The 72,089-nt window shown below is 41.1% G+C and overlaps 1 protein-coding gene across 1 annotated transcript; it reads right to left on the bottom strand.

The window, feature by feature from the left end:
* Nucleotides 1-34,823: 34,823 nt before the first annotated feature.
* Nucleotides 34,824-70,538, bottom strand: KCNK5 (potassium two pore domain channel subfamily K member 5). Its single transcript, XM_039569282.1, has 5 exons — nucleotides 70,107-70,538; nucleotides 43,730-43,841; nucleotides 42,149-42,315; nucleotides 40,873-41,041; nucleotides 34,824-40,041 (listed from the first exon to the last, which is right to left on the bottom strand). The coding sequence occupies exons 1-5, from the start codon at nucleotides 70,290-70,292 to the stop codon at nucleotides 39,227-39,229; spliced, it is 1,449 nt and encodes a 482-aa protein (XP_039425216.1). The 5' UTR covers nucleotides 70,293-70,538; the 3' UTR covers nucleotides 34,824-39,226.
* Nucleotides 70,539-72,089: the final 1,551 nt, after the last annotated feature.

Raw genomic sequence — 72,089 nt, 5'->3', positions numbered from 1 at the left:
CCACAAGAATAACTATTTTAGTGCCAATTTTCGTTGCCTGGAGAACAAGGAGTAACCTTATACAGCCTCAAGTCAGTCTGATAGTTACCCATTAGCTGTAGCCACTTGTTACTTTTTAAGCACTACAGGTCATGCCCCAGTGAAACAAAAAGGGGGAGATGGTGGAAATTGAAGGAGTCCTTCAAAGAAGGAAAAGAAGCATGAAGCAGCAAGGTGGCTTATCCAAGAAATTTTGAACAGAGGGGAGGAGTGAAGTGAGATCTTTACAACAGTAATGACGGAGGCAGAAAATAGGGATTTCTCCTCTCATCTGTCTGTATCTGAAATACCAGCACCCAGACTCACTATGGACAGGCAGAAAATTCTGCCTGTAGAAAACTCCAGAAGGAAAACCAGGTAAACACTCCATTTCTCACTAGATAAGAGTAAAATTAATGGTTATTCTACAGAATAGGGGACAATAATCTACAATTCTCTAAGTAGACAATAATCTACTATGGACAGGCAGAAAATTCTGCCTGTAGAAAACTCCAGAAGGAAAACCAGGTAAACACTCAATTTCTCACTAGATAAGAGTAAAATTAATGGTTATTCTACAGAATAGGGACAATAGCTCTGTCCAATACAGTACTGCATTAAAAAAAAAAGAATTCTGAAAGAAAGGTGTTTCAAGAAATGCACAGCTTTCTGCACCTCTAAAAGCTATTGGGAGAATATAAAATAAAATCTCTTCCCAGTGCTTCACACTCCTTCACATAGCACATTTAAAGAGAAACAAATTAGTTGTATGGGACAGTGATGAGCCTCTGAACAATCCTTCTTTTCATCAGGATCCAAACTGGGTTTCAAAAGCTGCTTGACACATGCCTAGCTATTTCTGTTCCACAGCAATAAAGTCATGGAAAGTTTTCCATGTACCACAGCAAGGCCACAGAGCAAACAGTTTATCACTGGCGTGTCTGAGCTTGCAGGATAAAAAACAAACAAGGAGTAATATATGACAAAACCTTGAAAGTGGAATTTTGGACTCTAATTACCTGGTCAGAAGCTCTTTTGAATGGGCTGTGTGAGCTAATAAATTTCTTGTTAGAGAACAAGAACAAGTCTACTTTGTCTGGACTCTAATCTTGGGTTTGTAGCAGATTGTTATCAGTGCTTTTCCCCTGGAATTCAGTTTCTCTGCACAGATTTAAAAGAATAAGTCTTTTTCTCTTCCTTCAAGGCAATAGCATGTGGTATAGCTGCTCCTACTTTTTGCCCATATTTGGTGTGAACAGTGACTGGCTTAATTTTTGCTTATGCTTTGGTTTCATTTCGCTTTCCAGCAAGAAGAGCCTGCAGAATTCCTAAAGAAGGCCTCCCACTAAGTACTTTTTCTTTTCTTGTTCTTCTGTGCAGATTTTACTGGGGAGCCATTAGGTGCATGCCCCGTATCTTTGGGAGCTGGTGGAAGGCAGCTCAGGGTAGTTCACAGGCAGAAGGTGATGGGGTTTCCTGGTGGCTCTGGCATACGGCTGTGTTCAAGAGCAAATGGGCAAATTCAAGTGCAGTGGTTCTTGCTGTGCCATATCTCACAGCTGAGGTCCTGCAGAGCCTACAACTGCCCTCTGGCACCCCTTGCCTGGTCAGATGCCAGAGCACCGATGTGGGGACAGCAACAACATTAGTAAAGAGCTATGGTTCGTCTGCTCCAAAGACAGAGTGATTTTAAAATACGGAAAAAAAAAAGAGGATCAGGACTTGGGATTTATCGATTTTTATAAAAAATCCAGAGGAAATCACAGAAAGCAAGGATGACTTGCCTCCCCTTAGGGGGGAGTGAGTCAAGATGGCTATAGAATTGGAAGGGACATTTGAAGGTCATCTTGTCCAACCTCCCTGCAGTCACCAGGGACACCTGCAAGGCCTGGCCTTGAATGTTTCCAGGGATGGGGCATCCACCACCTCTTGGGGCAACGTGTTCCAGTGTTTTATCCTTACACTGTAAAACACTTCTCTAAAAATACGTTTTTTAACTTCTGTAGAATAACAATGGCCTCTTGTCTGTGTGTGTTTCATTAAAGTCTACCCACGTCTTCCTCTTGTTTTGTTATCCAAACCAATGTCACTGAAACAGTAAGGAAGGTCCCCTTGACCCTTCTATGATCATCTTATCACAAATGTAAGACTTCTCCAAAAGAGCAAATGTGCCAAACCATCCCAAGGATGCTGAGCTGAATGGAAAGTACACACTGATCAAATACGTGCTATCGCTGATGGAGAGGGAACTGAGAGCTGGCATTTCCATGACATTTTGTTCTTGTAAAGCCAAGAACTGTTCTATAACCTTTGAATGTGCCTTGAAATTGTTAATCTCACACCAGAAATAAATGGAGAGATTTGGAAAAGATGCAATTATTTATTCTCAGTCCACAGTACCACACATAAATAGCTCCTATTAGGAAATACCATTAATAAATAAGTCCTCATGATGACTGTGAGAAATAACTGATCATATCAAAAGAATTTACAACTTAAGAGCAGGGTGACATAGTAACTCCATGCAAGGTTATCTTGCTCTCTCCTGTTGTAATAGGCACATGTGCCTAGCTGAAAGTTTATTTTAAAAACCATACTCATATTCCAAAAGTCAGCTAAGAATAGTAGTCGGCAAATACAAGGTGTTTTCACACCATCCATTAGTCAGAGCTCCAGGAATAGCACTGTGTAAGAATCAGGGAATTAAAACATTTTTATCACTTCCACCCTGCACTGGGTCATTTCTCCTGAAATGTGAGTTCTAATGAAAGTTGCTAATACAGATTTGGCCCGGAGTACAGATTGGTTGGACTTGAATGGAAAGCAAGCAGGAACAAAAAATGCCATGTTCAAGGGAGAAACAGTGAAAAGACTCAAAATACAGCTGAAATGTTCAGCACAAGAGAGGAAAATAATTTCAGCTGCTGATTTTTCTGGCAGAACAGAAGTCCAATTTGTCTCTTTTAAAAATGCATGCATACCCTTCTGAAGCAGCTGCCTTCAGCCTCCTTTTTGCTCCTTTGCAACCCTACTGGGATGCATTGACATACATAGACACCACCTTTAACAGGCATCACAAAGTACCTCAATTCTGTCTAGTTCTTTTCTTTTGGAAAAGTGCAAGAGCACTGTCTATCCTGAATTTTGTCCAATATTTTGTCTGATATAGTTTGAGAATGTTCCAAGTGATTTAAAACAATAACAAGAGTTGTCATGAGGACAGCTCAGTGCATTTACTAAATGGTCTTGTTTCTTCTGTTAAGGAAGATCTACTATGGAGGAGGGGGATAAAGGCCAAAAAACCCCAAATCGAAGCAACAACACCAAAAAAGCAACACCAAAGCCTCTCCAAAAAGAAGAGAAACCCCACAAGACCATAAAAATGAAATAAAATAAGTCATTCACCACTGAGCATAAGATATTTCACCTGCAGCCTGTGGGATATACAGGTTGCTTAAAATATGGTTAGGTTTGTGATGTATGCAGATTTCACTTATCCTTTGATAGCTTATTTTATTCTTAACCTGCATTTTATCGTCACAGGTATTGCATAATTGTTACCACACAGAAAAAGAAGTCAGGATTGTTGGGGTGACTTTGTACAGCTGTTTTACTCCACACTCTCGTGCCTCCATGCCTCTGCAGAGACACATAATTTATCACAGTGGGCAAAGCAATTTTAAAATTGCTGTTGAGGAAATGCAAGTCCTACATGGTGATTTCCTTGAATCAAAGTGCCTCATAAAATGGGGAATTACATAAAATTACTTTCATTTTGCAGTGTGGGAGAAAGCAACAAGACAGCTACAAGAGAAATATTTTAGATCACAACTTAATTGTAGATGCTGCATAATTCTCACAGCATCCCAGCCTGCTTCCATCAGGTGAACATCACAGTTTTTTAGAAGAGCTTGTAGCAGTCCATGCACTTCTCACTAGAGCCTCATAAAATTCCAATAACAGTAAAAACAAACAAATAAACAAACAAATAAACAAACAATGTCTCCTCTGATATATACCTTGAAGTAGTTCTCCTGTATTAACCCAACATCACACCACAGAGCATCCGTTTTTCTTCAACATTTTCCAAACAAGCCTATCCATTCATCCAAGCTCATGCATACAATATTTACTCATTTCCACTAACATTAGATTTAAATGTGACCATTAACTTCTGTAGGCTTCTTTAAAAGGCAGACTAGAAAATCCCTTCTTTCTGTCATTTTGTGGTTGCTATGTTTAAAGGATCTTCCCTCTGGGAATTTGCTGTGGTCAAAAGGCTTCATCACAAACACACTGTACTACATTTGCTGTAAAAACAAGAAGTGAGAGCCTTCTTCATTTCCTTTTCAAGAACCATGGTTTATGATGTTTTAATTAATGTCTCTTAGCTTGACAATTCAAGAATTTAAGAAGTAATTTGAACATACTTTCACTGCTTTATTACCACCACTTAAGGCTGTGGTCGTTGGTGCAGGGGCCTGTGTGCTCGTTGCATATCCCTAGGTTGGTTTGTGTCTGAATGTATCATGTACCAGCTTCTTTTTCTTCCTTACAATGGTCCCATAAGATGTAGATATTTAGAATTTTAAAATAGCATGAAAAGACCAGAAAGTGCACTACCCTCACCATAAGATCCTGGAGGTCTAAGTAAAACAAAGGCATCTCAAGCTGTACCACGAAGTAAAAGCCAGTTGTTCAAAACTAATGCTGAGACAGCTTTGATATTTTTGAAGGATGATTTATAGAATAATTTACAGTGGGAAAAAAGGCATAAGAATTGCATAGGCAAAGCTCAAACAAATATGAGGAAGATAATTCTGTGTTTATGCTAAGAGTGAGAAACAAAACCCCGCCAACATTTAATGCAACTTTACAATCTGGTAGCAGAATTTTTGAAGGGCTAGATGAAGCCTATCACTTTCTTAGTCTCCCAAGAATCAGAAGTATTTGGCAGATGCTTGAAACAGGAAACAAATAAGTTTTATTTGAGGCCTCAAACATTATTTATAAAAATCTCAGCTCATAGTAATCTACCATGAAACCTTGTACTATCACATCTGTAAAATGTATATTTTAAGACACAGCTTTAGAGTTTTGGAGTTGCCTGAACCATCTACATTTCTACCATTCATATATATGTATATACATGTGTGTGTGTCTGTGTGTGTCTGTGTGTGTGTGTCTGTGTGTTTGTGTAGGTGTATGTATATTTATAAAGCAATTTGTTTTTCTTTAAAATTTGTTTCCCATAAGTCAAAACCTCCTCATTGCACTAAATTGTTTGGTTTAAACCCTGATCTCTAGGGCATTAATACTGATAAACAATATTTTTGTGGGTTTGGGAAAGCTGAAAATATTTTCACTTTAAAAATCCCATAGTGCAATCCCATAGTTCCAGCAATCAAAAACACGGCATGTTCTCCAAGCATGATTCACTGTGGCTGAGCCCCCAAAGCAGCAGTGCTAGTGGATGATCGCCAGTGGAAGTGTAGTCTAGAAAGAGGAAAAATAACCCCATAAAACGTAAATAGATGTTGTTTAAAACAAATTGTGTGTGGGTACCACTCACAGACAGGCAGCCAGCATTACATATTAGTCCAGATGTAGGTTAGGTTTCTGCCTGGCGAGCAGGAGCTTACCCCTTCGATGTTCTCAGCCAAAGAAACAAAAACTGAATCAGGGCCTGATATAAAAATCTGTCTCTCCTTGGCTAAGTTAAATCTGTTCTGGGGACCCCATCCTGAGAGCACCTTGCCCTGTTTGCTCCCACTGTGGAGGGGATGTGCTGCCAGCTGAGGGATGAGGCTTCCCACATGATATTTGCCACCTTTGCCAGTCACTGGAAAGGGAGAGATTTCTGACAGCAGTTTTGCAGACCGTATAGGGGCTGGCTAGTCAAATACTTAGCATCTGAATGAATCCTAGCTACCTACATCCTCTTGGCCCAGTCTCAGTGCAGCTCAGTGCAGCCTCAGCAACAGCATTTGATATACAGCAGAGCAAGAGCACAGCACCTGAAGCTTCTTACTGTAAACCATACACCAAGAAATACACTACAGACATTTAGCAGCCATATAAGGAACAACCCTGGCACTGATCTGCCATTCTCAGTTCAGTCTCCCTTACCTCACACTGCTGCCGCACAGCTTCTGCCTGTGCAGACTCCCACCGACTTTTGGGTTGCACAACCCTGTGTCTGAAAGCAGAAGTAGATGAACCCAGTAATGCAATGACCAATTCTACAAACTATAGCCTACAACAACAAAAAAGTAGAGCTAGCCCTCACATCTGTGCTTTGCTCTCACCTCTGGTACATTTTTGCCACACCCCCCCAAAGTCAGAGGGTTCATGGCAAGGGTTATTTTCTCTGCCCTCAACTGGACTAACTGCATTGCTCCCCAGTCCTCACCAGGGCATGCCTCCTACATCCCCAGATCCCCCCATGGTAGCAGAATGGCTCCAGACTGAGACCAGCTTAGGCTGAAGATGCCTTTATGCAACTCCTCCTGTTCCAACCTGTCCAAACAGGTCCTGAAAGAGCTCATTCCTCTGCTCAGTTTTCATATGAGAGCAGATGTAGCTTTGCAAAACAGCCTCAGCCAGGATGAATCCTACCTAGCCTGCACAGCCAGGAAAGCACAGGTCTGTAGGAAAGCACAGGTCATAGATACAAGTGGTGCTTCCAAGGAAATATTGCTCTTCATTCCTGAAGGTCCAGACAGGGAGAGAGGGACTGTCTCGGCAAGGGGGAGCAGAAGTCCCTGCCATGTTTACAGGGCATCTTACAAGCAAGGAAGTGCACAATCAGCAGGAGTCAAAGTACAAATCACAACTGAGCCCATGAAGCTTTCTAGCTTCAGGTATCATATGCAGCCTTAGGCCAGGCAGTAAAAGACCCTCTGAGCTCTAACATCTCATGATCAATCACTCCTGGAAATGACCAGCGATGCCAGTGCGTGTCTAAGGGGCAGCCCAGGAAAGGTTAGTGTTGCTCAGTAGAGGAGAAGAGCAGCACTTATATCTTCATTCATTCATTCACGGTATTTGTATTGGCACAGACATTGTGTAACTCCCAGGGAAAAGGGAATTGCCATCCTCAGGAACACTTCACAGTAAGAAGGGCCTCTGTTCTGTTCTCAGCGTGAATAGGACTGAGAAGGACATGAATGAAACCTGGCCATGAACTAAAGAATATAAAAGAATGTTTCTGCCTATTTCAGAGGAAAGACATATTTGCAGCTTTACTTATATTTTAAACAAACAGACAAAGGATTTTTGTCTCCTATATGAGACACAGACAGGGAAGAACTTTTTTACTTTAACTGCAAAATTTTATAGATTGTCTGAAGTTGGGGGAATTTTAACCAGCTGGAGCTTTACCTACTTTAGGGCTGGGAAAATACTTTATCTTTCATGTTTGATTTGGATGGCTTTATAAAAGGACAGGAAGGTCCAATTTTGCAATGCATCCAGGCAATTTTGTTTGTGTCACAGCACCATGAATTAATTTTACTTCCCCAACCTATCATTCCCATTGACCAATCTCCATCCTCATGTATTTATAAACCTAGTTGCCCATTTTGTCTGCTGAGTCAGGTTTTGTCAAGCTGTGGTAAAGCTCCTCTATGCTTTTGTGTGCCCAAAAGATGCTCTTTCTGCTTCCAGACTACCTTACCTGACCATGTGCATGGTTCTGTTCTGGCTCTAGCAAAGTCACAGGGTGCACGTGAGCTAACCTGCTTCTTATGAGGCGTCTGCTTCTGATATCCTTCAGATGTCTGTACTGTCTTAATGAACTATTGCCAGCAATATCACTGAGAGAGGTTTTGTTATTTCTTCCCTCCATCATATTTGCATGTTTTTCTTTCAAGTCTCCTCGTCTTCTCAAACTTGACAGCCTTACACACAGTTTCAGTGTGTAACATCATTAATAAAGTAGATTATCAAGTGAAAGAAAACCTCACCTATATTATTCAATCACAGCAGAGAGCAAAGCAGCACATCTATCCTTAACTGTTGTCAATACCTGTGGTAATGCTGGATAGCAAGTCAGGAGATGGGCACCATGTCTTCCTTTGAATTTAGCAGCAAATACTAAACACCAAAAGCTGCTCACCTGTCCATAGGTGAAGGGTTGTTGGTTTTTTTTAAATTTCCATTCATGTTTTCTTCTTTGGCTCCTCTTATTTTCTGAGTCCTACAATCCAAAAAAACACTGTATAACTTCTCTGCCTCTGCCAAAAATTGAGATATATATGATTGGGGCATGTATTTAGAATAATTCAGATGTTGCTATGAGTTTATTAAATTTTATCTACTGGACTGCTAGCTATCAGTCTTCTCTTTTGTGTGTTAGTTGTGGCAGAGATGTCATGAACCATGTGCACTTGAGACTATACAGCTTTAAGAGGTGAAAAGAAACCTGAGGGGGGGGAAGTTCCTCACAGCCTTTTATTGCAGATTCTTTTGTGAATTCGTGTTCCCTTCTAAAAGGTCAAAATCATGGCAATGAAGGAAAGAGAAGGCATCTCTTGACAAAGCCTTCATCTTCTTACCTTCAGGTCCCATCCCTTTCAAAATAGCTAATTCTGAGTTTACATAGGGGTATTTTAAGAAGAGGTAAAGTACTGGGAAGGGCCTCATTTGAAGGAAATGCAGGTATAGCTGTGCAAGGATCTGGTGAAAATTAAAGAACACATGCAATTCTTGGAGCTACCAGAACAGTTTGGGCCACAGGATGTGGCTCTGAATTCATACAGGGGAATACAAAGACAACAAAAATACTTAGGATGCCACTATACCAACCAATACACTTTTTAGGTCCTTTATTCTTTCCATTATCTCTTCTTCTGACAGCACCTCTGGTCCTTGCCCCTCTGATACTGGCCTGTGTGTGGTGGGGGTGTTTAAGCTCTCTCCACAGATGATGTTTATGCCTTTCAGACCAGCCACTTCATCTGCCCAGCCCACACAACTGACAAAACAGATCGTGACTTATCCTAAAACCTTAGCCCAAAACCCACACCCACTCATCCAGGGAAAAACTGACACTCATTGGTTTTTAAAGTAGCACTCCTCCTCTGTCCACACCATGAATGTAAAACTTATGATTCAATCTATATTTGAGTGTAAATTTATTCATTAAGCCTCTTCACAACAACTTTTACAAAAATGCAGGGTTGGTCAGACACGAGGTGGATTTGTTTGGACACAGAAGGCAAATGCAGTATCAGAGGCACCACGGTTCTATTTGTTACTGTAGAGTTTCCTCAGGAGATAAAAGTATGGAGCACTGGAACATGCTATTGGAAGTTTTGTAGGCCTGATAGTACAGAAGGGAATGCATTCACTTTTTCTCATCACCACATCTTTAAGGTTTTGTGAGAATGGACCACTTCCTCTCATGCATTAAATGCTATTAAATAATTGCTAATATTTTTCCCAGCTTACTTACAGAATCATAGAACACCCTGAGTTGGAATGGACCCACAAGGATCATGGGAGTTCAACTCCTGGCCCTGCACAGGACAGCCCCAAGAGTCACACCATGTGCCTGAGAGCATTGTCCAAATGCTTCTTGAACTCTGTGAGATTTGACCACTTCCCTGTGGAAGCTCTCCCAACGCTCCAGCACCCTTTTTTTGTCTGGTTTTGTTTCAAAAATTCAGTTGAGCTCTTTTTCTAGTGCAGTACAATAAAATGCACACCATATTTTAGTAACAGCTACATGTGCCATGGTATAAAAAGGAAATAGTCCCCAGGAATTGAAGAAGTTACTTTCCCCCTACTTCTCCCACTTTTACTCCCACCATACCCACAAATTTCCAAAACCCATTATTTTGGTGCTTTTTAAAATCATTGTTTACTTTCCTGTGGTTGGATGGTGCCATTTCCAAACTGTAAGCTGACCTGGCATATGACCAACATTCCTAATGCTGCTGCTGCACTGGGTAAAAAAGATTCCCCACAAACCACCTACATACACAACAATTCCAGTTGGAGAAGAGGCAAAGCACTGAGTTGGGAAAGGATAAAGGTCAAACCCATAGCACATAATTGGTCAGAAAACTATTTGCGGTTTTGTGGTGTAAAAGTGACATGACTTTTTTATCAAACAATGGTACACTGATGCTGTCATAGCTTTAGAGATTATTCCACTTCTTGACTTGGAGCTCACAAATGGCCGGAAAAACAATTTTTAAAGGAATAAGCAAGTTCAGTGATAACTTCCTTGGTAATGGATGAAAACTACTTGAGCAATCTGAGACACACAGTGTCCCAACCACAAGAGTGTCACCAAATGTTATTTCTTGTCACCCTGTGACTCACTTAAGAGGCAGCTGTTAAAACCATGAAGCTCTCATTCCTCTTTTTCCCCATGAAGATTGGATCCAGTTACTGAGAACTTGGATGACACAGGAGCCAATGATGAGTGGTTTATAGCATCAGACTACTTAGGAAGTATAAACTAATGCTAACTTCCTCTGTTCAAAGTCTTGATGATGAAAGTTTTAGTTTGAGTCTTAATAAAACTAATGTTGCTCCATAAGTAGAAGAGACTGAGCACACCAGCCATTTCAAGCTTGCTGTGTGTGGGACAGGCAATATTAGTGTCCAGTTTCCAAAATATGCCACACACACCTTGTTTTTCTGCACTGCAAAGAAGAACAGGGTGGGGGGTTTGTAGGTTTTTGGTTTTTTTCTCCAAAATGAAGCTGACAGTATTTCAACAGAGGAGAAAGCCCCTGAAGAAATGTGGGGATGTACACAATCTCAGGAAATAATATTCAGGCAATTGAATTCTCAGGGGTGGACAAGCTGCTAGATGCTAAGCCAACTCATCCTGAAGGACACTGCTCTCACCAAAAGCTGGTATATGAAGAAGTAACTTGCATCACTATGAGACAACTTGTTCTTGGAGGTAACAAAATCAGATAAAATTCTTTGCAAAAAAGAAAAGCTGCAAATGCTGTCTATGATGAGAACAGGGCGGGAAACTCACTGGACTGAGGGCTTTACTTGCTCCTTTTCTTGTCTTGTAAATTGCCCTGAAATGTGCATGAGAAGACCAGGTAAACACCAAATGAAAGAAATGCTCTTTATGTCTGGTCCAGACAAGAGCTGAGGCCAAAGTAAACACAAAGAGGTAGCTTTAGTCATAAAACCCCTCAGTCATCTTGATGGCCTGTTTTTTTTTCCTCCTTCCTTAGGAATGTTGTAATTATGTGCAACAAAGAAAGATTTAATACAGTTTGCTTAAATATTAACTACCTATGATTTGAGGAGAAACCACAGACTTTGCATAAATATTCTGCTGTTATATGCCAGTGAATGACACATATCCCCTCTTCTGGAAGGGCATGGTCCTTACCCCTTTTCAGTAGTATGCAGAAAGTCATGATTACTTGGTTGGTGGGAAGAATTGCTTTCCACAGCTATTAAGGAGGGAATCAGAAAATTATGGTTGCATGATAGGCTGAAATATAATATAATGGACAAAATCAGCAAAAAAGAAAACACAGTATCTGGAACAAAAACATTAAAGTCTCTGTGGGAAAAAAAAAAATGTGTGTGTGCATTGAAAACAATGAAACCTCCATAAAAAGATGTATCTCACCTAAACCTCCTTGGGAAACAAAAATTAATAGATTTAAAATCTTTACTGAAAGTCAGGAGGAGATATTTGAAACAATGATAAATATTTGTGCTGCACTCTTATCTTTGCCATTTTCAAACTGCAGTAGGAGTTTATCTATTCCTGTTCTTGCCAAACTTGAAAGTGCATAATTGAAATGGCCTGGTTTTTTATATTACCTGGTTTGGAATTGCTTGAGTGCTTATTTAAGGCACCAGTTCAGAGTCCTTTACTCTCCATTCAAATCCATCTCTGGTGTGGCAGAGGCTGTAATGAGCACAGAGAATTAGCTCAGCCCAGGCCTGGATCAGCTGCTGCCCACCCACACCTCACCATTTGCTCTCTGACTCTGGGTACAGAGGCAGGACCTGAGCGTGAGCAGCATTTTTGTTACAGATGTTTAACACTGATGAGCCTCTTAGAAATTAAAACAGCCCTCCCAGAGTTACCGTCGCTTACACAAGAGTGAGTGGGTGAGCGCGTCCACAGGGAGACAAGGGAATCGGTATTACTAAGCAATTTTGTTCCTCTTTCCTTGGGCTGCATCTTTTGTGCAGCATAAAGCTGCCTGAACCTGCAGTAAAACAGCTTAAAGACTACCACATTATGGTGGCTAATCATAACTACAGAAATGCCATTAATGAGCGTTTTTTAACTGCTGCATTCATTGTAGAACCACATTATTGCATGCTTGGATATTCACTTATGTCCTTGTTGTTTCAATACCATGACTCAGTGGAGAATAATTCTTAGCTTATTTTCCAACTTCTCTGTGGTCTCTCCCATTGATGCATGTAGTACAAGACAGGAAAAAGACAGCAGAAAACAGTTCAGATCCTGCCACTCTATGTAGACCTGAAAGCCAAATCTTCAGACATCGTTTCATCCAGCATCACTCACTGATGGGAACATTTACTTGTGCTAAGTATTTGGCCCTGGTCTTGTACACTGGAGCTGTGCTAGCAGCTTTGTGAGTTATCAGGACTGAAGTGACCTAAATATTCCTCTCCCAGCCTTTGTGCTGATGCCATAGTGTTTCCAGATGTAAGAGCAATATGAATGCAGGACACGGTGCACTCTTCCTTGCACAGGATTTAATTCAGACTCCCTCATCCAAACAACACCCCAAGCAAGTACTACTCTCTAGTCAAGTCCCTAATAATTAGGCCCTCTCCTAGACCATGGTGCTCATCAGCTGGCATTGCTCCTTCCTCTGTTCTCAGCAACTTTATGGTGAGTGTTTGCAGTGTTCACAAGGCTGGGCTGGGAGGATGAGGGGCAGAGCACACACAGCTTGGCACAGACATGAGCTTTACCATCTATAGAAGACACTTGGATGCTCCAGAGGTTGAGAATAGCAGATGTAAAACATTCCTGGATCTCTGATTTTTAATTAAAGATTTAATCATGTCATTTGACACTTTCTATTCCAAGATTTCCCCAGTAGTGAGCTTCTTGAATCAGGTCAATACACCATGTAATCCCACATCTTCAGATCAGCTGTCAGCTGAATCACTGAGTCTCCTCCACAAACACATGTATTTTGAGATGATGATGTATGTGTGCATGAGATGTACATTCCTGGAAGTCATTGGTGACTGGGGGAAACAGACCTCAGCTCCTCAGAATTTTGAGAGGCGTTGCCTGTTCTTTTTGGTGTGATTTCAACTAAATTAAAAAACAAGGCAATTAAAGACAGAATGGCCACTCCTACCTCCTGTCAGGTTCCATCAGCCTTCTCATAGGGCTAGACAGATACCTCATCTTCAGTAAATTTAACTCTCTTATCACACCCTCCCAATCCTTTCAGGTTTTAAAGTCACTCAGACACTGTGCAATTTTGGGGACTGAAAAAGAATTTACTGCAATGATGTTATCTGTGGGTTTTAAATCCTACTTGGCTTTAGGTTATTTACTTGGAGGACATTTCATATATGTTGCTTCTACCAGCTGTGGTGACTGGACTAAATATTAGTTGTATACTAAGTGACAAGAGCTACAGGGACAAGAGCAGCTGTGGTGGCTGCTGCTGTTGAGGAGCCATCCCAGGGTCTGTAGTTTTCAGCCTGGGGGACAGCAACCACAAGCAACCTAAGGGAACTTCCTAATTATGGAAAAGCCTCACAGCAATATTTTCTATGCACCTGTCACACCAAGACAGCATGAAATAGCCTTTTAAAATTATTTAATTTTTTGAAAAAAAGGTTCAAAAGATGGTAAATGTTCAAAGCTGAAACTTCAGGAGAATATTCTGGAATCACAGAAGTTTAAATCTATAAGGACCTCAAGGTATCACCTGCAGGGAACACCTAGATGTTCCCTGGCACCGGGCTCTTTTAAAGACCTCCAAAATCAGACTCTCCAAAAAGGGCTATGTAGCTTATTCCTGAACTTAGAAAGTTCTTTTCAAGCCTTCGAACGAGTGCTGATCTCTTCACTTTTATGTCCTGCCTGTACTGGACAAGGAGAGCAACTGATGACATTTTTTATGTTTGAATTCTATTATCAGACAAGCTGATGACATTCATCTGGAATAAATATATTCCTTCAAATTTCTTCCACTTTCCACACAGCTCTTATCATGCTTCTCAATGACTGCAATTTGTTACAGCAATTGTGAATTGCCTTTGTCTAAAGATTTGGAAGGCCTATGTCACCAGGGATGCACTTTTATATTATCTTAATTTTGGGTAAATTTGAGACACTGAAATTTTTGGATGTTCTGTAGAGACCAGGAAAGCTCCTTCCCCTTTAACTGGAGACTTCAGCTTCTTTATAATATTATAGTCACTTGCATTACTTCAAGTTTAAAATACTTTTCTTCTCAACAAGATCGGCAACTATTTATGCTAATAGGCCCAGATAATATTGCAGCCCAACAACTTGTGAATTAATTGAACTTCCCTCCAATTCCATTTACTCAACACAACAAAAGTCAGTGGAGATATATCACAGGATAATGCTTCCAATATTTAAGGTATCTAAGTTATACATCAGTGGACTGGGTGTTTATGTGACATTTATTTGTGGTTGTGTGGTTGAATTTCTCTCCACAGCAGGATTGATTCCTTGACTTTGCATACCACTATCTAACAACCACTAAAGCAGGATTAATAATACAGGCGTATTTCAAATATTTGCTAATGGTTATGATTTTTTTTTGGTCCTTGCTCTTACATAGCATTTGGGCATCTGTCAGTCGAAAATGTTGTGCAAGTGTTTGGCAGCACTGCTAATGTCGTTGTCTGCAGAAGGAGTATTGGCGTTGTAGACTTTGTTTGTTTAACATAGTGATCAAAAGGCACATTGCATTGCCCCCAAACCTTGAGTCACCTTCCCCAAGGAACAATCACCCTTTCTTTCCATTTGGGTGGAGATTGCAAGGCATTTCTTAGTAAGGCAGTGGTGATCTCAGTCCAAAATTTCTTGATAATACTTACTAAGCAGAAGTGGGTTATTTTATATTGAGGTGACAGAGAAAAAGAAGGCTGATTGCATACATGCTGGTAAGCTTTTGTCATTGCAGTGCTGAGACCATGGGCTTAGTGTCAGGTTTCTCCTGAGCACAGTTAAAGAGGGAGAGGAAAGGAGCATCATTATAGGTGGTGCTGTGAACTTTGCACAAACATCTGGCAGATCCTGGCTGTACCATAGGAGTAGGAACAGCTCTCAGTTTTTGCTTCAGCCACGCTCCCTTGTGCGCTTTCTCAGTTTCTAACGGAGACATTCTTCTGTGGAATCGCTGGTTTGGGCTTTTTATGATTAGCAAGATGCAGCTGTGTCAGGACACATCAGGATACACCCTGCCGGTGACTGCTTGCCTGCTGCGGGCAGCAGCACGTGGTAGCAGAGGGAAATGGTGGGAGGTGGAGGGTGGTGAAGCTGCCTGTCATGTGCTAGAGGACGGATTGGAGTGTGAGGAAGACTGGTTAATCCTCTCCTGGAGGAGGCAAAACAGAAGACTTTGCAGCCAAGTGCCACTTCCTTTTGCGCCAAGATGAAAAGCAGGAGGGAGGAAGGAAGGGGAGGAAGGGCAGGGTTCAGAGCCAGGGATATGACAAAACCAACCCAACCAACCAAGATCTCCCCATTTCTCTCCCATTACTACCGTAACCCTCCCAGCAGTCTGGTCAGGGGCAGGAGGGAAGAGAAGAGCAATTAAAGGGAAGTGCAGGGGACACAGGGTGGCACATCAGAAATTTGCTGGAACTGGTCATTTGGGCTGGACCATGACGGGGCTCTAGAGAGTTACTCATGATACAAAGTTTCAAAATATGTACAACTCGTGCTCAAAAAATAACTTGTGTCTGAGGGCGGGGAATGTTCTCCCCAGCCCCTGCTTGTGAGACAAATAGGAATATGGGGGGGGGGGGGGAATTACTGCAGTGAACTGTTTAAATGAAGATAATTGCACTGAAGTTTGCTCAGGTAATGCTTCATCTTGCTGCCTGTTTTCAAGAGACTGTCCAGGGCAGGTACCTGATAGCACAGCTGGGTCCTGGTGGGACACAGAAGTGGCACAGGAGTGGGCCTGGAAGCTTGAGCCTGGGCTCAGTAAAGACTTTGGGGATTTTATGTAAGCTCTCTTATGAATTAGGGTAGCTGACACTGAGTGCCTATGTTTTTTATAAAGGCTGTCTGCAATCAGAAAGATTATTAATTTATTTTAGCCTCACAGAGACACAGCTGGTAGATGATAGTTGCCTTTAGCATATTATTTTTTCTTATATGAGTTTTTGCTCTTCTTTTCCAAATGGATAAAAGTGTGAATCTCCTTATACCACATACACTTCTGTACTGTCTGTCTCAAAAAATTATTATTTAGAGCTATGGCAGTAAATTATTCTGATTTGCAGTACCAAATTACTCTTAAAAATTATTGAATTTTACGGCTGGTCCAAATTTTGCCCGTGTTGAACTGGCTACCAGTGCTACTTCTTTACCATCACTGACCTGGGATGATCCTTTCAAAGACACTTCTGAATAGATACATCTTGACTGCTGCAATTAATTCAGCTGTGACCATCCCTGCATGTGGATGTGATGTGACTGACAGTGACCAGTTACCTGGATTTCTCATAGTTGCAGAAGATGAAGTGACAGAACAATGTTTGAGCCTGATGGGAGGAAAGCTTCTTCCCGGCCTGTCTGACTTTAAAAAGATCCTTGCTTGCATCAGCATGTATCAAGTCACTCTGACCTGCTACAGCCAGGTTTCCATAAATACAATCTACAAAAGGAAATACTTGCTCTAGCTAATGCTGCAGGAAATTACAGGTCAATTCATTTATCATATGCATCAGTATAATATAGCAGTGGGTGCACACATTATTCCCTTGATTATTCAGAGCATTGCTCTAAATCACTCGGTGCTCAGGACATGTTCCTGCAGACGGCAAGAACCAGCAAGTCCAGTCTAAACTGGGGAGCCATAATTTACTGTCTCTGTCAGCTACACTTGCAACTACTGCAAGCTCAGCCGTGGTACTGGGGGCTGTGGTGCTCTCTCAGTTTGAAATTAACCTTCAGGTAATGTCTGAGTTAGATGGACATCACGAGCCAGGGAAGACTAATCTCATCTGGAGACGCAAACTGATGCGTGGTTTTCCCTTCTTTGTCTCCAGCTCTCCCCTCTCCATTCCCATCTGTCTTCACCTGAAACTGCTGATAAGATATGTGGTACCTGCCTGCCTTTTCCGTAGTTGTCACTCTGGGGAGGTGGGGACAAAAGGCAATCAGAAATTAGCAATACACATGAGGAGTTTGTGATTACACTGATAACATTGCTCTTTGCTTTGAAGCTCTTTTGATCTTGTGGATTTCAAAGCACTTCACAACAGAGTGAAATTGAAGTGCTTTACTCCTTTTTTTCATCTGGGACAACTGTGGCACAGAGATGTACTAGAATATGTTCTAAATTACCCAGTGAGCCAGGACTCGCTGCACCTGACACTCCAAAGAGCTCTTGCTTTATCTGTTAATTAAAATAACATATGGTGGGTAGCTCAAGCTTGCTGATACATTTAAGGAAGCAAACATGGTGCTTGCAAGAGTCAGACATTCCATAGGAAGGACTCAGTAAGAGCTGGGGTCTCCTTTCAAGCTCCATTAGAGTCTCTCCCAATATTTCCTCTGCCTGTTGCATTCTCTTCCTGCAGATGTTTTGAAATATATATTAAAAAATGCCTGATGAGTATCTTCATGATGGATGCTCAGCAGTTGTTTTGCAAGACTCAAAGCCAAATCCTCACTTCTAAAAGGCTTTTTGAGACCTGAAATTCTATGTAGGAATAAGGAGCTCTCACAACCAAAACCATCTATCCCCAGGGGACTAGAAGGATAATCTAGTGTGGGTTAATATCAACACTCAGATTATCCTTGTGCTAGGTATAAATGTAAAGGAAGCCTCTAAGTTTCACCTGGAGGTATTGGGAGCTGTTGGAAGAACAACAGATTCCCTTAAGCAGATCATTCCCAGATGCTGATGTTCCCTTCTTCCCAAAGCACTCCCAGGTACTTTCATTTGTCTTGAGTTTTAGGGGTAAAGAAAAATGTTGGATAATACCATAGCCATACACATCTTTAAATATTTTTTTATGTTTGCAGAGGTTTACAGGGTGAATATTTTGGTGGGAAGAAGTTTCTGATGTTTTCAATATTTTTCACTGTATAGCCTTACAGATTTCCTTACAATGCATTCACTGAGAGAGGTCAAAAAAAAAAAAAGTAGTTTTTATCTGTTTGCCAGTGAAATTCAGTTTCTGTTTCTCACACTGAGGCCTCAGAGATTTGTTGTCCTTGTTACATGAAGCACTTCATGAAAGGAAAATGATGTTCCATTACTAAAAGTCATCAGCACAAAGATCCTGGCAGTGCAGTCACTCTTGATGTTTACTTAAATCAGCCACTGTTTTACCAAATTAGATCCACCTTTCCAACAAGGTTTAGATTTGGGAACATATCAAATTGAAAGAGAAAACTCAGCTGCTGTTCTATTTAAATGCGTATTTATTTACTGAACTAAGCATACATTAGAGAAAGGTGATAAAATATTATTTCTATGCAGAAGTGAAATTTCGTTTATTAATTCTCCACACTTTCAAAACTTTAGTGTGCTGCAAAACTAGGTTGACAAAATATGACAGTATTGCAGAATTATCAAAAGGAGATAGAGCTGGAATGAGGACATCTGCTTACTTAAGCAGCTGTGAGGGAGGGAGAGACAGTGTGGGATGAGGATGATAAACAAGTTAGTTGGTTTTTCTTCCTAAAATACACCAATATTTCATTTTCACCACAAGGCACTAACACTCAGATACCTGCTAAGGTGAGCAGAGTAGCTTAGAGACCCATTGTTCAGGTAGCAAATACTGATGCATCAGCTAATGTTCAGGTTTCCCTTGCAATCACAGTGGTTGGAAACTGATTTTTTGGTGAGTGAAGGCAGATCTGAACAGATTTTACACCAAAGGTGAATGCCATATTTCAGGCTCACAGAACTCATGCAGCATGAAGATGTCTAAGGCATCAGTCTGACATAAGAAGCCTGGCTGATTTGTATCCAGGTGTTTTGGGAATTACAGCCTTCCCTGCTGGGAAAGCTGAGATCTGGATCTGGGATGAGAGGTGGATTACCAGAGCAACAGACCTCAGCAGAGTGTCTGTGCACCAATGGCACGAGGTACTGCAGGTAAAGCAGCTCCTCTCACCCCTCTCGTGACAGTATCCCTGTTTTTAGGGTGTCTTCAGAGCCTCTTAGAAAAGACATTTCAGATGTTCTGAGTCTCTCTGAGTCTGCCTTCAGTGCTCAGCCCGTGTCCCCAGCCCCAGCTGTGGTCCCAAGGACTGTTACTCTGTTTTAGGTCTTTTCTCCAGACACGGAGCGTTGCCTGCACCCCCCAGATGAGGCACAACGCTGCAGTTCTTTGGTAACACGGCTCCAGTCAGTGCCCATGCACTGTAAAGTACACCAGAAGAAAATACACTTCTTTGCTGTTACTTTGCCTGCATCAAGGGTTTTGTAGCTGTAGTTATTGTGGTTTTCCCTCCTGCCTTCCTAAGAGACATGAAACAAATTGGTTTTCAGGTGAAATCGACTCTTGCTTTCAATCTCCATTCTGCTGCTTGCAGGGATGTTTCCTAGAATATGTAGGGTTTGGTTTTGTTTCCCTAGAGGAAATTTCAGCCAGATTTGAGTTAAGTCTGACCTAAAATGTGATGTCAGCTCTCATACACTGAAGTGTGTTAAGAATGTGAAAACACAGTGTGAATCATAAAGAACCAAGGGATTTTGATTCCAGGATAATGATTCTAGCTGGAAAAAATGACAATCAGTAAACTGAAGACAAAAAATGATGCTTTGACTTTGATGCATTGCCCTTGAAAGGGGAGAATAAATAAGTAAATGCATCTGTTGATTAGAGTATGAAAAGCAGATACAGTATAATTTATTGCTATTGATAAAACAGCAATAGTATCGGTAACAATAGTACCTAGAGTTTATTACTGTAATAGAGTGTTCCTTGTTGAATTTCCTGGAGTGAAAAAGGAATCTTTATTTGATGAGCTTTAATCTGTAAAAATTCCCAACTACTGCTGTGCACACTGGAGTGGAGCAGAGTAAGGCAAATATGCTGGTTAAGGAGAAGATGAAGGACATCAACTTGTTTAGTCTAACAAAATAAGCACAAAATGGTGGAGTGGGGATACAATTACTGTAAGTAAATACACTGGACCATAACACTTCAAAAGGAAGGGAATACTTAAGCTAAAGGATAAGGTTAGCTTACAAAAAATAGGTAAGAACTAGTCAAAAATAGATCTCTGCTGGAAAACAGATTTCCAGACCCCAAAGGAATGAGAATTCAAAGCAGCCTTCTTCTAGGGCCAAAACCCCTCATTAGTTTCAAAAGGAAGCTGGATGTATTTGTGAAAAGGGTACCTGTGATGCTCCTGGAATATGTCTGATTGCACAGAAGATGAAGATACTCTCTGCTCTGGCATTTTTATTTTCAGCCCTCTCTTTTGGATGCAGGATGAAAAAAATTCAGAAAGTATGCAGGCCAGACACACATTTTGGGATGTCTTCACTGTACAATTACAGGGCAGTAAGAGTGCACCTCTTGTGCATCTGTCAGTGGGAGTTGAAACATGGCCTTTCTCAAGTACAGAGCTGTTATCAGTCAAACTAAGCAAAACCAAATTTTCAACAAGTGATAAAAGTTACTTGTTTCACCCCACACTGTATTTTACTTATTTGTTTCTCTCCATGCTGTATTTTTTTCCCAGAGGAAAGAAACCAGGAATGTACTCCCTTGGTAGGAAGGATAAAAGGGAGAAACTATTGCTTTGGAAATGACCTTGCTGATTTGCTCCAAGCCAGGATAGTTTTACGTCTATCAATTGCAAAGACTAAGTTATTAACACATGTTTATAGGAGCATAAGCAAATTCCCCTTCTATACCTAGGCAGCAACAAGAGGGAACAAAATACCTAATTTAATGGGAGTTGGTGAATCCGAAGAGTCAGAGGGGAATCAGGCCTGCCAAACTTTCGCTACCTCAGACTATTGAGGTAAACTGCCTCTTGGTTTTGCTGCTGCCAGCATAATTCCTCAGGCATCAGCTCCAGTGAGATCATTAGCCTGAACAAGGTATCCCTCTCAGCAGAATTAAGTCACAGTCTCCAAACATTCAGACATCATGACTCAGGCCTCATAGAGGCACAAGTTTTATCTTTAAAAGGCCTTTTATTTGTTAAGTATGTGTGTGTCTAATCTGATAAAACTTTAAATGCTGTTTTACCAGTCTTTAGCATAGAAGATCAGGACAGATTAGGATATACCTAATCCTCAGTGTGAAATTCTGACAATGCTGCAGGCAGTGGGAGTTCTGATGGTGACTTCAATAGACCAGATGCCTTTTGCTTTCATCTCAGGAACCCTTGTTACTGGGTGAATAAAAGCCTCATTTGTGAGTTATAGAGGAAAACCTGTTCTCTTCCTTTGTAATCGAAGAAATTAGTAACCAAAGGGTGAAAGAGATTGTTACCTAATACAAAAACTGGAACAAAAATGCACTTTTTCAGCTGTTGTTAAAATTACCTAAGATGTCACTTCTTAGATCCTATGGAAGCAGGGTACATTTGGAGCTTATTACAGGCAAGAAAACAAGTAATCCAGGAGATGTTTGTTTGATAAATATGATGATATTTTGGCTCTTTTTTTATGTCTTTCCAATGATGTAATTTGGTGGCCAATGGGCTGCCTCTCCCATGAAAGCTCTGGTGATAAATGCAAGCTCACCAAAAGCCTCAGATCTTTTCTGTAGTGAAGCTTGATGGTAATGTGAACATTCACATCCCAAACCAGTGCTTCTCTGCTGTTTCTTCTATGCTGCAGACAAGACAGTAGCAAAGGAACAGCAGCACAATCTTGAGAGAAATACCTTAAGTTGGAAAGGGTGGAGACCAGAAGCTGGAGATAAGGGTCAACATGAAGTAACTAGCTGAGCAGCTGCATTCATTCACCAGTGGTAGTATGGGACATTTCTGAAGGTCTTCAAAAGTAAGAGGAAGATCTGGCCTTTAGGGTAACTGGATGGAGTATCTCAGATACTTACACTTGTCTTTTTAGTTCAGAGGAACAAGCACTTCTGCAGGACACCAGGGCACTGTGGTTTGATTTTGGTGGTAAATCAGTTCCAAAAGTTCCTTGTAATCCATATGAAAACCAGTGACAGAAAAGAAACAGCTTTTGAAAGTTATACCCAGATCTTAATTGCTTTTTGAGGTATATGAGCTTTCTGTGAGCCACCAGAGCATCCAAGGACAGTGCCACATTGGAATGATGTCTGGGGTGCAAAGTTAAACATGCTGTTCTGCCAAAACATGTTCCAAAGACCAGTGTCTGTTACTGCAAAGACTTACACAGTTTCAGAGAAGGAATGAAAAATATTTGCATTAGGTGCTGAGAAGGTCTGGTGAAGTCCTGTCACATCTGTCTCAGACATAAATTTGGTGGGCAAGATCACGGGAAGGGTTTGTTACTGTAAAGTCAGATGTTGATGGATCAGATAGTTTCAAGGTAAATGCTTGTACGGCAGTTAGTCATGAGCAGGACAAAGAGATCTTTCCAGATGGAGCAGAGAAAAAACCAAGTTGATTTAGTGCTGGAGCAGGATCCAACAGCAACATTGAGGCTCCCTCTCTGTGGCTCAAGGGTGGTGTACCACCACAATGGCAGCTTCTTCAGACAAAGACCAAAGAAGAAAGCTCCTCTTGAAGACCTTGCTAACTTTGAGGTGTTGAGAGATGGTTTCGAGGTTCTATGGTGGCAAAAAACAGAAGCAGATTTAAAGAGGTGGAGCGGAATTCCATCTTAAATATGGAGGCTGGAGACTGATCAAAACAGCTTGCAGAAAAGCATACTAGAAGAGAAACTGGGAATGGCTAAGGAGAATAGAACTCCAAGGGCACTGCTATAGGGGTTTGGACAAGGCAAAATGTCTGACCGTGGCAGACGGTGTGCACATATCTCCTCAGTAATGTGCACATCGACAGTGTCTCAAAGAATAATCCAGGTTTTCCAATTGTTGTTCTAAAACAAGATCAAAATTTAGAAAAATAAGTTCTTTTGATAAATTTGATTTAAACATGAACAGTTAACGAGTACAAATGGCATTACAAGTTTTTAATTACAGTTGCCATTTGAACATTTCTTCTCTGATAAAAAAGAATTGTTGTTTTCTATTTATTTGTGCCATTGCTGGAGGTGTACATTGCTATTTGTTATCATGGACACAGAGACTGAGGGAAGAAAACAATTATTTTCTGAAAACTATTACTTGTACATAGTTTCATATTCATTTTCTATACTTTGAATTTTAGAAAATTATAGTGACCAATATAGCAGCTAATTGAGCATTAGCCATCCAACTACTGCAAACTACTTTGTATTAACTTGTTCTTCTGTGAGGCTTTTCACATCCTGTTTTATCAGAAATTGGAATCTATAGGATTTTACAACTGGGGCAGATATGAAAGATCTGTCCAAACCTTGCAAGACAGAAGTGTGTTGTGAATGCCTCATCCCTGGCAGTGTTCAAGGCCAGGTTGGAAGGGGCATTGAGCAACCTGGTCTAGTGGGAGCTGTCCCTGCCCATGGCAGGGGTGAGTTGGACCTAAATAAATCTTTAAGGACCCTTCCAACCCCAACCATTGTATGCTTCTGTGATCCTATGAGCAGGTCAGCCTGAATACTGAAACTGTGGTCTACATTTTCAGCCGTGTTGGTGTGCTGACTCCATTTATCTAGTAATCTGTTGCCAAACTAAAGTGTCACATATCTTCAAGTGAATACAATTCTTTTTCTACTTTGTCTCAGATTTCTACATACTGTTGTGCAGCCACTGCATCCTACCCCAGCGCTGGCTTTCCTGCAGGAGTCAAGCTTACAGTATGTTCAAGCACTGTGTGACCCTTCAGAGTTAAAAGTGCCACCTAACATTACCAGCCTGCTTGCACACCCGTGGTAGCCATTCAAGCAATTTCTTAGACCACTCTTGCTTGTGTTCCCTGAGCTTACAAACCAACTGGACTGTGCTTTCCTTAAAAATGAAGGAAAGAAACACTGTGAACAGCAATTGGCAGAGCTGCTTCTTGTTTTCTAGAGTGGTTTGTTCATAAGTGACCTGAAATCATATAGCACTTTAGTAAGTGACGGGTTTTCCCCTTGCAAACATCAGGACAGAATGAGCAGAAGGGGTTGCTGTGCCCTGTCTCACCAGGACGCTACTGCTGCAGATGCTGTAGGGAGCTGCTCATTGAGTGTTTTCACAGGTTCGCTCCCCACCCCATGAGGAACTGCGTGGAGTCTGTGTACCTGCTCCTCCTGCCCGGGGATTTTGACTGGCTGAAGAGAGGGAGCTGTTGCCTGATGTGTTCCTGTGTTTCTACAGGGTGCCAGTAGAGGGCAAGGATGGCTTTAGGCTTGATGCGAGCAAGCACACAGGTTGCCCTGCAGAGCAGAAAAATTGCATGAACTAAGAGAAAAGGCAAAAATGTATGGGAATCTGGGAAAAAGAGGTGTCCCTGGACCTCTTTCTTAGCTGCTTCTCGCATCTGGTGAGCACAAGTTTCCATGCAACACAGCCGAGTGCTGGGCCTTGCAGGACTCAGGCACAGAAGTCTGTCTGTCCTCAGTGGGACAGACATGTGTCCCTGTCTGCCTGAGGTGCTGTCGGTCCCTACCATGCCTAGGAAAGGGACAGGCCTGGCTGCTGCATCTGTTGTGAACAGAGGCTGCTCTGTTACACCGGTCCAACCCCCACTTCTTCATCAGCTTTCCCTTTGTGTTTCCTGAACTGCTGCTTAACATGGGCTTCAAGGAAGGGTCTTCCACTGATATCATGTGGGACCTCACTTCCCTTTTCTTTACCAGAAAACTTTTAAATACAAGGGTAAAGAAGTTTTTTGGCTCTGTTCTGGGGGAATGGAATTAGCTGTAGCATGAATAATCTTTAAAGGTCTTGTAATCCAAATAACCCAATAAATTAAGAACAAGAAATGCAGCTCTTATTTAGATCCTTTCTCTGAGCTGAATAAAACATCATTTATGTCAGTAAGTACTTCAGATAGTCTCTATATACCTTAGTAAAGCATTTTTTTTCTCTTTTCACCGCAATTTCAAGTCATCTGTCCAGCTGATTTGTAAGTTCATTATAATATGCTTCCCTTCTCTACAAGCAAAACGTAGGTATCTGAGAAGATTGTTAATTCCTCTGCTCCAGAAACAGAAATAGCATAACCTTTTGTAAATTTGTCTGTCTATCTCAAGAGCTGATGTAAAACCTTTCAAAGGAAAAAAAAAACAACAAAAAGAAAACCAAACCAGTGATAAAAATGGAAGTGAATTGTAAATAAGCTTCTTCCTTTCTTTCCTGAGAGAACCCTTTTCATAAAACTTCCCAATAGTCAGAAGTTTTGCCAGTTCTCTCACCCACAAAGGGAGTGATGTTCCTCTGAGATACCAGTTACTGCCTTTGAGCTGTGACTGTGCAAAGCATCTGTGCTACTCTGGAAGGCAAAGCCTTTCACAGAATTCCTTACCTCTTTTCCAATCCCTTCTATTAAGCAGTGAGGTAGATGAACAGGGGCTTGTTACACAGCAGTGAAAGGCCACCAAATTTAGAATCCAGAGGACTATGATCAAGAGATTACTTTTGCAACTTTGCATGCATGACAACTGATGTACAGTACAACCACTTCATCCAACTCACACAAATCCATACATGTGGCTGAAAAGCAATGGAACATGACTAAGGAGTGGGAGGAAAAGGTAGGCAAGGAGGACACACTGTTCAAGGAGAAGCTGCTTGAAAAGAAAAAAATCATTCACTCTTTCAAGTGGAAAAGGAGATGGAATACACTGGCATAGACATAGCAATCTTTGCCTCAACAATATTACATCCAAACCCTTGACACTGGAAGGGAGAGCCAGACACTGAACTGGAAGGTCCTACACAGCACCATTTTCCAGTGGCCTTGACAACAAGTGAAGGAAATAGAAAGGATATGAAGTCTCCTTGTTTTATTATTTACATGTTTTTGTTCTCTTTTATGTTAGTACATTCTAACCATGTTGGGGCAGCCAGTTAAGTAAGTAGAAGAGAATATGTTATTTCTACAGTGTGCATGAAATATTACATCTGATTTATAGCAGAGTCTCATTAGTCTGAGTAACCCTAACTATACATAAGAGCAATACTTTAGAGAGTGATAAAAACAGATCAGACCTGCTAGAATGGACACAAACTACAGAAACATACAGCTGAAAGGGACCTCACGAGATAACTGAATATGCCCTCCTGTACTGCGTGTCTGTACGCGGAGCAAGACTGTACCTGACAGTTTAGCTGTTTGCCTAAACCATTTAGAAATTCTCCAAGAATTTAAAGTCCTTGTCCATCTAGGAGTTCATTACTCTTACAGTTGGAAATCATGTTGTTGTAGCACTAGGCTCTGTCATGTTTGTTGCAATGTTGACAGATTTCTTTTGTTGTTTTCTCCAAGGCCTACGAAAGAACAGTTTAGCCCCTGCTTAGCACTCTTCAGCAGTATTTTACCCATCAAAAACTTACAGGTACTGGCCCTTTTGTTTTCCTTTTTAGTCTGAATAAACACGTTTTCAGCCTTTTCTAACGACTTTCTCGAATGTCATCCTTTGTTAAAACATTTTCTTGTTGCTGTAATACAGACTGCTCTCAGCTTACCTATAGCTGCCTTAAAATCTGATGATCTATGCCCATGCTAGAGCCCATATTAGCCCCACCATCCTGGAGAGTGGAACAATACTTCTCATCTCTCACACTTTCTAATTTTGCTCATACATCCCAGGAATCATGGCTTTGGAAGCCATTTTAAGTGTTTGGTGGGGGATCTTTGACACCTCCCAGATCCTTTCATATAGTAGGAATTCTGATGCAATTCTAGGTATTTGATTTGATTTTAATTATCTTTAAAGTGTTTGAAATTACTTTCTTGAGGTGGGAGGATGGGATTTTAAGAATTTCCTAATATGGGCTCTATACTGGTGCATGTTGCTTTCTCTCTCATTAATTCTGTTATTAGTTTCTTCCTATTTTGCTGCCCAGAGGCCTCTGCACCCACGACAGCGAAAAATTAAAATGAAGATGAGAATAGGAACCAATTATTTCTACTTGCTAATGGGAACATAAAATGATCACAAAATTAAACTTCAGAGAGTTGCATGTTACGTGTAAGAAAAATTATGTTACCTGCTAAAAAAACCTCCTAAGGGAGCTGGTGGAAACAACACCAGTAGATCTCGCCAAAGCTACAACCAGACAGCTCCTCATTGTCAGCACATTGTCCTATGGGTTTGCTCACTGCAAAGAGAAATGGGTTCGGGAGGAAAGAGGTCTGCTCACGCTCCATGGCCTCACAAGGCTTTAACAGCATCAAAAATAGGTAAGAGCAAATGAACCTTGCATGAGGGATTCTGAGAAGGAGACCCACCTAAGTTCTGGTCTGATCCTGAGGGAAACAGCACCACTGTCTCCCTGTGAGGAGATGAGTGAATGTAGAGCAGCAAGGAGACGTGAGACACCTCACAGTCTGTAACAACAGGGAACAAGATTATCACTCCAGGAATTGTCGGCAGCTCTCCTGGAGAGTCTTCTCAACAACAGAGGGTTGTATGCTTCTGATGAGCATCTGCACATCAATCTTTGCTTAAATGTCATATAATGGAGACCTTTAGTATGAAGATACAGGTTTACCTCTTTTTAACCCTTGAGGATCATTGTAGTGACTCAGTGGGAAAGAGGAAACAGCTCTTTCTTGTGAAGTGATGACAATTCTTGCTTCTTCAAAGTCCTTTCCCAGCAGGTGGCATATGGTGGCACATGCCCTGCCCTCCTTGCCTGTGGACTCCTGCTAAGGGAACACGTCCCATCCCAGAGTCCCAGTGCACAGGGATACTTCAGGGCCCTCGGCTGCAACAAGAAATACAAGAGACAGTGTTCTAAAACTGTTGTATCCACCCAAACTCATGTTCTTATCCTTCCCACTCCAAATATTAGCCAGGCCTAAACATAAGCCCAAGCAATGGTCTGTTTAGCAGGATATGGGGATGTAGAAGAATCTTTTTTATTTGTACTTGACATAGTTTCTTATTCTCCCTCATGCAGAGTACCTACTGTGTGCACATGCTCAGGAGTGAGGGTTTCTCCATTTTCCTCCTCCTTTTCAAAGTTCTAGATGGGGACTGTCACTATCTCATCCTGTTTCACTATCTCATTCCTAGGGTTTCATTTTTGTGTACAATTACTTTGGTGCTGCTAGATATCTCTGATACTTGAAGAAGACTCCTCTGCCTCAGTTTGAGCTGACCAGCCAAGAGCTATGCAAACTGTACAAATATCTCCAATAATCCTGCCTGGTGCCACTGGCAGCTACTATTCATGGTCTGTTCCGTGCTTGTAATCAGCTGATTGTCCCTGCCTGAAATGGTCGCTTTACACTCCCTGGCAGCATAACACCCTGGAATTCAGCTATGGCACGTGGTACCAGCAATGTCCATGCTATGGGCTTGTGCTCTCACGCATCATCAGCTTTCTATAGACTCCTTCATAGCACAGGTTGCAAATCTTGTGGTGGGGGCTTCTGCACAAATGTGGAGTGACACCCCATTCCCACTCCTCCCCTCCCACTGGCATTCTGAAGCCACTTACACTCAAGTGTTATACATAAATGGTTCCTGACATTGATCTATGGTATTTTTAAAGTCACAGTTCAGCATTTATTTGGAATTACTGTAACTGGGAAAGTAGCACATATGGATTTCTCTACTGCTTAAAAAGATTCCACTGTGGGAGTTTTCTGTACCCTAAAGATTCGATATGTAGGCTGTCTAGATAATATTGGTTGCCATCTGGTTTTCAGTCCCACTCTTTGTTTTCAGTCTCCAGGCCATTATGTCTTTAGTAAATAATCAAACATATTTTGTTCTATTCAATCTCTTTTCTTCTGGTGAATTATTGATTAGGAGCCAAAGATTTATTTTAAACAGGTGATAACTTTGCTGCTTACTTGGTGCAATGGTAACATGATTTTAGGTCACAAAACGACAGAGGTAGTCATGCCAAGAGATCTGAACACACAGCAACAAGCTGAAGTTGGAAGGTTTGGAAGCCTTCTGGAGAGTTCCAGACTAAAAAGAGCTAAGCTTTATCCTCCCAGTTCAAAGGCTGCAGCAGTAGAGACCACTGTGGTTATGAAGTGGGACTGAGGAGCGTAGGAGCGGCAGTAAATGGGAACTGGAGTGGGAAGAAGGAGAGGAGGAACAGGGAGCTAGAAAAGGTGCAACTAAAATTCACAGTGGGCATAGCCTCTTTCAAAACCTGTTTTGAACTGGAGCCTCACTAACAAGTCCCTGTATTTCAGTAGGCTTTCCCAGTCCACCTCATGGCCTCGTAGTGAAGCTCTACCCCTGCCCTTTACAGAACTACATTCATACAAATCTTAATCCCCAGCAGATATTAACAGCATGGCTGAAAGTGTGCAAAAGCTTGAGTTGTTCACTGAAGGAAGCCATGGCTGCTCAGCTGAGTGCCTTGGCTGTTCAGTGTCCGCCTCCTGTAGCTGAAGCAGTTCAGACTGACATTGCTTGAGTGGAGAAGCCAAGTCTATCTTCTGGCTGTCAGCCTCGAATGCCAAGAGGCTGCAGTGTCCTGCCTGCAGGCAGCTGTGGCATTCCTAGGGGGCATGGGAATTGTAATGGGACAGCTGCAACACAGCTGAGGGAAGGGAAAATTAAGACATATGAACAGGAAGAAAAGCAATGGGAACCAGAAGATATAGACCAAAAGGTTGGAATGGTATCCTCCCTTGAAAAATTAGTTGGGTCATTACTGCATAGGTCTGAGTAGAATGTGTGTTTGAAACCAGTCACAGTTCTCCTCACCCTGGGTTGTCTTGTTGTTTTCAAGAATGGTCTTTTTACAGTACATAAACTCTGACAACCCCAAAGTCTCTCCCTCCCTCTCTGTGCCAGAGGAAGATAAATTTATCCCATGCATTTCCAAAAACACATAGTATTGGAAGGCACAGTAATATTTGGGGTCAGAAGCTTTTGAATACAAGCCAGTTAGAGCTTCAATCCATCTCCACCACATTTTTTATTTTCATTGCATTCTCTCAAAGAAGCCTGTCTCAAACATACATGTTTTAAAAGGCTGACAGTTCTTTCCTGCAGATCTTGCATCTTTCAGCTGTTATTCCTCCATTAGATTATTCTTTGCATCTACTGACAAACATTGTAGAATTAAACTCCCCCAGAGACATCAGTATCACTTGGCCAGACAACATCTTCAGAAAACTGCTTGAACTTATTTGCCGGAAATCTAATTTCCTAGTGATTTAGAGCAAATCTCCCCACAATTAACAGATTCCTCAGCTACTGTAGTTCTGATTTCTTCCTGTACTTGATACAAATTTTATCTCTTTCCCTAAAAAAAAATTTCTTAATTCAACATCCCATCCCTTTAACTTTGCCTGACTGACATGCTGGGATTACCAGTTGGGGCTAAATGTCAATTTAAGCAGCTGAAAAGGATAGAGAACTGACACCCCAGAACTACAGATAACTTGAAGGTTAAATTTTAAAAGCAGGTATTTGCTTTACCTTCTTGCCTTCACCTGATCTCTATCATATATCTCAGAGTCCAGTCTCACAATTTACATTGGTGAATTTCACTTTCCGAAGAAACGCAGCACAGAAGAAAACCTTAAGACTTGAGTCTTCTTCATTGTATGAAAGAAAGCCACCCTTGCAAGACTTCCTCACTTTAAGCCACCCATTTTCTATCATTTATTAAAAACTAACAGCCACAAAAACAGCCAAAGATTGCAGTGTCCCCCTCAGGTGTCCAAGGTGTGTTGCTTACTTCTGCTTTTGTATTAATTTCCCATTCTAACCAGCAATTAAAAAGCGGGCCAATTAGCTTACTATTTTTCCTTTCTTTCCAGCTGTGCCACAGATGAGTTGGCAAAAGTCCCAGGCTGAGAGGAATAGAATATATCAAAAGAGATTGTCTGCATGTGAAGTGTTAATTTGTTCCCTTACTTTTTGGTAACTGCCAACAACCATAAGCCACAAATACAAAGGTTGCCAGAGAAGGACAACAGAGCTTTATGAATAAACACTTACACTCCAGCTTCAGAAGCTTGTGACTTCTATTTCAATGTGAACACAGATTTATTTCACATTGGTATGCACATATTTTGCAGTTCTGCCCAGCAACCAGGAGTATGTAGGAACAAGTGCTCCTCTGCACCCAGTTTATTTTGATCGGTATGGATAGCGCCCAACCCACAAATCGGCACAGAAGGGGATTTTTGTCTCTGATCTTAGCGGCATTAGGAATTATGATACTTCCTTATACACCCAAAAACTTAACTAGATAAACAGAAATGTGATCAACAAGTGCCCAAAGCTAAAAGTCCACAGAACAGTGCAAAGCTGTTGACAGGCCTTAAACAGGAGTTTTTTGCTCTCAGTCATTCACAGAGAGTGTATTAATTCTCCTTACAATTATAGGCATATTACTGCGCCACATTATACTTTTATATTCAAATACAATTAAAATTGTGTCAAAGTACTTATTTTTTACCAAATAAATTATGTATAGATCTAACTTGAAAACATGGGTGCTTCTTTTGTTTAGCATATTTAGGAGAGTAGCCAAAAGAATGTTGTTAAAGGTTAGCATGGGAAATGTCGAAGAATGTCTGTAGGAGAAATACTGACTTGTACTTAAGATATTTTGTGTTTTAACCTCCTCACCCTAATTTCAGAATTCATATTTTCAATTTTTTTGTTCTGCTTTCTTTGTCATTCACAGCCCCACCCCAGCAAGGAGAAAAGGGGGGACAGGTTGTATTTTCCACAGCTTTCTCCATGTAGGAAACAACATAACCACCAAAATATGAAGAGTGAGTTATCACTCTTCTGCTCTTTCCTATGAGCAGCAAGGAGCGACAAGAAGGAGAAAAATTCTGGCGTCCCATAAAAAACATTCTAAAAATAGAGAACCAAAACTCTTTGACTTCACAGTTGTTTCAGTTTAACTCATAAAATCCAAAGTGATTATCAGAACATTTTCATCAGAATATTTCTCATATGTTAATATATTTTCCATATATCTACTCTTTTTTTTTTTTAGGCAGAAGGGGTTCTGGCTGTGGGCTGTACTTGGAATCTTGGCTATCAGAGGAAGCCCTCCCAACTACAACATAACACCTGGCTTTCAGGGAGCCTCTGTGCAGGATAATGCCTCTAGTATCCCAGTCCACATTAACTCTTCCTCTCCAGAGGAGCCCTGCTGGTGTGAAATAGCAAATTTCCTTGGTCAGTTAGCTGAGTATTTGTGGGTGTTTTGTTTTGTACCTCTATGCTCCTATCAGTCGTGGTACCACTCCCTGTGCTAGGCTGGCTGTGTAGTCCAAGATAACCAGTGCTGGCTACTTTGTTCACCCCAGAATAAAGAATACCTCCTTGGACACCTATTGTCCAAAAAACATCAACCCCCCTCACCCTCCGCAATCCCCCTGACCCCTTTTGAGTCTATTTCTTTGGGAGTCAGTAGTAAAGGGCAGTATTGCACCCCTTTTTCCCTAAGTCTTTGCCCTCATGCCATGAGTCAGCAAAAGCAGGTATTAGCCAAAAACAAAGTGAAAAACAATCCCTCAGCAACCCCTTGAGTATTGAGTATTGAGGCTGCACAAGATCTAGCGATGAGCAAGTCTGAGTGGAGAGCTAAGGGCCTGCCAGGCAGAGGCAATGCCATGGCTTTGCTCTCAGCAAGACAGGTCGCTCTGGTCAGGTCTAGGTTTACTCCCACTGGCCCATCATTTCCCCTTGTTCCTCAGGGATGAAGCCACAGCCCACAATCACCCTGTAAAGCCAGGCAGGGTATGTGGAGGAGGCCCAGTCTGGGTGTAGGTCAGGGGAATTCTCTAACAAAAAGAAGTAAAAATCTAAGGAACGTTGTACTCAGCACAACCTTTTATTCCTATGTATCACAGTATTAGTTATCTTACCAAGGGCAGGATGAGGCTAAAAATATGTTTTACAAAATAAAAAAGCTAAAAAACAAAGAAAAAACCCCCAAAACCAGCCAACCCTTGCTGACAGGCACAAGAGATGAACTTAAAAAGAAAACTCTTCCTCTTTAATCTATAGGGAACAGAGCTCCACCACTTCCTTGCATAAGAGGTATTTTATGGGTTCTCCAGGACCTGGGTCCAGCTACAGGAAATTGCCCCGAATGGAGTAGCATTTCCCTGTTTAAAATGGTCCTAAACCACAACTCGTCCTGCCTTTCTACTCTCTTCATCTCCCAGAATTAAAGGTTTGATTTCCCTGTGTCTACAAGCTGCAGGTTGCTGGTATCATGTTGCACCAGGCATTGTAAAGGCCTCTGATACATATTCAGTGAAAAGATTTCAGGCTTTTTCAGTGTCAGCTGGTCTGTGATTTTACCGATTAAGCTATTGTGTGCACAGAACCCTGCAGCCAGGCATGGACCATAAGAACAGGTGTGTAACACATACAGGTTTGTCCTGTTTTCCTACTTCTTGCTACCCTACCCTCTATAAATTAATGACACTACCGAGGGCAGAAGGTGAACAGTAGTCTCCAACCTGCTGGGAGCTGACAGAAATATTACTGGGTGCTTACCAGAATCCATGCTATGTGCTGCCCTCAGCTCCATGAGGAGCTGCCACCTGCCTCTTTGGCTCTTTCTGGCATCAGTCACCAGTTGGGCACCTCTTCCTCCTTCACTGTCCCTCTGTTGCGTGGCTGGAGGAAAATGCAGAGTGGCTGTCCTTACTCAAATCCCAACAGTATCCACCCTTCACTCCTGTGCTCATGCATCTCCCCACTTTCCTAGCTCATGCCTCAGCAATTTCACTCAGTTGTCTAAAAGCCAAGGTTCAGTCTCTTCCTCCTCAGGCTGAGGTTGTCCCAATTTCTCCAGATGGCTGCATCTCTATCAGGGTTATAACCAAGTCACATTTTGATGCCCATTAAGGCAGGTAGTTAGCTATTTTCCAGTGTGTTGCCAAGGAAACTGCTGGAGCTGAAGGACTGCAAATACTTCTAGCCTGGAAAATGGTGAGCACTGCTACTAGAAATATTGTGAAATTTCATTACCAGCTACTCAGATATTTTAATAGCTCTGGCATGTGATTCAGATACCAGTCATAAATGTCCATTTTATTTTATCACAGTAATGATTAATTCTAACACTTCCCATCTGTGTTCATCTGCTTTAAAAGCAGCCCACTGATAAAACACAGCCCTTAAAATAAACTTCAGTTTATTTTTCAACAGCTGTCCAAAATCCACGCTGAATAATAGTTTGTTATGCTGTATCTAATTGAAGAACAGATGCCATTGAACTGAAGTCATCAATAACCCATACAAGTTCAGGCATCTGCTTGCATAAAAGAACTTGCTTTTTTGGCTCTTTGTCTTCCAGCTCTTTGGGCCAAGACCAGTCTCAGCTGTAAGGTGCATTACAAGTGTAGGTAGTTGTAAAAAGTAGGTAGTCGTAAAAAGTAATCTTGATTGCCATTCTTCTCATGTCAGAGAGGACAAATTGTAAATTTTTTATTGCAAAATATTAAAATAAATTACATTTTACAAAGACGTAGCAAATATTTACATACAGTGTGATTCCAGTGACAATCAGCAACAAAGAACAGACAGACAGGCATATTATGGAGTGATAAGGGTCAGAACTGTACAAATGTCAAAAGCCATACAAAAGACAAGCTAATTTTTAAAAGTTAAATCCATCACAAATGGAATGAATCCCACGAGGCACAAAAATTACAAGTCTACAACAAAGTTCTTTTGTTTCGTCAACAGACTTGTTTGTATATTGCTTTTTGCTCTCCTCATCTGTCTCTACACACTCTCCCAGATCAACCGGAGGAAAAATAAAATCTTAGCATACACAGCTGTGTCACCATGGATCTGTTATCAGTCTGGTTTTAATTCTGCGTGCTTTGTGATATCCATTGCCAGCAACAGATTCACGAATCATTAGTTCAGAAAAATTTAACACTCCGATTTTGTATTTCCTCAGTGACTTCGTACCAGTGTATCAGATGTGTCCGACTGCCTGGTGGGAGATGGGTATCCGGAAATGATGCCCTTCTGGTAAAAATAGCCTTCAACAGCACAATACAAACCCAAGAAGCATCACAACGATGTCATGAAAAACGGGGTCACATAGTCTTACAGCACTTGAAAGGCCTTTTGTAGGAACAGACTTCCATGGTCACAGTTCAGGATTTTTGTTTCAATTAAAAAAAAAAAAAAAAAGAAAGTACTGGCTCATCTTGGCAAAATTAGTAAGTGAACCCATCCTTTGCATGATGTGACTGGAAATAAAATCTGCTTGTAGGCAATAGCTAGAAAGAAGAATTTCCACTGCTATTCCATCCCTTCCTTATACATGCTTTTAAACTTTTTTTCCTTCTTTGTTTAAAAATCCCCCTTTCCTCTCTTTCCAGGAAGAGATCTGTCTCACCTATAAAACCAATTCCACAGCTTTAAGAAAACTGTTAACATTGTTAGCCAAATGAAATCTTAATTAGTGTCCGAAGAAAATGTTTCCAGATTGACCAAATAATTGAAATTACTACAAGACACAACCAGGTAGCACTGGGGAATTCACTCAGAGGCACTTTTGGAGCTGAATAGAACAAAATCCAGCCTGGACACCCCTCTAAGTCACTACATGTAAATCTGAAGGCAGAAAAACATTAGTTTAGGTCCCCCAGGCAGCTTCTTTTCTCAGGACATGGAAGACAGGCAGGCAAAAAGCTGTCTTGTTTAGCACTTTGGCACTTCTGAGATGGCACCATAATTTTAAAAACCCTGGGAATGGTTCAGCCTTTTGGAGAGAGCCACTATGAAAGCTATGCACCAACTAAACCCCTCCAAAACTCTGAAACATGTAGGGCTTAACGAGACCAATTCTGTTGGCCCCTGTGTAAAGAGGAATTTTTTCTCAGTGTTAAGATTACATTAAGGCACATGGTGGGATATCTTGAGAACAGTTTTGTGAGGTGTGATCATGTTTCCCCGAAAAACTGGGAATATTGTACTTTGTTTTAATAAATTTAAACTATTACTTTAAATCCCAAGATACTTATTATGCAGACTTATAGTCTATGCTGACTACACTGGGAAAGGCCAGAGAGCCACATCTAGCTTGATAATATGAAACAGATCCCATCTATTCTCAGCTCTGGCGTACAAGTGCACTTTGCTACGCAGAACAGAGTCTGGGTTCCAGTGTGCAACACCCCCTCCCAATCAAAGCAGCCCAGCCAAGTGTCTGGGTTGTATTATTTCGGTATTAAAGAGAATTTTTTTTTTTTTTTTAAATGAAGATTGGACTATGCTTTTTCCATTTCACGCACTTGCTGAAAGTCTTTTCTTTCCTCGTTGTCCTGTAGCTTTCTAATTGTTACTAAAACTTTGATCTTTGCATCAATAATGGAAGACAAGTTGGAGGACAACAAAAGCTATATGGAGTGCTTTCTCATTTTCTTTTAAGTTAGTGAGGACTTCTTAAAACAAAAAAATATTTCAAGAAAAAAAGAGAAGGCTAGACTGACTACACAAGCATCCTGCGCATCATGCACATAATCCTATCTAACATTTCTTACAGTTTTTAAGTACAGCTGTCAACCACAACCCTTCAGACGCAAAAACCTGAAGGGCTTGGAGTAATTTTAAAACAGTGGGGATTAAGGTATCTTACTAGAAGTAAGTAAGAATCTTCTTGATATGGCCTCTCCTGCTTTCCTGTCAGATACAAGTCAAAGTCATCCAACCACCCCTGCTCCAAGTAGTGTAAATAAAATAAAATTTGGTTATAAATGAGAATCTCTCTTCAACAATAATATCATAAATTGCAGATTAAATACCAAATCAAATTATGTTGACTCCACAGTTGTTTAGTATAACAGAGGTGGACACAAGCTGGCCACAATTTCACCATTGTGTTCACATTCTATTTGAAAAAATGTCACATATGTGGAAAATTCTAGGAGAGAAATAGACTAGGAAAGACAGTCGCTTGTTTCACAGTAGATAACTTCAACACTTCCCATCTAAAGGCTATCCAACCAGAGTGCCAGTTTCCCATATATCCTCCTCCTTCTGTGGAACAGGCCAGCAACTGAAGCTGCAGCCAATATTTGTAGTTATCAGAAAGAGCTAGTAATTTAAGATTAGCATTGCAAGGTTCCATAAGCTCTTCTTACAGAGCTAGTGAGTCTGCCAGCATTACACTGAAAACAAGACTGAGACACTGAAAATTTTTAAATGTTCACTGGACTTTGGAAACTTTTGGACATACCAGAATGACTTAAATACTCTAAAACCAAACAGATCAGCAGAACCTGATATCTTACGGTTTAAAGATCTTGGCTATTTTCTGTTCCAAGTATATTGGATAAAACTGAAGTCAGTACCTTTTGCCAGCATATAATCAAGAGCCTCATTTGAAAGAGTTGTCAGGGTTAATGCATAGATATGGAAAAAGAAAGTAAAATAAAACCATGGTAAAATTTCTTTGTAGCCAAAACAATTTGGGCATACATGTTACAAACAGACATGCTTCCTTCTAGTGGGTAGCCCATCTCCAAGTCAAAAGATAATACTTTTAGAAGCTTAGAGCCAAAGTTCCTTCTAAAACAAGTGCCTTATGGCCTGAAGTCACTTGATCACATCTCAGTTTGCCCAAGGTTTGATATTGCCCAACCTTCTTTCAAGTGGGATAGAATAACCATTGTATACACACATAGGTCAAACTCTAAAACCAAAAAAAATATACAAAGTGTTATCAACTGTTTCAAAAATAATCTCCCATTCAAGTCATGTCTGAAGTACCAAGGCAGAGAGCAAAATCAAACAACAATACTGACTAACACACCGCCCAGATCAGCAGCAGTGCTACAGGTCCCTTCTGACAGGCATTAGGGCATTTGGAGAGTATCTGTGCTTCCCAAGGTGATTTTTTCCTAAGAACAGTATCGGTGAAACTTCACCTGTACACAGATACTGTATAAAGTTCATTCAAGTATTTCCTTTAGGAAATGGACAGTGGAAGGACACTTTCAACATTAAAAAAGTTCATTGCATCCTGCTTGTGCTCATACATGCTTTGATCAGTAAGTCTTCCAGTCACTTTACTCTTTTAACAGTTCTGGGGCTGATGTGCAGCTTAGCAGCCCAACTGGTGAGCTTCATCCCAGATGATTCTTCCTTGTTAGAGGGCTCCTTCTCAATCCATTCCTTTAGAACTCTAAATTTTAATATTTTATTTATAAAATTAGAATTCACTACAATTTGACAAGCACTGACATATTCTACAGAGATGCTTCAGAAGCTTCCTTCTCAGTCTACCAGCACACCTCAGCTCAGATCTGTGTGTCCTGGCACTCCGTCTAAAGTTTCTCATTGAGTACAGCGTGCTAGCGCCGTATTTTTGGCGGTGACAACTTAACAATGGGCAACCCCCTTGATTTAATTTGTGATAAAAGCAGGATTCAAATCCAGGTTTTCAGAGGTGAAAGGCTAATGGAGTAACCGAACATGTTTGATGCCCAAAACAGTCTTGCAACAGTATACAGTTACACTCCTTAACTATTTCCTCAATGAAATGTATGAACTCAGAGCAGATCCAGTGTATTAACTAGTCTTTTCTATTTTGTTCAAGAACCATAATATCCAAAGAAGGAGTGGGACTCCAAATTCAACTGTTATTTTACAAGTCTGTCAGAAAAGCAAAGCTGATGGGCTCAGAAGCCAAGTTAGGATGGGAAAAGAAGACTGGAGTTTCTTAGTTTGGGACTTGCTTCTGTTTTCAAAGAGACAGGAGAAGCTGCAAACATACTTTTCTCCTTGCTCTATGTTCAATATGCACTGACCACTTTCAGAAAACCATTGTCCAGCATGCTTCACGTGGCAGCCTTCACATTGCTTACTGTATTATATTCATTCATCAGTTGTTCATAAGGCACAGAAAGTTCTAGCTCATTATTGGTAAAGGTAGATTCATCAGAGGATGGGAATTTTACCAGTTTTTTTGCGGTTTCAGATTCCTCTGCAAGATTATCATCCATAGAGGATTTTGACGTTTCCTCATCATCTGAGATATCTTCCTCTTCATCATCATCTTCATTTACAAATGTTATATTGGCATTCTCAAATATTAAGGGTCGATAGTCTCTGGAATCCCACACTTCACCTTCTTCTTCACTAATCCTGTCCAGCTGATTTACGAACATGGTTCCTTCTAGAGGGCTGTCTCCAATACGTTTATCATGGAGGGGTCTCAGTACATGACCATTCTGAATGTCCAGGGAAGCCTCATCGTACTCAAATGACTCTGTCTTTGTGTAAGTCACCTGAACATCTATACTGGCATTCATTTGTTTGCCATTTTCCACTATAATCATTTTGTCATTGCTTGTCTTCAGGGCCTTCTTCCCGATTTGCTTTATAAGGTCATTGTAGGTCTCTTCCTTCTTTGAAAGAAAGCTGAAAATGTTGACATCCTTTGAGGTACCCATCTGAAGGGGTTTTTTAGACCGAGGATGGTTGTCAAATGATTCTTTTCTTTTTTTCCTCCGTTTCTTGATTGCTTTGTGGACTTCCACAAACATACTGACCTTCCAGTTAACAAAGAGTGAGAGCCAAGCTAGTCCCAGATAGATCCATAACTCCACAAAATATCTGTAAAGCGCATGATAGTTTGCATCTGGATTTACACCTACAAGAAATTTAAAAACAAAAACATTACTGAAAGAAGACTCACAGCTGATAAACCTTTGAAGTTATGACTCTGAGAACTACTCACTTCCTCACTAAAAGAGCCTTGTTATTTTAACACTGGTCTGATAGGTAGTAAGTGGGGATCTGAAAGAAAAAGTTGATCCCACATCTTCCACTTCTTGGCCGCATGTATTCTGACCACTGGACTAACAAAATTACAATGCAGCATATCTATCCTCTCCTTATAAGATATAAAAGCGAACATTCTCCTGTTTGAAAACTACAAGTCTTCTTCCTGCCACTGAAGAATGTATATATAGGCACCTTCCTTGAGAAAAAGATTCAGAGTTCCACTTACAAGGACCACCTCTAAAGCCCTGAACAAAGCAGTGGATTTTAGAGAAAGAAGAGGCTTAGGAGGGAGAGAGGAATATACTCAGCATTCCCCATTGACTAGTTCTAGGCAGGTGTGGAGAGCACTGCCCATTGCCTACACATCCTGCTTAGTACACTGGACCCCATTCACACGTGCACAACTATCATGGTGGGTACAGTAGCTCCTTGCCTGAAGTAGAGACCTGGGGCACCAGAAGGACTTATGAACTCTGGAACTTGGCTGCCAAATTAACCCAATAAAGGCCTTAGGTGTCTACACCAACAGTGAAGAGACAGATCAAGTCCACTGGATCAGTACTGAGCCTTAAGTGAACATTCTATTCTGCAAAATGTGCTGAAAAAGCTTAGAAAACATCTTTTCGAATTAGAGTTTGGAAGTAGAATTGCCACACTATGCAAGTAATGAAATAATACATAAAATACAATTACTGACCAGCAACAAAATCTCCAAATCCTATGGTGGTGATAGTGATGAATGAGAAATAGAGACCTTCAATGTAATTCCATCCTTCAGTCATCATGAAGACAAAGGGAGGAATAACCAGATGGACCAAGACACCCCAAACAATGAAAATAGCAGTGCATGTAATTTGGGCTTTCCTCTGTGAAGAAAAAAGAAAAAGTCAGGGAAAGATTTCAATTTTTTTTCCCCACCCATGGCACCAAGAATCATCTGACAGTACCAGATATTTCAGAGTTTTGTGCTAACAATTTAGCTACCATAATTAAAAGTCACTAAAAGTGACTGAAATAAACACACATTTTTTCCTTTAGGAAGAACTCCCTATTCTTACAACTATTTGCTAAAAAAGGATTATTTCCTCATAGTTTTCTTTCACACTCTTGGAAGAGTTTAGTGAGTCCCTGGTATTTTATAAATTGGCATGGGATATGGACATAGCACTCTAGTCTAAAAAGCCATCAGTACCTCTAACTTTCCTTTTACTCTTCTGAATACAGAAGTTTTAAGATGTTTCTCTCCTACTTGTGTCTCCTTCCCTTTGCCACTCATGCAACCTCTGTACAAAACTGCACATACACATGTAGTTCACTATTATTTTCTGCACTTTCTTCTCAGGTGCAAAACCAAGAAAGTTCTTGCTCTGTTTCTGAAACCAGGACCCAAAGCAGTCCCAGTGCCCTCCAGGCACTATGACCCTGCATTGCCTCCCATCTCTGGGCAGAGTTAGAACTGAGAATTCATTTGCAGTGGGGAAGGGAAGGAAGGGAAGAAAAAACTCAAACAAACTCTCACCAGAACACCAACAAAAAGCCACAAACAAAAAACCACAAGCCAGTAATTCAGAACAAAATATTATTGTGCAGTAAGTTCACTGCACAGCAGGAAATATTCATGTTAGCATGCAGGCAGGTGGGAGCCAAGCAGGACAGCTTTTTTCATTTCCGTGCCTGAAGGAGCTTGAATGAAATGTCTGTGAAATGAAGACTTATGTACATTTGTCCTAAAGGTCTTTAATGTAAGAAGTAGTACCACAGGTTTCTATGAGATCTCATTTTGCTAAACTTCTTGCAGAACTAACACATCAGACCCAATCCCTCTTTTAGTTATTTCAATGCAACATCATTTGGGAAAATTCATAGTTGTGCAAGTGTTCACTTACTACAAGATAAGCAGGCAAGTTAAGAAGTGTAAGCTTAATTCATGCATCAAAACTACACAGTTCAAGGGTAAACAAGTAAGGGCTTACCAGGCTTACTCCTCTTTTTGTCAGAAACTGGCCCAGCCTCTTGGCACGTCCTCCAAAGAACTTCCCCAGAGCACTGATCCACGTCAAGCAGAGAGGAACTCCAAAAAGCCCATAAAATATGCAGAAGAGACGCCCAGCGTGTGTCTTTGGAGAAACATTTCCGTAACCTGAAAGAGATAAGTATGTGGTCCGTCTGTTCTTGTTGAAGAGAATTCAAGGCACTTCTACCTGTGCACAAAACAACGTTGTGTGGGCTCCCACTGTGTCAGGCACTCCTTACTTCACCATCTAAAAGGGATTTTACTCCAGCTGCTGATCTTCTGAATCTGGATGCCTTCCAATTTGACTCTAGCAAACACGCAAAAAAACCCTCACTTTACGAGTTCCCTGGATTTTGTGCATCTTTTTCTGGACAAGTTGGGATAAATACAAAATAAAGCTCATCTCAAAACTTCTGATATGATGCCCCGATCTTAAGCAGCACTATTAAAAACTTAATTTGATTCAATTTTATGGAATGAAACTCAAAATTCATCCTGAAGCTAGCTCCCACATGAAAGATCCACTATACACATTTAACTTGTGACCTGGTACCTTTGCAGGGTAAGAGCTTGTGAGTTAAGTGCAAGGTAAGTAAGTGCAAGATATTTCAACTGAATTTTGTTCTTTGCTGGTCACAGAACCCAACAGAGCATTACAGACTCAGGCTTCAAAATCAGCAGCCTATTTTCTGAACTTCTGACAGAGTTTTCTTCTTTAGGTGTGTTATTGACTTCAACATTTTGTCATAAGTTACAATATAAGCTGAGTATTGTGAATTTCAAATAATAAAGAAAACCACAGTACTGCATATGGTTTAACAGTAAGACTTCTAAATCCAGTCCTCTCTGGTTATTTTGCATTCCTTTTTTTTTTTAACTGTAGGTGCAACAAGTATCTAACAACACCATGTAGAAAGATTTTTCTGTAAAAGCAGAAGGCAAATGATGTTGAGTTCTGAAAACCTATGTATCAGAGGAGGAAGAAGTCTTTCAGTGCAGAGGGTCTTACAAGCACAAATCAGCAGTGATATTTAAAAAACAACAGTTGTTCTGCTTCACCTTCTTTGAAGAGGTGGATAAAAAGTCTAGCTTGTTCTGCAAGCCAGGAACACTGATGATTTAGTAGTAGCTCAAGAGGATGCGTGTGTGTAACAAGACAGGAGTACAAAAACCTCATATGCACTTGCTTGAGGTATTAGTTTAATGGCATGCTTTGTTACGCTTTTGTTTTGGAATTTTAAGTGATTTGGAAATTTAAGTGCATGAATCAATGGAACTGGAATGACACCAGCCAACCCAAACAGCACCTGTAATCCATTACTGATTGGAAAGGCACACCTTTCTCTTCTGTACACCCATGGAGAGTGCCAAAATCCTCGGTTTTTTTCCTCTATGAATCTGCAGGTGAACACACACTCTAGGCAGCTCCAGCCATGGGGACTTTACTCAGTGGCTACCTTGACACAGAAATGGGAGAGTACAAACACACTAAAGCCTACAGAAAACTACAGTTAGGAAGGCTGATACAGCAAGTATTTACCGATTGTAGTGATCACAGTAGCAGCAAAGATCACAGCGTTAGGCCAATTCCAGTTGTTGAAAGTATTGTTCCCAGTGATGGCAACCCCCTGTCCAGCAGCATCTGACACAATCTGTAAGGAAAAAGCTCACTGTCAATCTTATAAAATCCTGGCAGCCTAAAAAAGAATGCGCCTGTCCCTCTCAGGTTTTCCCCCTTAGTCCCCCTTTCAAAATAATCTCTGAATTTTTTGTGAAAGCTGGCCTAGTATATTCACTAACAATAATTTTATGAAATACTAAAAACTTGTTTCACATAAGAAAAAGTAACACAGGTGCTCTGACATTTAAATAGGGAGTTTTAATTAGATAAACTTTTACTTGATTTACAAGTTTAAGCCGAATGGATCTCTTCCAGAGAGCAAATAACACTCCTGCAGACTAAACTAGCATTTAACCTCCAGTGCAGATCTTGAATCTGGTTTAGTATTAGGGATATCTTCAGAACTACTATCCATTTCAAAACACTGTTACATGCCTCAGCTTGACTTGGGCATGAATGTCATAGAATCCTTGGCAAAGCTCATGTGATTCATGTTAATTCACCTGCTGTCTCTACCAAAGTCAAACCATCTACAAGCAAACTGTAAAACTGTACATTTCAAAGACAGAGAAATTAACTTTTTTTCACAGCATTTCATGCAACAGGATTCCAATCATTGTCCTTGAATCAGGCCCTTTTCTTCTCCCGTGCTGGAATCTGGTATGCCATGACAAATGCAAAGCACTTGTTAACAATGGTCCAGGGAAGCAAGTGAGGTCAGCAGCATTTCTACAGATTCGGCCAGTCAGTTTTTTAACAGCTCTTCACATCTCCAGGTGCTCAAGAATTCTTAACCACTCATCTTTTGTAGGAAGGAGCTTGGAAGAACTAGCCTCCCCTCCTTTTCCAAAATTAGATTCTAGAAAACACACTGATTAAAAAACCCTAATTACTATTTAGTGTAGAAAGTGAAAGTTTCAGATCAAAACCATGCATCTTGCCGATGCTGATGTGCATTTCTACCTCCCCAGAATAAAAGAAAAAAGCCAAACCAATTTACTATATTGTCTCTGTGAAATCTCTAGTTATTTCAATCTTTGCCCTGTCACATCATGATGCAGTTAAAACCTTATCAGGTTACTCTGCTTTTTTCCCTTCAGAGTAAATACTTATCAAAACTCTGAGGCTACACCCATATACAGAAAAGGTGAAGATATCTCCAAATGTTGATCTCTAACGCTATCCACTTTCTGTGTTTCTCCCTCAATAAGTGTTGAACGTAAAAGCTATCTTCAGCTGAGTACCTAAAAAATTGGAAGCAATGTACTTTTTAAAAATTTTTTTTTTTTAGGAATAAACATGACAGGTGATGTTTATCTTAAACTGGCAAGAACTTATAAAGGTAACTACATCCAACTCTTCCTTCCCCCATCACCCCTTCCTTCCTTTCTACTTGATTAAGATCTGATCTTGGACCCAGCAGAGACTCAACACAAAGTTCAATCACTACTGAAAACATACACAAGTTAACACAGGTTTTAATTATTCTTCAGACTTAATACATATCACCACCCTCCTACTGCAATAAAAATGCCCTCAAAGTGAATGTATTGTGCATATACAAGATGCAAACAATGTAATTAAGAATGCACTTTCAACACAGAAGCTGTTACAGAAGATAAAAGGAGAAGCACTGAAAGTGAATGAAGGTAAAGAACTAGATTTTCTTTTTTTCTCCTGCTAAACTACAAGTGTGTGCAAAACTGCATGCAGTGCCTTTCCATATCCTACAGGCTCCGGATAGAAAAGGACAGAATTCTTACCAAGGCACTCATTTATCATGAGAAAGTGGTGTACAAACGAGAACCTAGAACAGGCAGGTCGAGAGCAGGCAACTAAAACACACACCTCCATCCCTCTTCAAAAAAAAAATGGATCACAAGAGATCATCTGAGGAGAAACCAATCAAAGTACAATCACTCATTTCTGCCACAGCCTGCAGATGAACTTCCTGGAAGTCCCAAAGGACATCCAAATCACCTGAAAAACACAATCTGTTCTCTATTATCCTTGAAAACATGCCTTGACTTCTTCCACTGCCTAAATGTTACACTAAGCACCAGTTTTCCAGTCATTTTCCATTCCATAAGCAGACTTGGATGTTTTTTAGTTGTTGTTTCCTCACAGAGCAAGTGATCTCTAAGAGACCCAGCGAACGATCAGTTCCCATTGTCACAGGCCATTATCTCATTACTCCACTTTGGTCTGACCTCATGAGCTCAGTTTCCCAGCACGTACAATTATGTCAAGACCTGCCAGGATTTGAGGTCTGGAGGTTTAAAGGGGGCCCAGATCTGAGGGGAAGAAGCTGCTGGACATAGCTGCCCTTCACAGCCAGGCAGCTAACATATGGGGGGCAGATGGCCAGCTCTACAAGTTATATACAGAGAACCACAGATACTTCTCCAGACACAGCTGACACCCTCTTCCTGTCCCTATTTGCACACAGCTATTGGCTATTAGCACAAAATTATCTGTCATCTCCAGTCCAGTCTTTTAAGTTACTTTATACCTGCAGTAAGTCTGAATGCACTATATGCATGCCAGCTGCAGGAATGAAGATAGTCACAAAACATGCTTAGATAGCTTTGGTGCTGTGGGAAATATGTAGCTGCTTTCCAAGCAGCATAACTTTTGCCATACTGAAATAATTAAAGATTCTGGCTTAAAACAAAAAATGTGAGTGGACATTATACAAGTGAACAGCAAACATGGCTGTGTTTTTTTGCCTGGCAAATCTGTTAGGCTCTAATGTCAGAGATGCCTTTATCTCCATATGCTAGGATACAGAATGCCCCAAGTTGGCTGTGCTTGATTTCTCAAACTACAGAAAACTTCCTCCAAAAAGTCTTTGGATTGTAAAATAGGAAGCAAGGAAGAAGAGGGTAGATAGTGCAAGTGTTCTTAGTATCTTGAAAGATGTAATTTAAAAATACCTTTTCAAGTAAGCCCAAATGCAAAAGCTGAAAATAGCTAACTCATAATTTATACATTGCCTTAGGTCTCACCTCAGGACAGCTAATACTGATAAAGGCAGGACTGTATTTTCAGTCAAATGTCTTTTGCTTCACAGAATTAAACCCTCTCTTCTCCCTCATTCCCTGCTTCTCCAGTTCTGCTTCTTGGCAAGGGAAAAACGCAAAGAAGTTTTAGGGACTCTTGTGTTATTATTGGAAGTTAAACAGCCTTAAAACTACCACCTCTTCTGGAGACATTAACACAAGCAGAAAAAGGGACGTAATTTGAAAGTAACCAAGCAGACAATATGCTCTATTTGCAAGGTACCTCTTCCCACTTTCCCACAAACCCCAGCCCTGCTCCAATACAGCCTTATGTTTCCTGGCTTTGGTGACATTTTTATTAACCCTCTGATGACCAGGGAAACTCCAGATTCACCAGGCATCACAGGAAATAGTTGTTAAATCTCCTCTGTCTTGGACAAAGGAGAGCCATTTAGGCACATACCACTTGAATCCCCCCTATATGAGTAAGAGTAGGGCTGAAAAGTTCTCAAAACAAATTCAAAAATAGCAAGGCGAAGTCTTGGCCCAAATAGGGCACACACCATTACTAATTTTTTTCTAAGAGTTAAGGAGTGCAAAAAGGTTGTGATACAGGTTTTGCATAACAAGTAGGAATGATTTAATATTTGGCATGAAATCTTAAGATACTCTAATAAGGAAGGGTCTGATGACAATAAGCAATAGGAAAGAAAAAGGACTTCTGGGGTACTTGTGGCCAGATAGACAGATACACCAGACTGAAGACAGAAGACAATAAACTGGCTATATATAAACTAGAGCAACAGATCCTGCCCCACAGGCACACTATTACATACAGGAAGAACAGCCAGATATTGCTCAGAGCCAGGTCTCGTTTGAAGAGGCTAAAGCCTCCCATCTTATTCAGAGCATTCCCTGGAGATTTGACATGTAAGTCTAATGGCAGCTTTAAGGTTCTCCCAGTGGTATGAACAATCGTCTTTTGAAATGCTGCTTTTCCACAAGAAAGGAGATGTAATTGAATTATTAAGCCTGAAATCAGACCCAGTGGCTTTCATTCTACTCTCAACAGTATTAGACTGTAATGGACAATCACAGCTCGCTACTGGATCCAAAAGCTGAATCCACTAAAGCAGTAACTGACCCATCCTTTGATGGCTTTGTCCTCACTTCTGACTCCAAAAGAACATGGGAGTAATTTCTCTTCTTTCTCAAGTTCTTTTATCAAGGATGTAAAGATTTAGTGCACTGAAAAACACTGAATTACAAATCTACCAAGGACTTCAGAGACTTTCCTACAAGGAATAAAAGCTTCAACAGCAATCTTTTTTCACACTGACATCTAAACCTTTTATACAATTTGAAGAAACCAGAAAAGTGCAGTAGTTATCTAATCATAGGTACGTATAATACTGACAACTTAGTCAATCACAATAAAATTGTCCAGGGTAACAAATTTTAAATTTAAACTATCAGATGAAACTCATGTACTGCTGTTCATTTCAGCTTTAACCAAATGCAGTAGCAGCAGGGCAAAACAGATAGGTGAAGTCATACAAGCATTTGTTTGAACAAAAAGCCTAAAGGAACTCCTGGTTACCTTAAAATACACAAACAATTAAAATCCATGCCCATGAAAACTGCACACCCTTTTACTTGTCCCACATGGGTTTTGCAGTGACTTAGGTTTTCTGGCTCCAGCTATAAACTTACAGTAGCAGTCAGCTGTTTATAATAATCATATTTTTAAATGCAATAAAAACACATTTCATTGTTAATGAATATCTTTCCAATAATAAAAAACTTGAGTCACATGTTAAGACTCCCAGGTCAGATATACATTACAAAGTTCTGCTGACCTGGATAGTACTGTCTCAGGATTGATTACACATACATAAAGGGAAAAGAAACCCTCTCAGCCAGTAACCCTTTTCAAGGAAAAATGTCCGTGGGTGGTCACAGCTAGATTGACAGGACAGCCTCCTCAGACTCCTTATGCAGACAGGCAGCACAGTGGCCATGGCCAGAAATTTCCTGTTCTGTTGGCATATTGCACTTTGACATCTGCTTGCACATTAAAAGCAGCAGAACCTATTTCACAGGCACAGTCTGAATTTTGTAAGTACTTTATAGCTAGATCAAGTTGTAGATTCACAGTCAAACTCGAATATATGCATCCTGGCTTACAGCTCAACTACTGACTAAGTTTGTGGGTTTAGTTGTTAAACAACAAATATATAATATAACACTAAATGCCATAATCTATTGTTCTGAGTTATGGTCACTGGAGAAAGTGAGAACAACAAACAAATGAAGTAGATATTGAAGGTGACTGGCTTTCACTCTGCACCCCTGATGTGCCCCAACTGAATGGAAGACACCGTCCATCAGAGAAAATATTTTCCTCTCTGGAATACCTTGGCAGCTTGGGGTTTGGGCAAGGAAAGGGAAAGTGAAGCCAACTATGCAACTAATGATTTTACCAATGAGTAAAAAACTCTTTCTCCCCAATTACTTTTCATGTCTAGATATATGAGGTGTATACAAGTAATGTTCTATTAAAATTTCCTGTTTGAGTTTTTCAAAGACTTCATATTAACCTATATATTCTTTCACCTCTCATCCCAACCTCAATTACAAAGACAGATGCAGTACTGCTAAGAAAATCTTGCTGTGCCACGCTGCTTACTTTGGTAGCCAGAGATACAACGTGGCAGAGCTGCAGAAAGCCCAGAGAATTCACATACGGTGAAATGATTTCATCGAGGCAGCAGAAAGATCAGCTATTCCCATGTCATCTTTAGGATGGCTGCTATACACGTGTCTGTGCACACAAATGGAAGCTCATCACTTCTTGGAAAGGAAAAAAATTCTTTAAGGATTAGAATACAAAAAGACCCACACAGCCTAGAATACAGAACAGCAGCACCCTATCTGGATGCTTATTTCTTCCACTTGGCACCTGGCACCTTTCGTATGTAATCTGCTCAAGGCAAGAGCTCCCAGGAAACGATGGTAGTTACCATCCACCCCTTTTGAGCAGCTCAAAGCCACCAGAAAGGCACACAGTTGTGGTTCCTGCCATCTTTTTCACTCCCACCTCTACTGTAATGATAGACTTACCCTGACTGCTTGCTTGGACTCAAGAGCTCCCAGCTGAATCACGCTGGCATATGACCAGGGCCAGCACACAGGGCCAAGTGTACAAGCCTTTGAGGCTGCCTTCGCCGCTCAACAGTCTCTGCAGGATTACACGAACCAGCAGGACTTAGGATAGCTGACCTCTCATTTCCCTCTCAGCATTATCTGTGTTTGCAGTATGAATTTTGTGTTTGTCGGGGCAAGAACCATGCCAGATGTAAAAAGAAGTCTTTTAGCTGAGCCCTGGATTTCCTACTTGTCTTCTGTGGGGAATGGTTTGCGACCTTTTTTGAGAAAGAAAAATAAGACAAATGAACCACATTGTCTCAGTCTGACAGGCAACACCCTCGTGTCTTGCTAACCTGTGAAAGTTTTACTGTCCTTTACTGACCTATGCAGAGAGTTGAGCTGGAAGGTGGTTGGGGCAAGAGGTGCAGGATATGAGTCAGCAGCACCTGCGCTATAGAAGGATGGTGGGAATTAACAAATTCCACATTAAATGAAGAGGACATCAGTTGACGACACAAGTCTGATTCCGGATCAACTGAACATAAAGGAGTGACTCCTCAGCTGGCCTATATTAAACTAGGTTCTGCATCTGCAAGACTCTTGATAATCCTAGAATTTATACAGTCTGTTTTAACAAACAAAACCCAAGGCAGAAAGAGCACAATGGGGTTATGGACAGTAGCCACCCACCACAAGGTCAAAGCTGAAACTGAAGCAAAAAATTGGAAGTAGTCATTGAGGGAATAACATTAACTTTCACTTCTAGAAGAACAGAAACTCCACAAGCTTCATGCTTGGTGTTGACAGATGTAAATAACACACATAATCAAAAGAATACATGAAGATTATGCAAAAAACTAGAGAGATCACTATGAGTATACAGGATTCCTTCCCCCTTATCTATGAATTGAAATGGAAAAAAACCCAAAAAACTCTGGAAAGCAAGTGTTACTCCCCAGGTTTACATTCCTGCGTAGATCAACTACAAATAGCAAGGGATAAGTTTTCCCCTTGCTGTCACAACCAATCACTCCATAAATGCAGTACAAGTGCTATTGCAAGGAGATACATATTTTGCATTTTTCTATCAACACTTTCGTCTTAAAATATAGTTCTCCTATCAAAGGACAAAGTTTTGAAAATTCCCAGTAGGGGAAAAAAATCCTGGCAAAATATGGTTTAACATACTTCAAAGGGAGGAGTTTGTTCCAGCAATAGCAAGATTTAATTCAGAATGAGACTATATTTTTACACTTCTATCAATACAGCAGATAGAGTATTCTCACTTTTCCACAGTCTTTGGAGAAAGAAGAACAAGAAAGAAATAAGTCTTTTTTTTTTTAACTGCTTCGACATGTCAGTGGTTCTTGTTTGCGTGCTTTTAATAAGGCAATTATAAAAGTTATTTAAATTTGCTATAAGTGACTTTAAATGATCCACCAGTATCTTATAGCATACAAACCAGACACGTGTATGTAGAGTTCAAATGCACTGTATATAACACACTTTATCCAAAAGATTATATAACAAGATTGAACTTGCTCTGCAGAAAAAGTTTGGCTAATCTTGTTGATTCTTCATGTACCCAGCCAACTTCTTAGTGTTTCATTCTGTTCATGCAACAGTGCTTCTCAATGCACAAATGAATAACAGAACCAAGACACTCTATTGCTTTACCTTCATTATGCTTTGGCCTGTCAGGAACTTGTACCTTCACCTAAGCAGAAGTTTTCTTACCTAATTGAGCTTCCAGCACCTGCCACTTCATACAAAGCTGTCCCCACATCTAAGCCTCATATTTAAAGAATGCACGTAAACACATGCCTGGTTTTCACTTTGCATAGTTTTGTGATATAACAGACAGCAAACTAGACTCATTTTTGGCTGCTAATTTAGAACACAGCACACCCAGAAGGTTTTTTTACATGTGTCTTGTTATTGATTCCTTATTTAGGTAATTTTGTCACAATTCTTTATTGATTTTTTTTTTTAAGTGGGGAAACTCCTGTTCCTAGACTTCAATGTGGCTAGCACTTCTTTTCTTTTAAAGCAGTCTTGCTAGTTTTATTAGAGGGAGAAAGCACAGAGTGGGATACCTTGTCCTTTACTGGACTTTGAAAGCAGATTCCACTGAAAGTAATTAAGTACATGCTATGAAGAAAACTGTGGATTAGAGCTTGACATCCCTTTTAATTTACTGATTAACCAGCACAGAACAGGCTGTCCAGTAAGAACACAAGACAAGAAACTACTAAACAAGATACGACCAAACACAGAGAAACACTGAAGTAGTCATTATCGGAGAGAAAAATAACTGCATCACTGTGCTGTAAAGAAGCCCTGTGTATGTGTGTATGTCCTTCAAACGACATAACTGAGTTTGAAGAGGGGTTAGAAACATCCACATATTAATTCTACAAACATACCTTCACACTTGAGAATATTCACTATTTAGTATAATTCTGAAGATGCTTCTCTAAGGCTTATTTAGGCGCTCAGAACTGAGGAAGAGCATTGACATATCCCAAAGCAAACTGGAACTGCTCAACACGAGCTCCAAAATCATTCTGCAAAAGAGTTTGTTGGATATGCCAGTGAATTTCTATATGCATCTGAAGTTCTATCACATTAGCTGTTCTTAAAATTCACACTACCCAATCCCAGAATGACCTGTAAATACAAAGAGATTTAAACAACAGCATCCTTGCTATGAGTTAGTGAATCTATTGTGGTTTTGTGGCCATGCTTTGGTAGTGGGGGGGGCTATGGAGGTGGCTTCTGTGAGAAGCTGCTTGAAGCTTCCACCATGTTCAGCAGAGCCAGTGCCAGCCGGTTCCAAGACAGATGTGCCACTGGCCAAAGCTGGGCCAATCAGAAATTACAGAGGCAACACCTCTATGGTAACGTATTTAAGAAGGAAAAAAAAGTTATTGCTCAGATGTAACTGCAGCCAGAGCAGAGAGGAGTGAGAATGTGAGAGGAACAGCTCTGCAGACACCAAGGTCAGTGCAAAAGGAGAGGCAGGAGGTACTCCAGGCTCTGGGGCAGAGATTCCCCTGCAGCCTGTGGTGCAGACCATGGTGGAGCAGCTGTGCCCCTGCAGCCCATGGGGACGCAGAGATCCACCTGCAGCCTGTGGAGGAGACCCACCGGAGCAGGTGGATGCCTGAGAGGAGGCTGTGACCCTGTGGGAGGCCTGTGCTGGAGCAGGGTCCTGGCAGGGATCTGCAGGCCCATGGAGGGAGGAGCCCCTGCTGGAGCAGGTTTCCTGGTAGGACTTGTGACCCCATGGGGGACCCATGCTGGAGCAGGCTGTGTCTGAAGGACTGCACCCCATGGAAGAGTAACCCAGATTGCAGCAGTTCATAGAGAACTGCTGCCCATGAGACAGACTCACACTGGAGAAGTTCACAGAAAACTGTCTCCTGTGGGAGGAACCCCACAGTGGAGCAGGTGAGTGACTCCTCTCCCTCAGCAGTGGCAGGAACAATGTGTGATAAGCTGACCATAACCCCCCATTCCCTGTCTCCCTGAGCCACTGAGTGGGGGGAGGTAGAGTCTGTGAAGGAGGGAGGGGTAAGGGGAAGTTGTTTTTAAGAATTATTTTACTTTTCATTATCCTGCTCTGATTTTGTTAGTAATAAATTCAATTAATATCCCCAAGTTGAAACTGTTTTGCCTGTGATGGTCACTGGTGAGTGATCTCTTCCTGTCCTTATCTCAGCTCACAAACCTTTCACTGTATTTTCTCTCTCCTGTCCAGTTGTGGAGGAGAGTGATAGAGAGACTTTGGTGAGTGCCTGGCGTCCAGCCAGTGTCAACCCACCACATTTTACTATTGCATACAGTCTCCAGGACCTTCCAAAAACCGCGAGTGAAGTTTTTCAAAAGCATTTGTGTTTAGATACAATGCCATTATAAATAAAACGTAAGAGATAATACTGTCACAGCTCCCTACCTTTATTAAGGCTAGCGGCTTAAAAATCTGTCCTGACTGCAGAATAGACCTCCTTTCTGACTATTCTGCCACTTGGAAAGGAGTTTTCCCACACCTTCTCCCAGGCACTGATGATGGATAACACTTTTCCTCCCCTTCTCTTCGGCATTATTATTTTAACACAGCACCAATTACACATGTTTAACAATGCAGAAAGTTCTTCAGCAGACTGAGTCTAAAAAATAACAGTGGCAAATTTAAGTCTGGGCATTTCAGGGGTTTTTCTCCTGGGTTTTATGTTTTTGCAAGGGCAACATGTGTGTGGGAACAATGCTAAAATGATAAATTTGTAACAGGGACCAAGCATTAAGCTTTATTAATCCATAACTGCTGACAGTGGCAACCCAGTGAAGAGAGGAAATAATTGATTTAACATGCAAAGGGCAGTCTCAATAAAGACAGTCCTAGAGGCACAAGCATCTCTTTTTGTTTCTGTGTTCTCTATATGCTTCCTAGTCGGCAAAATGAATGAGGGTAGAGAATGCACATTTGTCACGTCACACAAACACTCCTTATTTCAGTCTTTTAAGTGCTCATCTGTTTTCTTGTTTTTCAATTAAAATTTAATCAGACTAAGTGATCCTTTAGAAAGGCAATCTGTTAATTAACCCATATAAGACAACAGAAATCATGCTCTTCGAGCACAATCTCAATTTATTATCCAGAAATAGCTCTCATTAGTCAGAGACAAGAAAGGGGGAAGTTTTTACATACAAATTTAGAAGATATATGCTCTACTTTGGTTTTAGCTTGTTATCTGAAAGCCATGAAATAAATAATGAATTTGGAGGAGATGTAAAGAACCATCTTTATACATGCCTGAACCTGAAAGACACATAAAACTCTAATTGTGGCTTAAATATAATATTTATGAGTCTGGAAACTTCAGAACACAGTCCAGTGGAAACAATTTGTGAGTTTACAGACAAATTAATTCCACATTATTGTTTGGAAACAGAAAAGGTAAATAATTCTGCCAGCTATTCCCTGCTTGAAAAGATGATCAAAATTAGACAAAGCATGAGCAGTATGAAACTGGATACATAAGATTTGAGGATAAAAATTTTATGGCACTCTACAGTGCCAGCATTTGCTATATTGAATATTTCTTTCTCTCCTACATTCCCCTGCACACACTCCATCCTCCACCTCCTACCCCACTATTAAAACCAGACATTCACGTGCTGGACGTTTTAGAAATTCATGTAGATGTAAATGCTGATCACTGCATGAATTCTACTCTATCTACAGCTAAGTCCTCAGGGTTGTTTCTACTTGGAGCAACAGTCTTAGTAATGTATAATGTTCTGCAAGATTAGCTGCTCAATCAGTGCTGGTAACTAGCACCACCACCTTTTCCTTCCCTCCAAGGTGGACACAAACATCACAAAGTGTATTGATATGTTTGAGTTCTGAAGGGAAAGTTACAGCTGAGTAATAAACCTAATCAAGAGACCTTTCCTGAGGATATGATGCTTCCCAAGATGCAAGTGCACATTTTTTTGTGTGTCACTTGGCATGGAGAACAAAGACTGAGAGTTTTAAAGTTAATGGAAAATATCCTGGGAAACAATCCCCACTGACGCGATGAGAGAATTATCTCTTGTGGGACAAACAAATGGGTGGGGATCAAACTTAACCCTCCTAGCTTCCCAACTTCTGCAATATCTGAAAAGTAATAGAAAAACAGTAATTCCAGGAAAGGCTGTCGATTTAACAACAGAAAGTGCCTGTCTATAGATGAGAACCACGGCAAAACCATTTGACTTAGTTCAATTATAGAGAGAGCAGGTTAGCAAAATACAGTTTAAAATGTATCTATAGTTTCTTTAATTTCCTACTTCAGTCTATGCTACCAACTTCAACTCTCCTTGAATTAGCCTGAAAGAAGAGGAGAGCTCCAAAACTTCCGTATCTTGAAACTGGACCTCATTGCCCTTGAGAACAAAATAGGTTTTGTCACCAATTTGTTTAGAGAAGATAAGCAATTTGTACTGCAAAAATGAAGGGCAAGAGGAGATAGCATTGCTTTCTTTGTACTATATCAGAAACTATAATGCAAGACCACAAACAAAAGCCATTTAAACAAAAAGCCATTTGGTACAAGAATAAATAACAACAACAAAAAAGCATGAGTGAAACTAAACTGCAAATTAAAACAGGTTCTCAACCAGGCAATAGCTGTTGCTATTCCAAAGCATTCAGCACGGTAGTGTGCATGAACCTCCCTGCCTAAACCAAGATCCAGATTACAGTGATTGGTTTAGCTAATGTAAATATTTCTGCCATGTGGTGTCAGAGGTAAGATTTTGGATCTGGAATCCTTATTAATACTCTAGTGCACTGGGGAGCATATTTTTATCCTACAGTAAAATCCTCTTAGTAAGAGAGAAGGTGTTCTTCAGAGAGATGTTGGGAGAAAGTGTTTACTCTTTCACCATTTTCTGTGGCTCCATTCAAAGGCATGCAGGAGCTCTCCCTCAAGGATGGACATGATGCAGAGCACCCAAGAGATAAATGGTGAAGAGCAAAACAAATTGCTTGGAAAGAAAGAACTCTGCTGATAAATAGAACACCAACACTTTTGCAGCACCACCTGTCAGGAGATTTATTTTTTCTCCTGACAGACTTCTAACAAGAAGGTCTTTAAGTAAGGTTTGAGCAATATAGAATACATATAATTTCCTTTACTGAATATATTAGTGGTTCTACGAAGTGGATGCATTTCCCTACTGACTTTGTGAAGCCTTATCTTAGGGCAACATTGAAAAGAAGTACAAGTAAAGATTAGTGATTTTGTAATGATAATTTGCACTCCTTATTTGTACAAAGTGCTATTCTACTGAAGGTTTACAGATGGCTGTTATGTCTCCAGCTACAGACATAACACAAGAGCTATCCTCTTCAGATTAAGCAAATTTTGCATGAAAATATTCCATCTGACAATGGAAACAGAGCACTGATCTGAGCAACCTGGTCTAGTGAAAGGTGTCCCTGCCCATGGCAAGGGAGTTGGAACTGGATGATCTTTAAGGTTCCTTCCAACCCAAACCATTCTATGATTTGTTCTTTTTTTTGTAAAAAGCAATGCAAGCGTTACATTTGTTTTTGCAGCTTTCCATCATAAGCATCTATTTTACAAAATAAGTGTTTTAAAAATAGGCAGTTTAAGACATTTTCAGTCAAAACACACATGTGTTTTCTAAAAAGTCTTCACATTGTGTACATGAGTGTTTGTGGAAACCTGTTGTAGGCTGCCCAGACATGATTTGGATAATGCTTGTTGATTTCATGGTCTGCAGTGAGTTCCATATTTTGCCTTTCTCCATCCTCATGGAAACTTCCCATTGCTTTCCCAAACTACCTTTACTAAAAGGAATGCCCCAAGACTGAGGCTTCATTTTTCATGCAGTAAAATTCGAGGACAAAATTCACAAAGGATGTTCAGCCCAAACGGGATTGGACCTACGCACACCTCCTCACTAAGGTCAGTTGAGGCCAAGCCAACATTGCCCACATGACCTGACAGAAAAACGGAGTAGTCAGGTCTTTGGAAATATTTGTTGCTCTTTCTACACCATGAAATCAAGCATGCAATCAAGAAGAGAAAGCAAACTTAAGACCTCTGATCAGAAACTGCACAGTTGTTAAAATGGTACCTGGTGAATTTTGAGGGGTTTTGGCAAATTGAATCTTTACAGTTGAATGAATAAAGCTTTCCCTCACTACCAACCATTGCTGTCCTGCTGCTAATTTCTCTTTGACATAACAACTAGCTAACAACATGCTTGATTAGGGACCTCCTGGCCCACATGTGTAAAAAAGCAGACTAGGGGTGAACTATTGTGATGAGAGAATTTTTTATTCTGCAATAATCCCCCACGTTTTGGAATAGTTTTTATTTTAGAGTAAACATGAAGTCAATGAGATTTAGGTGGTAAGAGTCCATAAAAAAAAAAATTTCAACAACTGGAGCTCTACTTCTATTCTGCAGTACAAATAGGTGTTACTGTTTCCTTTGGAAAAAAAGGTCTAACCTGTAGGGAAATTAACCTCTTGGAGGCATGTCAATATTTTTACAGCATGCACTGTTTAAGACTTGCTCGTGTATGATGTATAGCATGGACAGTTAATTTTCCTATAAGTCATAATTCATAGGACAAACAATGTGAAGGGTATTAATGGAAAGAGATCAACAAGGTTATTTCCTTTTTATGACTTTCTGCAGAGTTAAATAATAAGTGAAACTCTTAATTCAGCAAATAAGTTAACTGGAACTATTTTGTCATTGCAGAATTGAATACTGAAGCTTCCCTATTTGTGATACTTGCAGATCCTACCCTTCAGCGAACTAATGTTGCCTAATTTTATTTCTCCTTTCTATTTATGTGTAATGGATGTAAATACCAACTGTTTTGAAGAGGCATCTGCCTTTTTTGACAGACCATGACTAGAGAATTTAACAGTTTATATGGATTTTCCCCCTATTAATTTCAGGACTAGATTCCAGTTTTATGAACTACTTAATAAACTATTTTGATGAAAAGCATATTCAGTGCTTTACCAGCATTCCCTTGCTCTTGTGATTAATGCAATAATAGAAAAGCTTCCTTTTCACTTTCCCAAGTTCCACATAGACATGTTTTGAAGACAAATTAGCTAAAGGTTATTGCTGCATGAGAACTGCAGCTGTTCTGCAGATGCTGAGTGTCCCTACTTTCCATTGGCCCACAATCATTCTCATACTGAAATAAAACCTATCAGACTATGTCATAACTTTCATTATTACAGCTTAATTTTGTGGGCTTCTGTTCCAATATGCTTATAACAAACTTTGCCATGGACAGGGAAAAGAAAAAATAAAAAGTATTTCAACAATTTTTATGTTGCATCAGCTGAAATTAAGACATTGGAATAATCTATAATAGCAGATTAAGCTTCCTTCCTATCTGAATACATACATGGTGACTAATGTAGCCAACTCCCCTTTAGAAGGGCTTTGGAAAATGCTGTTGTCCCCATTTCAGAGATAAGAAAGTGGAAGCAGAAGAGTCAAGAGTTTAATCAAGCCCTCACACCAGCTATGTTAGGCAGGGTTAGAACCAGACAGTGTTTGCATGAGCCTCTTGCAACAGAGCTGGTACCGATTGCATAAGCAGATGGTAACCCATGCAGCAGTCTGTTTCCAAAATAATACATTTCAGTTCAGTTGCAATTGATTTAAGTAGATTTAAATGAAACCAAAACAGTCCTTTTGTCAATAAAAACACAGTTTATTGAGATTAATTTACTAGATGGAGAGGGGTTGGACAGACTATATTGATATTACATAGGAGAAGCAGAAATGGAAACTGAGTTTAAAATTGTGCTTCCTGACACCTCCTCCCCCCTAGCCTACCATGGTCACAGTGTATAAGAATAGTTGATTAGGACAAGTCAAAACACAAGTGATCCAAGCTTGACAGCTTTGCTTACAGAGAGGCCCAATAAGCTTTTCAACTCAGTGAGTAAATTGAAGCACAAAGTAACATTGCATACTGCACTCTCCCCCATTTATGGCCATGCATTAAAATACGCTTCAGATTAAGAAATTTACAGAAAGTCACTTGTTCAGAACACTCTAAAAACTGTTCAGAGTTTGTTTCTTAGGCACTAGGAGGAACTAGACTTTTGGTTATAGACTTTTGGTTTCACAAGCACTTTGTATTTCATCCCCAAATTTCAATACAACTTTAAAGGTCTTGTTTCCCTGAAGACATGCTAGAAGCTGCTGCTGAAGCGTGCTAGTAGCATCACACACGCCACTTCCTATTTAACAACCTATCTTAAGGAGAAATTAGTATTAAAAAAAAAAAAAAAGGCAGGTCCTTGTAAAACAACTTACTTGTCTGACAATTCAGTGGGCTTACACATGCTAGAATAAAAATCTTGCTTGTCCCAACAGCATCAAATAAAAAACCGAAAGTGATCAGACTTGGGTGGAGCAGAGTACTACTTGTAACAACATTTTTAATCAGGTAGACTTTTGAACCACAAAACAGGAACAAGAAAAAGACACACTGTTGGCTATTAACTCTTTAGGGTAACACCTTCACTAAGCCACCTTGTTAAGCCAAACTAACAACCAGGTCTCCAGGGTGAACAAAAACTTTACATAACCTCAACCACACTAGTCTCTCTCCCTGTATCAGTCCTGTATCAGGCAGCAGGAGGAGGAGGCAAGGCAAGGCATGCTTCCAATGTCAACAGGGACAGGATGCTTTGTATGAATAGCAAGGTGATGGGTTTATGTAAAGAGGTCTAACACGGGGAAAAAACTTGCTACAGAAATGCTCTTAGCTTTGAGATTTCTGTTATTATGTATTTAGCTTTATCCAGGGCTTAACCTGAAACAAAACGTTTTTGTATAACTTACTGTAAGTCTCTTCAACACTAGATTAACTCAAGACTGATCTTTGAGGAGGACTGGGGAAAGAGTAGAGGCTGCTCTGAACAAATGTTTTCAAATACAGAGATCTTCTGGCACAGTCACAGCAGGTTAGAAAGAAGTGTGATCAGTAACTGAGATAACATGCTAGGAAACGTCTGACCTAGACACTCAGACCTGTAATCGCTTGGTTTGCCTAGTCTATGTTATTTCTTCTGTTGGGTGAGTGAATTAGACTGCCAATAACATCAGTTTGCTGCTAAGAGCTGGCTGTGCATTAGAGTATTTCTTAAACACAGTTGTGTCAGCATATATACAAACCCCATTTTTTCAGGAATTGTATAACATTAAAAACCACACATGCAACACGTGCACTGGAACACAATCTTCTGCTATTTTAATATATTCTGCACTATACTAGTAAGTACACAGAAGGGGCTTTCTTACCAAGAAAGCTTCCAACCACTAACTGACAGAAAGCAGAACAGATACTACTTCAATAATTCTCCAATAACCTTTTCAGTCCTGTACCACACCTAGTTCCTGGTCAAAACCCAACCGTAAACTAGAAATTGCATATATCCTGTGGAAAGGATTTAAAGTAAGCGAAAAAGTAAGCTTAGTCAACTGAAAAATCTTCCCACTTTAAGACTACCAAACCACACACACTTTCAGATTCACAAAATTTCCCATACATCTGCAGGTTTCCCCTGAACGGCTAACAAGAGACAAATTGCAGGCAAAGAGCAATGTACAGCACTGACGTGTGGCAGGTGAATAACACTCTGTGCCCTGTCACTTCTCAACTGTCCCATCCCTGAGGATGTATTAAAGCCAAACCACTTTGTCATCTTCTTGCTACTGTATTAAAGGCAAGAGGGATCAGCTGGCACAAGTACTTATAGTTGCTGCCTTCTGTTGGACTCTTTTCCTTCCTAGCCCAGATTTCCTGAAACTGACATCATGACTGTCCAGCAGCATCTATTACCGTCTCAGAAGCTGAGACAGGGGAAGTACTTGCACATTTCTAAGTAGAGAACCCTCAAGCATAAAAGCTGCTCACGTTCAAGATGCTAAGGGAGTCAACAAAACCACAGAAAAGCTGCAGTTACCTCAAATAAGTGAGACAGTTTTCCTAAGATGCACAGAATTCAGCTCAAAGCACCTAGTCAATGTCTAGTGTGGAACTACTTTATGGCAGTGTCTCTCCACTGGGAGACAAGAAGCAGCCAGCTGTGAGGACATCTGTCCAAATAACCAAATGTCTAATTGTAGCAGAGCTGAACAAGCATTATTAAAACATGCAAATAAAACCAAGGCACTCTCAAAGTATGAACTACATTTTACTTCCCCTAAATATAAGATAAAGACATCCTATTCTCATTTCATTAATCAAGTTGACAGCTTTAGGGCCTTGCAGAGGCTATGTAACAACTCATGAAAATCACTGTTATCCTATAGTCTCAATCCAGTTAAGACACTACCTGAAAATCTAGTATTACTGTAACAAATACAATAGAGGCACAATAAAGATGACTACTGGGTCTGCTGCTAGGCAAAAGCAACTTCAAAATTTTTCAATCTCTCTCCCTTCCCTTGCCTTCCACCTGAAAAGCCATAAGAAAAGTTGGAAACATGTAAGTGATATTTTAAAAGGGCAGTTGATAGTGACGCAGGTGAAAAGCTTTCAGAGTGCACTGATAAAAATAAGAAAGAGTGAAGCATAAACTCCAGTGCCCTTCAAAAACCCTTTGCCAGCAAGGCAAGCATAGATTGCCCTCTGTCATTCTGCAGTCACGTACACACCACTTAAGACAGGCCTTAAGCCTTGACTGGCAATTTACCATAGGTCAACTATTTAACTTGATTTTAACATATTTGCACTACAGTCTGTAGCTGGTTAACAGCAACTGTAAGAGCTGAGCATGTGCTAGGCTAAGCGTTCCGGCCAGACTAATGCAAGAGAGGCTGAGGGAGAAGTCAATATCACAGTGAGCTTGATTAGACCCCTTCTCTTTGTTCAGCTGGGTGGCTCCAAACACCTCCCCCATTTCTTTGGTGCCTGGAGGAGACTCATCAACCTCACTTCCCTTATAGGCCAGAACTAACCTGCTTACAAATTGCTGTTTTGTTAGCAAGGGACCAAACGTGACTCTTGAGCAACTTTCCTCCAAAGCTTTTTTACTCCTTTGGAGTAGGTTGGGAGTAGCAATGAGCAGCAATAAGAGCATTTGGAAGTCACACAGAGAAGTAATCACTGATAATTTGATATTTTAGCCAGGCCATCAAAAATACTGTATCATATCTGACTATGCTTTCTACCTCAGGACCTTCACAACCCTTTGCAGAATTATCTTCAAGTTCCATCAGCTATTACTCACTCGCTGCCATTATCTGACAATCTTATGACTTACTTTGCAGTCCAAATGAATGTTAACTGTCACCTGTTGTTAGGAAGTATCAGAATTCAGAGACCTGGGATAGGTCCAACTGGGACATTTTTGCACCTCTTGCAACCTCAAAGAGACGACGCACAGGTCTGGGTTTTGTTTCTCAGCAGTTGGAGACTGCTTACAGAGTATTTGCAAGATGCCGGCACAGAACAAAGCTAATTTAGTATTTGCCAGTTTGCTAAATCACAGTCCGTGTCTACCTTTTGATTAAGGCAGAAATATGGTCCTACAGACTGGCTGATCTGCAGCAATCAATCCCACAACAGCAGTTAAAAAAATAGGTCCATCGTAAGAAACACTACCAATACACATGGTTAGAAAAGGAAACACAACCTATTATTTGTTTCCTACTTCCTTTTTATCGCTCACATTTCTTTCTCTTAAGAAAATCAGTGTATGAGGTTTGATTTAAAACATTTCAGAAACTGTTTTGCACCCAAGAGTGTCTTTGATCCACTCCAGTTCACACAACACAATGGAGGAAAAAAAAAAGAGTAACTTCCTTACTGATTTGACTGTAAATAGAGCTACTAGGGCAATAAATGCCTAGGAGCAATCTCTCCTGCCTACAATTCAAGTGTTGGTAAGTGCATAACTAACACAGTAAAATCTAAAAACTCTAACACAAAGACATAATAAAGTAAGATGGGAGGACACAGAAAACAAACAGCCAGCCTGAAGTTCCCTGCTAAAGAACCTGGTGTTTTAAAGAAAAGACCTAGTAATGCTAGAACCAGCAGTGCTGATGAGGGACCTGACAGAATCAAGACAGAAAATAAAGGAAGACAAAGCCCCTTCAAGCCCAAGGCATCCCCTCAGCAGAGAAAGCTAGCAAAATGCAGAGTGCATATTGCATGCTTATTTTAAAGGTTCAATCTGTCTCAAAGTGTGGCACTCCTGAGGATGTCTGTAGCACCACAGGTGCTTCAGGTGTGACCTCACTGGCATTTTAATTTAACTGAAGAGCGCAACTCTTCCACTTGTCCTGTTACCACATTCTGCTACATATTACAGAGCAGACTCAGTTTGTCATCTGAACTTATTTTGGACTAAACAAAGCCCAAAGACATAGTACTACTCCATCCTACTCCAGGAAGAAATTTAACTACACTTTCATATGTATTCATTCCATAGAATCAAATAAGTGCCAGGACAAAATAAAACCTCTGCAAATCACAGGCACTGTGATCAGCAGAACCAAAGCACCAAAGTGTAAAAGCATTCTCCTTTGCTCCCCAGTTGATCAGATTATTGACTGTCACTTGTAATCCAGTTTGCTTCTGGGTTGTATGTTCCTATGTTGACATCTACTTGCACTACCAGCAAGGAATACAACTGTTCTGAAAGTCAACAGCATTCAGAGAAAAGCAAAACAATTCATTATATTTGATTAGTATTAATAGCAAAACCAAAAATTTGTTTTAAAAAAGGAAATCTGTACAAAGTCATCATTACACTGTATCTTCACTGGCTACAGAAGGTATCTTGCAAAAACCACATATACAGTATGAACCACAGCAGGGCTTCCAAGATCTTTTAGAACAAGCTGTTGATAACTTGCAAAACTACTTGCATGCAATGGTCTCTAGAGCAGAGCTTGCCAAAAACACATCTAGTAGCAGAAGGTAACATGTAAGGTAACAGAAACATTCAGTTCTAAGGTAACAGAAGGACAGCATACTAGGAACACTCAAGAATTAAGTTCATAACAGGAAAAAGGAAAAGCCCATAGCAGGAAAATTATAGCTTCTGATCGATTGCTATTGCTCCATCAGCAGAGAGTTGCAGTGTATGCACTATCAGCTTTGTTTAACTATGTTCCAAGAAAGTTCAAACAATTTAATGGTTAAACAGTGAAAATGAAAAAAAAAAGAAAACACAACAGAAAAGCATGTCTGCTTACATTTGGTTTTATGTGTAGAAACATACAGAGAAAAGCTGTGGGGTAATGCAGCTGGACATCAGGAGCAATTTCTTCACAGAAAGGGTTGATAAGCATTGGAATGGACTGCCCAGGAAGGTGGTGGAGTCACCATCCCTGGAGGCATTCAAGAAACAACTGGACATGGCACTCAGTGCCAGGGTCCACTTGACAAGTTGATGTTTGGTCAAAGGTTACACTCTATGATCTCTGAGGTCTTTTCCAACCTGAATGATTCTGTGCTGCCTGTCCTCAATTCTTTTCTCCTAATGTTGCAGTGGCAATATCCATACCTCACAGTCTGAGGCATCTTAGGCAGCTGTGGACAGTGGTCCTACATTTTCATCTCAGTTCATACCTGCTGAACTTAAAGGATTCATAATTAAAGATATAAATTTGAAAAACCTAGGAATACCTATTTCACAAACATAAGCCTTAATTTACACTGTCAAGTTTTTATATGAAAGATATTATAAACAGTTAACAACCTTGTTTCATCGGCAGTCACTTGTCCTTGTCTGAAAGATGCTCAGCTTTACTTTGTTCAGCCTATGGAAAAGGCTTAGGCTTGAAAAGGACAAGTTAACTGGCATTCTAGATAGTTAATTGTCCTCTATTTATCCACCCCACCTTTAATATCTTCAGTGGAAGAGATCAAGAAGGTAAAGGGCAAACAAACAAACCCAAGTAAGTCTAGAATCTCATTTATGCATCTCCTGAAGAGCACAAAAAAGGGAAAAATATTATGAAAAAGATGCTCCTATTAACTTTACACTGAAAACCAAATCATTCTACAAGGCCTAAGCAAAAGCCATCATCTCTGTTAAATGCTGACAAACAGCACTGAAAACCTAGTTCAAGTTTTCAAGAAAACTAATTTGCAGACTCTCTCAAAAGTACTGCACATAGATTTAAACCTTGAGGCAGCACCTTGAAAGTACAGTCATGTGGGAAACAATGTTCAGTATCAGAGAATATTCTTAAATTTTCACAATTTAAGACAAATTCCAAGAATATCCAGATCTAAAAGCAAGCTTCAGCATCCTCAAACACAAACCAAAATCCTGCAAATGCACCTGTACTTGTGAAAAGTGAAGAAGACACTTAAAAAACAGGGGAGAAACTACTATTAATCCACTTTATTGTTATTGCCTTTAGCATAAACCATGTGCCATGTATATCCCAGCAGCTATCCCTAAAAGTCTTCTAAAATGTTTGCTAACAGCACTGGGCTTTAAGTCTAAACATTTAGGTTTCTAAAGTTATGTCTTAGACCTGTTTAGAGTCTTGCATGCTTTTCAAATAAAGATGTCATACTCAGTATGTTTGTCTGCCTCTCCTAAACACAGCCAGCAGTTTCTCTTTTCATTTTATTGCTGTTTTGAAAGTAACCATTTTCACTCATCTGCAAATTCTTCCCTTTCTTTTCACCAGCCTTGATGTTTATCAATGGGAAACATTTCATTTTTCAATGACTCTGGTGGGCCAGTAAAAGATTTCCTGGTAAATAAGACATGGCCCAGGGTAGGCAAACCTTTGCTTATGTGAATAGACATGAGGGTCAAGAGGGCACCTCCTTGCATGAATAGCTTCTTTATTATTAAGCTGATGTTTCACAACCAGGATGGAGCAATAAAGAGTAAAAGTAAGGAACTGGAGAAGAGGGAAATGACTGAATCACCTTATATTTGGCTCAGTCTTCCTCCTGCAGCAGGGTAGATAAAGGTGTCATCACTATGGATCCCTGCTTTGTTGCCCTTCCTAAAGAGTCCCAGGATTTAGGGCCACTGAAACAAGTGGCAATGACAAGCCATAGACTTTTTATCAACAGACAAAGCTGTTAAACTGTTTTTAGGATTCTACAATGATGATAAATATGGTATATTAATGCTAAAAATGTTAATTTTTGCATATAGTCTAAAGAGGTATGAGACATTTCTCTTGCAAAGTAACCGTACATAGAGATGGGAGATTACGCAGTTCTTGTGTAAATACGCAGTTGTGGCTGAGGGTCTTTGGAGGCTTAAATAATGTGAATGATGTGGCATCTCAGCCACATTTACATTTGAGCAATCAGCTCTACCCAGAAGAACATGGACAGGCAGAAACCAGCCTATACACTGCCCAGGGTGAGCCACCTTTAAAATCAGGGTCTACATAACATTACTCCAAGAAGTGTTTAAGTACTTTCTTTACTTCTTACAGTTGTGATAAGTAATACGGTGCTCTCAACACTCAAAAGCAAATGGATTCTTCACACAAGAGACTCCTAAAAGTTGCTTTTAAGCAAGTTTATTTTTAGGCATTTCTCAGCATGGAAGGAAAAGGCTTTCTTCTCAGCATATCCGACAATACTCAGCTTGTAAATTTCTGCACGTGTGTTAAACACATTTCAGTAAACATTTATTGTGGTGTATTTCTACTGTAATGCATTGTGAAATTTTTATTACGGAATATAAACTTTAGACAGTACTTGACCAAATACAGCTCACTTAATAATCAGTTGAACTGTTGGCACAGAGATACTGGTCTGTAGGTGAGCTGAGAATCTGTGCTGATAACCTACTTGTCTTTTTAAGTGCTCAAGATCAACGCTACAGATCTAGCTTTGTAGTCATTCCACACAGTTTCCATTGCACTTAGAGCTAGCATTAGGCTCAAAGGAACACACAAGCTAACCTGGGTGGGGAACAAGGGCAGCAGAGAGACCGGTCTCTGAATAAGTCAGTCCTTGTCACCTTTCAGGCTGCTTCTGGAAACAAAATTGGTATTGTTAGTTCAACTTGAACATTTCTTGGCATCCTTTCATTTTACTAATACCCGTTTAAAATTCTACAGTTGGTGATATTTGCTGAAGAACTTTATGCGGTGTGTTTTAAATGGGGGTCTTAAATAGAACATCAGAGAAGTAACAGCAAAGCTCAACATGGCTCTGTAAAGTCATATGAGTGTCAGTGGGGACCAAAAACAGAGTGAAAGAAAAGGCTTCAAGATGAAACCACCCATTAAAAAGAGACAACAGCAGAGAAATGAGTTAAACTATGCAAAATCCCAAGAACAAGTTTAGGGAGTCCATGGAAGAAGCTAGAGGAAGAGGCTCAGAGGAACAAGACAGAAGTGGGGGTGAGGATGGGTGGGGACGTGTTAAAAGCCCATTTTCAAATCAGCAACCTTCTGTATTTATTACAAGAGAAAAAATCTGGAGGTTTAATAAGAGAAGAGGATAATCAAGATTTGTGAAAGAGATGCTAGCAATGTTTTAAAGATTCGGCAGAACCCAACAGAAGCAGCACTGAGTGGCTGAGAAAGGACAACTACAATGACTATTTCCGATATACTTTACAGCTTACTCAGGACAGAATCCCGATGTCCTTACATGATTCCCCCATCACAGTTAGCTTCAGCTAGGTTAGATTTCACCCTGCCATCATCCTCTGTCAGAAATGACACTACCCTCTTTCCCGTCACTTCTTACATAGAAGTTGAATAAGAACAGGAACAAAACTACAAGTCTAAAAGAAAGCAGGCAGTAAAGTTTCCAGTTACCAGTAAGAGTGAAATAAAGGCATTTACATTTGAGCTAACTTGAGCTTAGGACGACAACAGACCATCTATGAGGGATCATCAGACCATCGAGACTGGACATGGAAAGTAGGACATGACTGGAAGAAGTACAGAGGGAAAACTCAAACCACATATGGGACTATTACCAGGGGCTAACACGCATTGAAGAGGGAAGGCCCTCCACATTTTCACTGTCATCTTGTTTTTTAAGAAAAAAAAAAAACCAAACCAAAAAACCCGCAACTTTCTGCCACTTCAGGATTAATTGTGATATGCATCATGGGAGAAAACAAACAAACACAAAACCCCCTAACGATTCCCTCATATCAACATAATTTACATCCTAAATTGAGGCAGAATGTAGATTCTGCATTATGTTTGCAGCAAGTTAAGCACACCAGGCTTAATGCACATCCCAATCCAAACAAGGTTTCTTTCTTGAGGACATCAGAACAGACTTGGGATATAACTTAGAGTAAGATTTCGTTAAGACTCCAGGACAGCAAAAACATACTCCAAACACATCGCATATCTTTCATTTTCCAACATTCCTTTATGGTTTCAAGCCTCCATCCACCTGTTCCACTGTATACCACAAAGACACACCAGGGCACTAAGATGGTAACAATAAGGACACTACCAGAAAGCTCTGCTATCTGAAGCAGACAGAAGGCAGCCACCAACTGAGGAAACTTAAACCACAAACTTTTGGGATCAAGAACCTATACTCTTCTAAGCTTGCACAGTATCGATTACACCAAGAAAAATAATGAGCCACTTTGCCATTCTTCTGTATTTTAGCATTTTAATAGACTTTTAGTGAATTTGAAAATAAAATATTTTTTTTAAAAAACCCCAATGAACAGAAATAATGAACAGAAAATCTACCCGGTATAAACATTCTCACCACTGGAGCCCCACATATCTGGGCAGCCTGTTTTTCATAGTTCACCATTGCTTGCCACGACATTTTAACGGATCCATAAAAAGGCACTAACCAAGTTTATACTGCTCTCGGATTTAATACATGCTATCGATTAATAATTAGTTTTGAAGAGGCATTCTGCCAGATGACCAAACCAGGACGATTATCAACTCCTTACGGCTTGGAAAGAAGTCAGTCTCCTAGAGTACAACAGCGCAAGAGTTGCGAGCATCCCTCCGTGCGAGCCGTGCACCCTTTCCCCCGGTTACCCCGACTGACCTCCGGGACCCCCAGGGCACCTCTTCAGCATTTAGTAAGAAAACAATTAAAAAAGAGAAAGGGAAGAAAATCAGACCAAACAGAAGAGGATCGAGACTCTTAGCTTCACCTTCCCTCCTTCTTAACACAACATCCATTGAGGCAAAAGGAACCACCCTGGGCGCTAAAACAAGAGCCGCATTCAGGGCGCCGCGCCGAGCAGCGGGCGGGAGCACACTCCGGGCGGGCACCTCTGGGCCGGCCAGCTAACGCTGAAATCAACCCCCAGCTCCTCTAGCACTCAGAGGGAAAGAGAAGGCAACGCGGACCCATTTAAGGGCTCTGTCATTAAGTAGTTAGGAACGATTAAGAGGTTTCCCTACGCTCCCGCTCGAGGGACAGTTTTTCGGCAGCGGGCTCTGTGAAGGCACAGACGCGGTCGGGCTGTGCCGGGTCCCGGCTGGTTCCTCAGCCCGCCCGCCCACGGGCGCGGGGTTTTCCGCTCCAGGGCGCCCGGCAGCACCTGCTGCTGCTGCTGGCAACCCCCGGCCCCAGCCCCGGCCCCAGCCCCGGCCCCGCCCCGGCGGCGCCCGCTGTACCTGCAGGATCTTGTCCAGCCCCTCTTGGCCCAGGCAAGGAAACTGCTTGAGCAGCTCCGTCTTCTGCCGCTTATAGTTGTCGGTAGCCGAGCGCCAGTGGGGCTCCTCCAGCACCTCGAAGATCGCCGCCCCAATGGACAGGTAGAAGATGATGGCCGAGGTCAGCAAGGGGCCCCTGTCCACCATGGTGCCGGCGGCAGGCAAGGAGGGCGGGCTGGCGGAGCGCGGCAGGCGGGCGAGCCGGGGCGGGTGCCCCGCGCTGCGGCCGTGGGTGCCCAAAGCCGCCCTGTCCTTCCCTGACCACCTCTGCCTACCCCGGCCGTCCGCCGTGCCTCCTCTCCCGGCTTCTGCCGCGTTCCCTTAGAGTCTTCCACACTCCCCTCCCACTCTTCCTCCTCCCTCCTCTGCTCCGCTCCACTCCACTCCCCCCGGGCTGATCTCCTTCCCCCAGTTCTTTCCCCTCCCTCCAGAGCAGCGATTTGAACCTGGTGCTCTCCCGCTTCCTCTGCCCCCGGCCCGCGCATGCGGTGCTGTCGCCGGGGAGAGGCCGGCGGGGCGTCCCGGGCGCGGCGGGACCCAGCCCGCGGCCCGGCCAGGGACGGGCGGTCCCCGCAGGGCGGGAGGGCGGCGGTGGGGTCCGGCCATCGCCATCGCCCTCCCCCGAGGGGCCGCCTGGGGGAAGGGGAGCGGGGCCGCGACCTCCGCTCTTCCCGCCCTGCCTGGCAGGAGCTGGTGTGGGGCCGAGAGGGCGGCTCGGCCCCGGCCTCCTCCCCCTGAGCGCGGCTGGTCCCCGCGCCCGCAGCCGTCTGTACGTTCCCCTCCGTGTTTTCCCTTGAGTCAGGGTAAGAAGGGGTAATGTCGCTCAGTTTTATTTTACTTTTTCCCTCATGCCGGCGGGTTCAGCGGAATTCCTCGTTTTCGACGCCGGGAGGCTGTGAAACGAGGTCTATAGCTTTCCTGGATGCGTGGAACCGTGGGGGGAAGGTGAGCAGGGGCTCTGAGGAGAAAAGAAGGTGTCTGTCCGCAGATTTCACCCCTTCCCTGAGACGTCCACACGTGGGCATTACAGATCATTCGGAGCAGAAAATGCATCTCCCTTTCTTTCATGCCTTTGGTACCTTCAGTAAATATTGCTGTGTATGCTGTCTGTGTGTTTGGGAGGGAGGGGGACACGGGGTAGTGATTTTCCATGAGATGCTCAAAACATCTTCCAGGCTGAAGCTCTCTTGAAGCTCCCCCTGTTTGTGAAGCCTTCTCCAGGAGACTCTTACAGCCATGCACCAGCCCACGCCGCTCCGTGCTCGAATAGGGCTGGAAATGGGTTTAAATGGGCAGGGAGAGGATATAGCGATGCGTTATGCACCCTGGCAGTGCTTCTGGTGCGGACACAGTTCATCTTACAAACATTGTTTTTGTGGGGGTAACTTGTTTTCTTCCAGCCCCCACAACAGGAAATAAACACTCAGGAAGTACAGTCGTTCATATCAACTGCATCAGCAGTAAGAGGTTTGGGGTGCATAGGTACTCAGTTGGAGTACAGAAACTAAAAGGCTAAGATAAGCCTGTGCAGACATAATTGAAATGGGAAGACGGGGAATGGAGGATAATGGGAAAGACAAAGGAAAGAAGTATGCAAGACAGGATGAAAAATCAAAAAGGAGAGCACATGGAAGGCAGAGGAACATGCCTTGGTTAGAAGGTGTATGGAGATACCTATGTAAAACTTTGAATCATGCCCAACGGATGCTTGTGTGAGATTGCCCCCAGGAAATCACATGGCCCTTAAGCAGTCCTTCTACTAATGTACATAGTGCTCAATAAAAATACATCTCCAAGAGGTTCCTGGCAGCCTAAAAGCAGGACTGGAGAAACCACAAAATCCACAAGCACATTAAGTGATCACTTTTTGCATGGGATTTCCCAGATATTTAAAGGAAACATTAAGAAGGAAAAAGGATTTTCAAACTGCAGTAGTTAAAAAAA

This window comes from Corvus cornix, chromosome 3 (genome assembly GCF_000738735.6).
Source record: "Corvus cornix cornix isolate S_Up_H32 chromosome 3, ASM73873v5, whole genome shotgun sequence".
NCBI classification, from domain to species: Eukaryota; Metazoa; Chordata; class Aves; order Passeriformes; family Corvidae; genus Corvus; species Corvus cornix.
The sequence above is the reverse complement of the archived record's forward strand: the minus strand, read 5'-3'. Positions and strand labels throughout refer to the sequence as shown.

Excerpts from the sequence above, each read along its gene's own strand:
- KCNK5 (XM_039569282.1), bottom strand. The coding sequence starts at position 70,292 with ATGGTGGACAGGGGCCCCTTGCTGACCTCGGCCATCATCTTCTACCTG. Across the intron at positions 41,042-42,148 it reads CAAAAAGAGGAGTAAGCCTG|AGGAAAGCCCAAATTACATG; the intron begins GTAAGCCCTTAC and ends TTTTCTTCACAG. Across the intron at positions 40,042-40,872 it reads ATTTGGAGATTTTGTTGCTG|GTGTAAATCCAGATGCAAAC; the intron begins GTCAGTAATTGT and ends AATTTCTTGTAG.